This window comes from Nelumbo nucifera, chromosome 3 (assembly GCF_055504915.1).
Source record: "Nelumbo nucifera cultivar China Antique chromosome 3, China Antique-T2T, whole genome shotgun sequence".
Taxonomy (NCBI): domain Eukaryota; kingdom Viridiplantae; phylum Streptophyta; class Magnoliopsida; order Proteales; family Nelumbonaceae; genus Nelumbo; species Nelumbo nucifera.
In genome coordinates this window covers 90,502,440-90,574,528 of record NC_142651.1, presented here as the reverse complement: position 1 = coordinate 90,574,528, position 72,089 = coordinate 90,502,440, and the positions used below count along the sequence as shown (strand labels likewise).

The 72,089-nt window shown below is 42.4% G+C and overlaps 1 protein-coding gene, 3 long non-coding RNA genes and 1 pseudogene across 9 annotated transcripts; 2 read left to right on the top strand and 3 right to left on the bottom strand.

Moving 5' to 3' along the window:
* Positions 1-11,986: 11,986 nt before the first annotated feature.
* Positions 11,987-21,388, bottom strand: LOC148801715 (uncharacterized). The gene is made up of 2 exons (XR_016083550.1): positions 17,608-21,388; positions 11,987-17,502 (listed from the first exon to the last, which is right to left on the bottom strand). It is a non-coding gene; the product is annotated as an uncharacterized LOC148801715 (long non-coding RNA).
* Positions 21,389-26,740: 5,352 nt separating this feature from the next.
* Positions 26,741-28,460, bottom strand: LOC109115539 (uncharacterized). Its single transcript, XR_002023298.2, has 2 exons — positions 28,317-28,460; positions 26,741-28,217 (listed from the first exon to the last, which is right to left on the bottom strand). It is a non-coding gene; the product is annotated as an uncharacterized LOC109115539 (long non-coding RNA).
* On the top strand, positions 28,457-33,023 carry LOC104608960 (protein SRG1-like; annotated as a pseudogene). Its single transcript, XR_016084116.1, has 4 exons — positions 28,457-28,705; positions 31,028-31,275; positions 31,355-31,675; positions 32,579-33,023. The product of XR_016084116.1 is annotated as a protein SRG1-like (transcript).
* Positions 33,024-52,693: 19,670 nt separating this feature from the next.
* LOC104608959 (protein SRG1-like) lies at positions 52,694-59,662 on the top strand. Of its 5 annotated transcripts, none has more exons than XM_010275085.3 (5): positions 52,694-52,816; positions 52,918-53,168; positions 53,514-53,761; positions 53,830-54,154; positions 54,555-54,970. In XM_010275085.3, exons 2-5 carry the CDS (start codon positions 52,920-52,922, stop codon positions 54,828-54,830), a joined length of 1,098 nt encoding a protein of 365 aa, XP_010273387.1. In that variant the 5' UTR covers positions 52,694-52,816; positions 52,918-52,919; the 3' UTR covers positions 54,831-54,970. The 5 variants fall into 5 exon arrangements, with proteins under 5 accessions (XP_010273387.1, XP_088757411.1, XP_088757410.1 ...); XM_088901285.1 differs by lacking the exon at positions 52,694-52,816 and adding an exon at positions 59,126-59,662 and having other exon boundaries at positions 52,838-53,168; positions 54,555-54,852; XM_088901284.1 differs by lacking the exon at positions 52,694-52,816 and adding an exon at positions 57,888-58,256 and having other exon boundaries at positions 52,838-53,168; positions 54,555-54,852.
* On the bottom strand, positions 59,401-66,693 carry LOC104608958 (uncharacterized). The gene is made up of 2 exons (XR_737175.3): positions 66,005-66,693; positions 59,401-59,778 (listed from the first exon to the last, which is right to left on the bottom strand). It is a non-coding gene; the product is annotated as an uncharacterized LOC104608958 (long non-coding RNA).
* Positions 66,694-72,089: the final 5,396 nt, after the last annotated feature.

Here is a 72,089-nt window from a genome sequence, read left to right as displayed (position 1 = left end):
GCGGCTAGCCTTATCTGTGCTTGCTCTCGGGCTTCTTCTAGCAAGTCTAAGTTTGGTCTGAGGGCTTCATCATTTTTGGTTTCATTGTACATCTCAATACGGAGTGTCGGTTGGCCAATCTCTACTATGATTACTACTTTTGTGCCATAGGTTAAGCCAAAGGGAGTTTCTTCCATGGCTGTCCAAGGCATAGTTCGAAAAGCCTAGAGTACACTGTTCAGTTCTTCAACCCATAGGCCCTTAACTCGGTCCAATCTGGTCTTCAACCCATCCAGTATTGTCCTGTTGGTGACCTCGGCTAGGCCATTGGTTTGAGGATAGCCTACCAAGGTGTACTATTGCCTGATACCGAAGGAGGCGCACCACTCCCAAAACGTGGTGTCATCAAATAGCTTCCTGTTGTCGGTGACCAACATGTAGGGTAGGCCAAAGCGGCAGATAATGTTTTTCCAAAAGAAATTTTGGATGGCTAGTGCCGTGATGGCGGCCAAAGGCGGCTTCTACCCACTTAGGGAAGTAGTCTACTGCAACAATGAGGTACTTTCTGCCCCCCGTGGCTGGAGGAAAGGGGCCAAGGAGGTCCACTTTTGCATCAATCTAGTTGGTGTGGTGTCATAAGTTGGTCTCAAGGGTCATGGGCTATTGAGGGCTGAGAGAGTGGTGGTCGGCCGGTGTCATAAGTTGGTGTGCCTCTAACATGGATCACACTTTTGCACCAATCTATTTGCGTCCTTGTGGAGGGTAGGCCAGAAGTAGCCCTACCTTAGGGCTTTTTGGGCTAGGGCTCACCTGCCGAGGTGGTTACCGTAGATGCCTTCGTGAATTTCTTATAGCACATAGTTAACCTCCTCCAGACGAAGGCATCAGAGGTAAGGCAAGGTGAAGGATCTTTGGTACAACTTCCCTTCCAGTGAGGTATAGTGGGTTGCTAGTTGTCTGAGTCATTTTTCCTCATTTCTATTTTCGGGCAACTGTCCAATTGATAGGAAGTTGACGATGGGATCCATCCATGAAGGTTCAACCTCTATGGGGAGTACTGGGACTTCTTCAATGGAAGGCCAAAGTAGCTTCTCGACATGTATGACCTGGGAGTTCTGCTCAAGGTGCTTGCCAAATTGGAAAGGGCATTGGCTCGTGCACTCTCCACTCGTGGGATCCATTGCAAGGAGAAGTGTTGGAAGTGGCGGGCTAAATCTTGGACTTTGGCGAAGTACTTGGACATTCTTTGTTCTCTGGCCTCATACTTTCTGTTCACCTGATTCACTTGTGTGTCCAAAAACGTGTCGTTAACCACTTCAGAACACCAGTTTAAACATTTATAAATTTTTCCGATTCCAAAAAACTACTAACGCAGTTAAGGGATGAGAATGGGTCATATCCACAGGGAAGCGAGGAAAAATTAATATGTACATAGATCCAGACAAGAGAATATAATCGAGAATTGCAGAAACTAAGAAAGTAAAATCTATAATTGCTGAAATTAAATGATTTAGAATTAAACAAAACAATAACTAAAATTCAAAATTTAACAAAGTGCAGAAATCAACAAAAGAAATAAAAGACATAAACAAAGTTGATGCAGAATTCGGATCCAATGGCGGTAGCTGCAAATCGGTCGGACAGCTTGCAGGAACCCCTCCTCACAAGAATCAGGGATCCTTCCTTTCTATAACTGTCGAACCCCTCGAGACACCTTAGCCTTGAACTGGATGAAATCAGATCTGCAAAACAGAGAAACAAACAAGAATCAAATCTAAAAGAATGCTGAAATAAAAATAACAGAAAAGAAAATGAAGAAAATAAAAGAGTGGTTGATCAGATCCAATGGCGATAGTTGCAGATTGGTTGAATAGCTTGTAGGAACCCCTCTTGACAAGAACTGAGTGTCCTCCCCTTCTACAACCCTTGAACTCCTCAAGAAACCTTAGCCTTGTAACTGGGTGAATTGACCAACCCCTTCTACAAGGCCCCTGGGGTCCTTTTTATAGTGAAGGGTGGACATAACTGGGAATAGAGAGAAAGAGGGGGTGGCAGCTGGGTTTTAGCAAAGTTATGGGCGCCCTAGGGTTTCTAATGGAGGGTTAAAATGATTCTGGGGTGATCCTAGGGCTGAGAATAAAAGAAGAGGGAGCCCAATATTATGTAGGGCTGAGATTTGGGTGCCCAGAAATGAATGGAGGAGATTGAGGCACCTAGGGTTGAAAGGTGGAGATTAAAAGAGGTAGGTGGTGTCGTAGAGTGGATGGCTTAGATAGAAGATGGAATGTAGGGCTGAGATCTAGTGGCTTGGGGCTGAATGGTGAGGATTAGCAGTTAGGTGGTGCCCTAGGTTTTAAAAACTACAAAAAGAGTGCCCTAGAATGAGTGGTGGAGATTAGAAGGAGTGTAGGGTGGAGATTAAACAGTTGGGGGCAGCTAGGATTTGCTAAGGAGGAAAAGAAAAGTTTAAAAGGCACCTACGATTTGCTAAGGAGAGGGGAGCATGCTAATACAATAGGAGGGGCGCCATTCTGGGTTTAGCAGATAAGAGGCGCCCTCTTGCTCTCAGTTTTTTACGAAAATACCCCCTCTCTCAACTGGACTTCACACCAGCTTCCCAAAAGCTGCATTTCAGCCATGAAACTTTCCCAGTTTTCCACAGAATTTGCACAGAGACCCTTAGAGGTCACAACATTGAATTTAACAAGGAAAATGGCATACTTTGACAATTCTAAGTTCAAAAACACCCCTAAAATGTTGCTCTTAAGGCATCAAAATGCAGAGTTATCATTCACCACCAGCTGAAAGTTACTAAAGGCTTCGACGTGTGAGGAGCCGAGGTCCCTAACTAGCTGGAGACCAGCGAGGAGGGCCTCATACTCAGCTTCGTTATTTGATGCTGGATATTTGAACCTTAGTGCATATTTCAGGACAACATCATCTGGGGTGTGGAGGATGAGGCCCGCTCTGCTTCCTTTGGCATTGGAGAAGCCATCAACGAAAAGCTTCCATCGGGGTTGAGTCTCATCATCCACATGATCCCCCTCAGCATTTTTTAGGGGTTGGGGAAGGGCTCGGTTGAAAGTGCATTCTACTATGAAATCTACCAGAACTTGTGCCTTGATCATAGGCCTCGGCCGATACTGGATGTCAACCTCAGATAACTTGATGGCCCACTTTGTCAGTCATCCCAAGGTATTGGGTTTGGCAAGGACGACCTTGAGGGTTTGGTTTGTCAGGACCACCACAGTGTGGCTTGGAAATATGACCAAAGTTTCCTTTCCAAAACCACGAGGTTGAAAGCCAACTTCTCTACCTCGGGGTACTTGGTTTTGGCATCACAGAGGATCTTGCTGGCATAATAAACTGGATTCTGCATGCCATCATCCTTGATGAGGACCGAACTAACTGCTTCATCCCCGGCCGAGAGGTATAGGTATAGGGTTTCCCCTTCAGCTGGTCGGTAAGGATGGGAGGTGAAGTAAGGTACGCCTTAAGCTCGTCGAAGGTGCACTGGCACTCTTTCATCCATTGAAACTCTTTCAGCTTCTTAATGGCACAGAAGAAGGGTAGGCAGTGGTTGGCTGACTTTGACATGAAGCGATTGAGCGCTGCTATTCATCCGACGAGTTTTTGGGTCTCCTTTACTGTTCGCGGGAGTGCCATGTCTAGTATGGCTTGTATCTTCTCAGGATTAACCTCAATGCCTCTCTGAGTGATGATGAAACCTAGGAATTTGCCTGATGTGATGTCGAAGGCACACTTGCTGGGGTTGAGCTTCATATTGTACTTCCGCAAGGTGTCAAAGGTCTCGGCTAGGTCCGAGATGTGGGTCTTGGCCTTTAGGCTCTTCACTACCATGTCATCCACATAGGCTTCGACGTTCCTCCCCATTTTCTCTTTGAACACCGTGTTAATAATGCGCTGGAAGGTGGCCCCAGCATTCTTGAGGCCAAAGAACATCACACGGTAGTAGTGTGTGCCATGTTTAGTGATGAACGAGGTCTTCTCTTCATCATATGGGTGCATCTTTATCTGATTGTATCCAAAGAAGCCATTCATGAAGCTAAGTAACTCGCACACTGTAGTGGCGTCAACGAGGTGGTCTATCCTCAACAAAGGAAAACTGTCCTTGGGGTAGACTCGGTTAAAGTCTATGAAATGAATACAGATCTGCCATTTCCCGTTAGCTTTCTTTACCATAACCACATTTGATAACCAGTTAGGGTAGTGTACTGGCGTGCTGTCGTAGGCACCCAAAAATAAAACCTATACTCCTAAAAACAAATGCAGTAGTGCAAGTAAGGATTGTTCCCACAGAGAGTATCTAGCCTGGTTTTTTTTGTTCTGCATGAACAAAGATGGGGGGGTTTGAGTATAACGGAAACCAGAATTAAAAAAAAAAAGAAAACCAAATGAGAAGCAACGCAAATCAAAGTACTGAAATTAATCAAAAGAACAAATCTTGGTCTAAGTCAACATCCACCATTAGAATTTCACTACTGCTCATCGATGCAAAGATATATCAATTCAGACTTTGAATATTCATTGTAGGAATTATTTTCCTATATCTCCCTAATCACAGTTAATTAGAAAACAAGTGATCATCTTAACCCTCACTACTGAACACTCCCTAAACAAGCATTCAAGATTTAATCCAGCAGTAGCCTTAAGCATTAAAGATCGATGAAGCTAAACAACACAAGCACAAGCGGTTGCATTTAATTCAATTGAGTGTTCTTCCTAAGATCTAATAATTTCTGACGCAACAAATCATTAAACCCTAGTTTCTTCGCAGATTACAGGGATCAAACAATTATGGATCTGATATCTATCCTAGCCGTAGATTGCAACTAATAATAAACTAGTAGGCCTCCTAGCAATCAGATGAAACAATCATGAACATAAACATAGAAGAACATTCAATATTCAAAGCATAAATCAAACAGTAAAAATCAAATTAGATCTCATAGTTTTGTTGATTCTAAGGCTTTTGTTTCCTTCGACCAAGTATCAGAATTTAGCCATGCATGGTCATGGTGAATAGTCAAGAAAAATCAGAGAAGAGAGAAGAGAAGATAAGAGAGGTGCGGCAGCCTAGGTTTGATTGTCTTTTTTTCCTCTTATCTCTTTTCTTTTTCTCTATCTTTCCCTTCCCCAAGAGAAACCTACAAAATCTCCTAAAATTTCTCTCTAGATAACATTCTCCAAGTCTGACTTATCAAGAAAATATTAAAAATAAGATAAAACAAAGTTCTGATGCAAGTGGGAGAGTGGTGATTTCTACATATGAAAACATGAAGGCTAACGAACGTTTCCAGCACGTCAGTAGTGCGGTTGCAGCTACTTCGGACATGATTTCGACCTTGATGCAATTAGTATCTATCAAAACGCAAAAAATGAAAGTTGTAGAGCTTTTTGTATCGTTCCAAAACATCTTGAATCATCTCAATCGGAGCTTGGATGGGAGAGTTATGCTGAAATTACGACGCAGTGACGAAACTGCCCAAAATTGTCCAATTAGCTCCGTTTTTCACTTAACGCCTCCATTTGTGCCCTAAATCAAAATATAAGAATAATGAGTGCATTTAAGCATCAAATAAGTATAAAATACTAAATATTAAGGGAGAAAAATATGATATTTTGCATTCTCATCAAATCCCCCCACACTTTGCTCGTCCTCGGGCAAAACTCAAATTCACTTTCCCAAAAACACCAAGGTTACAATGCCATTAACACAGAACAACCAAGCTCTTCAATACTCATAACACATCATGAACAAACATTCTTAACAACTTTCAATTACTTAGCAAGCATTTTCACTCGAAGATGGAATAAACTAAATACGTAGACCCTCACGGAAATAAACACTCAACTCTCATGTTTGAAGGGTATGTGTTTCGCTCAAATTCATTCCAATGGAAATGATCTACCATAGGCTTGCATATCTTCTCATTCTCCACCACTGGGATCACATGCATAACACGAATCAAAAGGACTTCTCAAGGGTTGTAACGGGGCTTTGGATCAATGTGGGAAATATTTGGGTATGTAGCTCAAAAGCCATCGAAACTGGTGGAGCAAAATTGAATCATCTAAAGCTTGAATGCACAAGACATGTCAAACAAATCGCTCCATTCAGCAACTTCTTTTTCGCTTTAATGCATTTAAAGCATGTAAAACTCATACATTGGAAAAGAGATCATTCAAATGAACACTTTTTGTTTGTAGTAGGGAATAATCCTTCACAATAGCTTCCACCTTTGTATGTATAAGCAACCCCCCATTTCTTGAAATTTTAGGAGGGGCATGGATAGTTTGTAACATCAAAAGCAATTTTCTCCATTCCTTCCTTTCATCTTTACTTTTTTTTTTCTTTTCTTTCTTTTCTTTCTCTTTTTCTCTTTTTTTTTCTTCAAAAACATCAATCACAATTTTCTCCATTCCTTCCTTTCATCTTTACTTTTTTTTTCTTTTCTTTCTTTCTTTCTCTTTTTCTCTTTTTTTTTTTTCTTCAAAATCATCAATCACTGGAACTCATGAATTGAGAATGAAAACATGTTCCATTTCACCATTCATAACCATACCATGAATCCAAACACCCCCACACTCAAAACTTGCACATCCATACATATCATAATGATGAGTAATGCTCCACTAGTTCTACGGCTTAGGTAAGGGTATTATTTTTTTCTCGGGTTTAAAACTTGCAACATGGGTTCACAATGAACGATAAGGGTCAATAAAGCTCAAAGGGATTCAACAAAGGGGATAATTTATCACAAGGTGTTATGGGCCCGAGCGTAGGATCGTGTCACGGGTCGTTCCGCCTTTGGAGCCTCAGACCTTTCCTTGCCCTTGGCCTTGCGTAGCGGCCCTATTTTGTCTATCTAGTGGGTGATTTGTCCAAGAGATCACCGAACTCTCCTTTACTCCCTTGCTTGACTGAAAAATTCGATGCCTTTATTCCATAATGGCGCCTCCTTAAATAGGCGATTACAAGAGGAGGTTTCCTTGTTGGATTAGGCTAGGCTAGTCCTAGCGGACTCAAACTCCTACTTCTAATTAGGCTACTTACTTTTAATGGTACTACAATTCCTTCTAAGACTAGGGGATAAGATAAGGGAGAATGGGATAAGGCGCGATCTCTTGACATGTCCGGATAAGGGTGGGCCCACCCTATGAGCTGTCGTGTGGGCCCTGCTCTGCTGCTGCTGCCAGTGTGCGTGTGCGCAGCTCGTGGTGCCATCGTCGTGCGGCGCACGCGGTGCTGCGCGTTGCGCGTGGTGCCGCTGCCGCGTGGTGCGTGCGCGCGGTGCTGCGTGGTGCCGTTGCCACGCGGTGCGTGCGCGTGGTGCCGCTGCCGCGCGGTGCGTGCGCGTGGTGCCGCTGCCGCGCGGTGCGTGCGTGCGGTGCCGTGCGTGTCTCATGGTGCCGCTGCCGTGCGTTGCCGATCGTGTGCGCGCTGCTGCCTCCACTGCTGCCGTGTGGTGCGGATGCTCATAACATCACTCCCCTCCTGGACTACGAGCTTGTCCTCAAGCTCGAGGTCTGGATAAGCGTTGTGGAGGACGGTCTAGGAGATCCAAGTCGCCTCTGCTGGGGGTAGTCCCTCCCATTCGACTAGAACCTCGAAGGTGCCTTGATGGACGCGGGACCGGACGAGGGCGCCAGGCTAGAGGATAGGTTTACCGTCCTGTAAAGGGGGTAGGGGAGGTACCTGGTTGGGAGGAGTGCCGACATAAAGTTTTAAGAGGGATACATGGAAGATGTCATGGATCCTGCTGTGCTCCGGAAGTTCGAGTTGATAAGCTACCTTCCCTATCTTCCTTAGAATCTTGAAGGGCCCGTAGAATTTGGGGGCCAGCTTAGGGGGCCCCCGGTGCCTGAGGGACAGCTGCCTGTATGGTCGGAGTTTCAGCCAAACGTACTGCCCTGGTTCGAAGGTGACTTCGCGGTGCTGCTGATCATAGGCGTTTTTCATACGTGCCTGCGCCTGCTGTAAGCGCAAGGAGACTTCGGCCAAGAGGGAGTCGCGAGCTTGTAGGCTGCGGTCCACTTCCTCTAGTCGCGTTGAGCCCGGCTCGTAGGACAGAAGGCGTGGAGGGTCTCGACCATACACCACTCTGAAGGGAGTCATTCCAAGGGAGGAGTGATAGGATGTGTTGTAGCAATATTCAGCCCATGGGAGGTACTCCACCCAGCGCCGCGGCTGGTCGCCCACAAAGCAGTGAAGGTACATCTCAATTGTCCGGTTCACCACCTCTGTTTGGCCATCTGACTGTGGGTGGTAGGCTGAGGAGAAGGCGAGGACCGTACCTTGTAGTCTAAAGAGCTCCTTCCAGAATGTGCTTGTGAAGATCGGGTCCCGGTCACTGACGATGGACTCGGGGAGCCCATGTAAGCGGAAAATGTGGGTGAAGAATGTATGGGCGACCGAGACTGCGGTATAAGGATGGGATAAGGGGAGGAAGTGAGCATATTTGGAGAACCTATCTACTACCACGAACAGGACTGACTTCCCCCCAACCTTGGGCAGCCCTTCGATGAAATCCACGGCAATATTGGCCCATATCTGCGTTGGGAGAGAGAGGGGTTGGAGCAGGCCCGCGGGGTGCAGATTTTCCCATTTTTGTTGTTGGCACACCGCACAGTTCTGGATAAAGTCCCGTACCGAGGCCCTCATAGCTTGCTAGGGGAAGTCAGCGTGAATGCGATGCAGCGTTTTCTGAATACCCTCGTGTGTCGAGTGGTGTATGCTGGCGATGATGGAGGGGATGAGGGGGCAATCGGCGGGTAGGTAGATCTTCTTTTTGTAAAATACCAGCCCATCGTGGAAAGACCAGTTTGGGTTGGCAGACCCTGACTGTATTTGTTGGACTAGGTCGTTCCATTCGGTAGACTGCAGCAGTGCGTTCCGAATGTCTTCTAGCAGGGTGGCTCGTGGTTGGGAGATCGCATGGAGGATCATTCTATCTTCCTCTCATCGGGACAGGGCATCTGCTGCACGGTTCAGGGATCCTGCCTTATAGTCCACTCGGAAGTCGAACCCCAAAAGTTTGCTGACCCAATGTTGCTGTAGAGAGGTGGTCAGTCGTTGTTCCAGCAAGTATTTGAGGCTATAGTGGTCTGTTTTGACGACGAAGGGTCTGCCCCACAAGTACGGCCTCCAGTGTTGTACTGCCTTGGCTAGGCCAATGAGCTCGCATTCATAGGCGGGTAGTTTGAGATGGCGGTCAGCTAGCTTACGGCTGAAGAAGGCAATCGGATGTCCTTGCTGTTGAAGGATGGCTCCTATGCCCGTGCCGGAAGCATCACATTCGACCGTGAACTCAAGGTCGAAGTTCGGTAGCCGGAGGACTGGTGTGGAGGAGAGGGCTTCCCTTAGGCCTGAGAAGGCTGCCTTGGCTGTGCTATCCCAGTGGAATGCGTTTTTCCTGAGCAGGTTGGTAAGCGGGGCTGCTAGTAGGCCGTAATTCTGAACGAACTTTCGGTAATACCCTATTAGCCCTAGGAACCCGCGAAGGGCTTTGGCGGACTGTGGCCGGGGCCAGTCCTTAATGGCCTGAACCTTGGAGCTGTCCACAGATACACCTTGTCCGCTGATTATATGTCCAAGGTAAAGGACTTGGTGTTCCCCAAAGGAGCACTTGGATCTTTTAAGGAAGAGTCGATGTTGCTTTAGGAGCTCAAGCACGACCCGTAGGTGTTGAATGTGTTCCACCCACGTCTTGCTATAGACCAAGATGTCGTCGAAGAAGACTAGCACATATTTTCGGAGTTGAGAGTGGAAGACTTCATTCATCAGGGCCTGGAATGTGGAAGGGGCGTTGCAGAGGCCGAATGGCATGACTAGGAACTCGAAGTGGCCATGGTGCGTCCTGAAGGCTGTCTTCTCTACATCCGCGGAAGACATCCGAACCTGGAAATAGCCTGATCTGAGGTCTAACTTTGAGAGGAACTGTGCACCGTGGAGTTCGTCCAATAATTCATCTACGATGGGGATTGGGAACTTATCCTTGACGGTTCGGCTGTTGAGTTCCCTATAGTCTACATAAAATCTCCAAGTCCCATCCTGTTTGGGCACCAACAGAACTGGGGAGGAAAAAGGGGAGTGGCTGGGCCGAATGATCCCCTGTTGTAGCATGTCTGCACATTGCTTCTCTAGCACATCTTTCTATCGGTGGGGGTAGCGATAGGGCCGAACCACGACCGGGTCTAACCCTACAATTAGAGGGATCCGGTGATCGCAAGCTCTAGGAGGAGGGAGGCCCTTGGGTTCTTGGAAAACAACTAGGTAATCGGTGAGAAGTCTCGCCACATCCGTGGCGCGTGAATTCTCCCCCTAGAGTGCATGCAGCTGTGTCTTGGTCCTTGTCCTGGTTCCCTGCCAAGTAACTAGATTGCCGTCCAAGTGGAAGGTCATAGTTAGGGCAGCGAAGTCCCATAGGATTGGGCCTAAGGTGATCAGCCATTTGATGCCGAGGACGATGTCAAATTCGTCCAAGGACAGTACAAATAAATCTGCCCGAAAGGATTCTTTTCCAACCTGAATTTCGGTGTTCCTGCAGATACCGGGGCTGTGGACTCTTTCCCCATTCACCACGGCCACCTGTAGTTGTGGCCTGACTTCCATGGGCAACTCTAACTCGCGGGCCGCCTGATTGCTGATGAAGTTGTGGGTGCTTCCGGAGTCCACCAGAATGCGCACGGGTTTCCCCATCACTAGAGCCCTTAGCTGCATTGTCTGTGAGGTTCTGATACCTGTGATGGCGTGGAGTGAGATTTCTGGTTCAGTTGGTGACGGCTCTTCCTCATCTTCTTCAGTCTCGTCTACTAGAAGGCAGAATAGTTTCTTGCATCTATGCCCTGTAGAGTATAGATCATCGCAATTGAAACATTGCCCCTTTGCGCACCGTTCTGCCATCTCGGCACGGGACAGACGCCGGATGGGGGGTGACACCCTGCTGCTCCCTATCTGTGATACTGGTCTGGAGGGGTTACCGGTGTGGGTCCTCTGCTCCCTGTTGGCCGCAGGGGTAGACACTCCCGCTGGCCTTGATGGTGCCCAAGTCGTGGCTGGCCGTCTAACGCTGAAGGGTCCCTGAGTGGGCTACATCTTTTGTTCAAAGGCGCGGGCGAGGTTCATTGCAGTAATCAGATTTGGGGGGTGCTACATCTCAACGTCTACCCTTAGGGGTTCTATCAGCCCTGCTGTGAACATGTCCACTTGCTGATCTGGTCTAACTGTGGCCGCTTTGGCAAGCAAGGTTTGGAACTGGCGTTGATAATCAGCCACGGTTCCCACTTGCTTGAGATTGATTAGCTCACCCAACGGGTTACTCGTCATTGGGGGTCCAAACCTGAGGAGGCAATAGGACCTGAACTGCTCCCAGCTGAGCCCTGGTTCTTCTTGCTCTACGCGGTAGAACCAGAGTTGTGCCTCTTCCGTAAGGTGGAAGGCTGCCAGGCTGACCTTGTCTCTGTCATCCGTGTGCTGGTTGCGGAAGAACTGCTCGCAGTGGTACAACCAACCTAATGGGTCTCCGGCGCCGTCGTAAGATGGAAATTCAAGCCGGCTGTACTTGGGAACAATTGCAGCCATCGGTGCTGCGGCTTGATGATCATTGGCTGATTCTGTCCCGTCCGTGCGGCGACTGCTGGTAGAGGCTAGCCCCTCTGAGTTTTTTTCTTTGTTGGAGAGGAACGCTTCTAGCAGGCGACGCAGCTCCCGAACGTCATCTTTGACCTCTCGGACCTCCATACTGGTTTCTGCGAGCCTATGCTCCAGTTCATGGACTCTGAAAGACAGCGGCTCCTGTTCCCCCATGATGGTTGGCTCTGATACCAAGATGTTATGGGCCCAAGCGTAGGATCGTGTCATGGGTCGTTCCGCCTTTGGAGCCTCAGACCTTTCCTTGCCCTTGGCCTTGCGTAGCGGCCCTATTTTGTCTATCTAGTGGGTGATTTGTCCAAGAGATCACCGAACTCTCCTTTACTCCCTTGCTTGACTGAAAAATTCGATGCCTTTATTCCATAATGGCGCCTCCTTAAATAGGCGATTACAAGAGGAGGTTTCCTTGTTGGATTAGGCTAGGCTAGTCCTAGCGGACTCAAACTCCTACTTCTAATTAGGCTACTTACTTTTAATGGTACTACAATTCCTTCTAAGACTAGGGGATAAGATAAGGGAGAATGGGATAAGGCGCGATCTCTTGACGTATCCGGATAAGGGTGGGCCCACCCTATGAGCTGTCGTGTGGGCCCTGCTCTGCTGCTGCTGCCACTGTGCGTGCGCGCGGCTCGTGGTGCCGCCGCCGTGCGGCGCGCGCGGTGCTGCGTGCTACGCGTGGTGCCGCTGCCGCGCGGTGCGTGCGTGCGGTGCTGCGCGCTGCACGTGGTGCCGCTGCCGCGCGGTGCGTGCGCGTGGTGCCGCTGCCGCGCGGTGCCGTGCGTGGCTCATGGTGCCGCTGCCGTGTGTTGCCGATCGTGTGCGCGCTGCTGCCTCCACTGCTGCCGTGTGGTGCGGGTGCTCATAACACAAGGGTAGGCTATTTGGCTATGTAGTTTATAACAAAAAGGGCCTTAATCATGTTCATGCATGCTTGTGTCAATGTGATCTTGAAGAGAATCAAGGCAAGTTCTAGAGAAATAAATCCATGAAAAAATATCTCACATGAAAGAAAATAGTGAGACTGATATGGATGTTTTAGTCCAAAGGTTCAAAATCTCACCAGCATTTGTCTACTAAATTTAGTCACTACCATTCTGAAGGAAAATAATTTGACTAATTAATTCTAAGTTGGAAGATTACTTATCCAATCATGTTATGAGATTTTCAAGATTAATTGAATTTTGCTCATGGCATACATAACAAAAAAAAAATCGTTGAAAACCACAAAAACAAAGAGCAAAACTTTTTTTTGTTTTCTTTTTCAAAAAAAATACAGAATTAAAGAACAACCTAAATTAAATTTAAAACACAACCTAAATTCTCTCCCCCACACTTAAAACTTACGTTGTCCCCAACGTAAGGTAAAATGCAAAGAAAAGGCAGAAATAACTAAAACATAAATGCAAAAATAAGAAGAAAAAGAAAAAACAAACTTCCCCTTTTTTTTCTAATTAGCATAGATCGGATCCTCAAGGTCCAATTATTCCACATTCTCTACTTGGAAGCCTTCATAGAAATGCTTGAGTCTATGGTCATTCACCTTGAACGCTTTGGAAGTTGCTTAGCTTTGGATTCCAACTGCACCATGAGGAAAAATATTAGTAACAACAAAGGGTCCAATCTAACGAGAATGCAACTTACCCGGAAATAGACGAAGCCGTGAATGGTAAAGGAGGACTTTTTGACCAACTTTAATCTCCTTCCTAGAGATCAACTTGTCATGAAAAGCCTTCATCTTTTCCTTGTAAATTCTTGCACTCTCATAGGCATCATTTCGAATCTCCTCTAACTCTTGTAGTTGCAACTTCCCGTGTTCTCCCCTTTTATCCATCATGGGTGGGTTCAAATCTAGAATAGGGGCCTACAAAACAGGGGGTAAAGGTCTCCCATTAGAAATTGGTAACGTAACATAAGGAATGTTACCTGACTGTTGTAACTCCGGAGAATCATTCAATGCTGCAATAGTTTCCTGTAAATTAGGACTCAAGGCTAACATCTTTCTCAGGATGCTTACTAATGGAAATTTCCAATCCATCATTTCCATCAAGTTCAAAGACTTCCTGTACTAAAAAACCAATCACATCAACAGAATGAACAGGATTATCATTAGTAGGATATTTCATGGCATCATAAATATTAAACTTAACAATTTTACCATCGAATTTCATGGTGAGTGTGCCACTATAAACATCTATCTTAGTCTGGGATGTTTTTAAGAATGATCTTCCTAGCAAAATAGGAGTGGTTTGATCACCATTATCTATATCAAGCACATAAAAATCAGCAGGAAAGACCAAATCATTAACTTGCAAGAACATCCTCAATTACACCCTTAGAATAGGCATTAGATCTATCAGCCAATTGAATTACAACACCAGTTTTATTCAAAGGTCCAAGTTTCAAAGAAGCATATAAAGAATATGGCATGACATTGGTAAAAGCTCCTAAATCTAACATGGCCTTTTCAATTCTAGTGTTACCTATCATGCAAGGGATAGTAAGCATACCTAGATCTTTGCACTTTGCAGGGAGTTTTCTTTGAATGACTGCAGAAACATTCTTCCCTACTCTCACCTTCTCACATCCTTTCAGTTTTTGTTTCCTCTTATGTGTATACAATTCTTTCAGGAATTTAGCATAACGAGGTACTTGTTTAATAGCATAAAAAAGGGGAATATTTACCTTGTATCTACAAAAAGTCTCATAAAAATCTTTAGTTTGCTCATATTTTCTAGATTCTACTAAAGCCTGAGGAAAATGAGGTACCAGTTTATAATCGGAAAGAGGTGGAAACTTACGCTGGGTATGCTATCATCATTGGGAATGACATTTTTCTCCTTTTCTTGCTTCGACGATGCAAGGGCTGCCTTTGCTGGAATCTCAACCTCTTTACGACTTCTCAAAACGATTGCACTTACATTTTCTCTTGGATTCACAACCGTTTGAGAGGGTAATTTCCCCAAACTCTGCATCTCTAACCAAGTAATTGCAGTTGCCATCTGGACCATCTGATTATCCAAACATTGGATACTGGCCCTCGTCTCTTGCTGAAATTGTTTTGTCTCCTATTGAAATAGCAAAGTATCAGTGGCAAGAGATTTAACAATATCTTCTAAAGACATACCAGCATTAGAAGTTTGGCCCAGCTGTTGTCTAGGGGGGTATGGCTGATATTGCGAGAAACTTGGGTGGTTTTGTGGATTCCCACAGTTGAGATTGGGCTGATCCCTCCATCCCGGATTATATGTGCTTGAATAGGGATCAGCGGTTGCCCCGGAAAACCACCTGCCGCATTCACCTGCTCAATGGGCTCCTCTTGAAGAGTTGGGCACATATCGGTTGGATACCCTACTACCAAACAACTCCCACAAGTTTTCTCCATTTGCATATTACCTACGGCCATTTGGCGAACAAGGGAAGTTAGACTTGCAATTTGTTGTTCAAGAGATGAAATATTTACCTCATTAAGATGCTTTGATGGAGGGTCGAGCTTAGTTCCAAATTGTTGAGAATTGACCACCATGTTTGCAATCAAGTTTCTCGCGGTCTTAGGAGTTTTATCCACTAAAGCTCCTCCACTAGTAGCATCAATCATGCTCCTATCAGTGGGTTGAAGACCCTCATAGAAATACTGGATAAGTAGTTGCTCGCGGACTTGATGATGGGGGCAGCTTGTACATAATTTCTTAAAACGTTCCTAGTATTCATGTAGGGACTCTCTGTTGTAGTGCCTTACACTACAAATTTTTTTTCTAATGTTGGTCGCCCTTGAAGCTGGGAAGTACTTTTCTAAAAATAACCTCTTCATCTCGTTCCATGTGGTGATACTCTCTGAGGGTAGATAATAGAGCCAATCCTTAACCGAATCCTTCAAAGAAAATGGAAAAGCTCTTAATTTGATTTGCTCTACAGTCACCCCCATGGGTTTCATACTCATGCATACCACATGAAGCTCCTTCAAATGCTTATGAGGATCCTCACCTACAAGACCATGAAAAGTGAGCAAGAGATGTATCAGTCCAGATTTTAATTCAAAAGTAGCAGTAGCATCTAAAGCAGGAAACGTTATGCATAAGGGTTGTTGATTCAAATCAGGGGTGGAAAGCTCTTTCAAAGTTCGATTTCCAGCCATGATTTCCTCCTCTCTCAAATCAGAACCGCTAATAAATAGGGAATCAAGAGCTGGATTGTTCTCTTTAAAATGACTCTGAGCTTCCCTCCTTAACCTGCGCAAAGTTCCCTCTATTTTTGGATCATACTGCAAATCACCTTGCTTAGAAAATCGAGTTACAAGCATAGATCAAGGAAACCCTAATAAACTATGAACGACATATCATAAAAAAAAATCTAGAGTGATGAAAATAATTAAATAAATAAAACAGAAAAAATTATACGCTAAAACACAAACAATCAAAGTGATCTCTCTCTTTCTTTTTCAAAAATTTCAAAAAACGAAATAAGTCACAAAAAGAACAAAAATCGATTAGAAAAACTCCCCGGCAACGGCGCCAAAATTTGGTGTGCTGTCATAGGCACCAAAAAATAAAACATATACTCCTAAAAACAAATGCAGTAGCGCGAGTAAGGATCATTCCCATAGACAGTATCTAGCCTAGTTTTTTTTTTGTGCTGCGTGAACAAAGATGGAGGGGGGTTTTGAGTATAACGAAAACCAGAATTAAAAAAAAAAAAGAAAAAGAAAACTAAATGAGAAGCAATGAAAATCAAAGTACTGAAATTAATCAAAAGAACAAATCTTGGTCTAAGTCAACATCCACCATCAAAATTTCACTACTGCTCATCAATGCAAAGATATATCAATTCAGACTTTGAATATTCATCGTAGGAATTCTTTTCTTGTATCTCCCTAATCACAATTAATCAAAAAACAAGCGATCATCTTAACCCTTACTACTGAATAATCCCTAAACAAGTGTTAAAGATATAATTCAGTAGTAGCCTTAAGCATTAGAGATCGATGAAGATAAACAACACAAGCACAAGCGGTTGCATTTAATTCAGTCGAGTGTTCTTCCTAAGATCTAACAATTTCTAACGCAACAAATCATTAAACCCTAGTTGCTTTGTAGATTAGAGGGATCAAACAATTATGGATCAGATATCTAACCTAGCCGTAGATTTCAACGAATAATAAACTAGTAGGCCTCCTAGCAATTAGACGAAACAATCATGAACATAAACATAGAAGAATATTCAATATTCAAAGCATAAATCAAACAGTAAAAATCAAATTAGATCTCACAGTTTTGTTGATTCTGAGGCTTCTGTTTCCTTCGACCAAGTATCAGAATTCAGCCATGCATGGTCATGGTGAATAGTCAAGAAAAATCAGACAAGAGAAAAGAGAAGAGAAGAGAGGTGTGGCATCCTAGGTTTGATTGTCTTTTTTCCTCTTCTCTCTTTTCTTTTTCTATATCTTTCCCTTTCCCAAGAGAAGCCTATAAAGTCTCCTAAAATTTCTCTCTAGATAACAGTCTCCAAGTCTGACTTATTAACAAAATATTAAAAATAAGATAAAACAAAGTTCTGATGCAAGTGGGAGAGTGGTGATTTCCGCATATGAAAACTTGAAGGCTAAGGAACGTTTCCAGCACGTCAGTAGTGCGGTTGCAACTACTTTGGGCCCGATTTCGACATCGATTCAGTTAGTATCTATCAAAACTCAAAACATGAAAGTTGTAGAGATATTCCTTATCGTTCCAAATAATCTTGAATCATCTCAATCGGAGCTCGGATGGGAGAGTTATGCTGAATTTACGATGCAGTGACGAAACTGTCCAGAATTGTCCAATTAGCTCCGTTTTTCACTTAATGCCTCCATTTGTGCCCTAAATCAAAATATAAGAATAATGAGTGCATTTAGGAATCAAATAAGTATAAAAGGCTAAATTTTAAGGGAGAAAAATATGATATTTTGCATTTTCATCATGTACCTCTCGGATGAATCTGACATCGAGAAACTTTTCAACTTCCTCCTTTATGGCCTTCCAACATTCCGGTGCAAAGTTCCTCTTCTTTTGCCGAACTGGCCTATAGCTCGGGTCCACGCTCAGCCTGTGCATAATGACTGAGGGATCAATTCCGGTTATGTTAGTAGTAGACCAAGTAAAGACGTTGACATTGAGTCTAAGGAAACTTACCAATTTTGATAGGCTCTCGGGGGAAAGGTTGAACCCGACATAGACTATCTTGTTGGGCTCATCCTCATCCAGGGGGACTGAGACGAGGTCCTTGGTTGGCTGTCTTCGGCTCGCTGGCTCCTCCTTGAGGTCGAGCCCCTCTAGTGGTAGAGCTTCTTTATTCTTGCCCTTCAGCACTAACACATAGCACTGACGGGTGGCATGCTGGTCCCCATGAACAACTCTGATGCCGTGCCCGGTGGAGAACTTCAAGGTGAGGTGATAGGAGGAGATGGCTGCCCAGAGTGCATGAAGAGTTGGTCTCCCCATGATGGTGTTGTAGGGTGAACCGATCTACACGACTAGGAACTCTGTCATCCTTGTCACCTGTTGCGTCTCCATCTCTACTATGACTGGTAGGGAGATCTTGCCCTCTGGTTTGACGATGCTGCCGAAGAAGCCGACTTGTGGGGCATCTACTGGTTAGAGGCAGTCTGAAGCTATCTTCATTTTCTCAAAAGCTTCGTAGAAAAGGATCTTGGCTGAGGAGCCACTATCAACAAGGATCTTTTTGACTACGAAATTTGCAATGACGGATGACACCACCAATGCATCGTCATGGGGGATTGCTACCCTCTTCAGGTCCTCATTCTTGAAGGAGAGGGGTTCTTGCTTCTACTTCTTGGGGGTTGGCCCCTAGATGTTCAGCTGCCTGGCGTAGGCTTTGTGGGCCGAGGCTAAGGCTCCACCCGAGGCCATGCCTCCTGCTATGACGTCAATGACGCCTGCTGCTTGTTAGTGCTACTGCTGGGAGGACGAGGCGCCGGCCTCGCCTCCGACATACTACTTGAGGTGTCCCCGACGAATGAGGGACTCTATCTGATTTTTGAGATCATGGCAGTCCTCGGTGTCGTGGCCGGTACCTAGGTGGAACTTGTAGTATTTTTTGGGGTTCCCCCGAAGAGGCTTCTTCTTCAACTTTTCAGGCCACCTCATAATTTTTTCCTACTCGATCTGCATCAGAATCTGTGTACGGGTGCAGTTGAGTGGCATGAATTGATTGTAAGCCAAGGCCAAGACCGGCGAATTCCTGTTATGGTTATTGTTGATGTGGCCTTGGTCTTTGTTCTTCCTCTTCTTCTCGGGGGCTCCATTCCGGTGCTCTGTGCCTCTCTCATGGATGCTTGTACCTAAAGCCTCTTCGATGGCAATGTACTTCTGGGCCCTTTCTAGGAACTCTAGCATCATCTTTGGCTGGTTTTTGGCAATGGAGCATTTGAGGGCCGAGCTGGACAGGACTCCGCTGATGGTGGCATGCATATAGACCAGGGGGTCGAGGTCACGGATCTCGAGTTCTTCTTTTTTGAAGTGGTTGATGTATGACCGCAAGTTCTCTCCTCGCTTCTACTTGACAGTCATCAGCGAGACAACACTTTTCTAGGGGTTCCGGCTGCTGATGAAGTGGACGAGGAACATGCTGGAAAATTGCTTCCATGAGGTGATGGACCGAGGTGGGAGGCTGGAAAACCACCACTGAGCAGCTTCGTTGAAGGTCTTCTAGAATGTCTGGCATGTCAAGGCGTCGGAGTATCTGTACAGGATCATGAGTGCCCTGAAGCTCTCCAAGTGGTCGTCCGGGTCTGTGTTCCCTTCGTAGATCTCCAAGGTGGGAGCCTTGAAGTTTGGGTGTAGAGGCTCGGTGACGATATTAGGGGAGAAGGCATCCATTCTCCCAAGGGAATTTCTCTATCTGGCCGAAGTATCAGTTCTGCCCTCCTTAACTTGTCGGAGCTCGGCTTTGATAGTTTTAAGCTCAGCTCAGAGTTTGATGAACATGGGGTCGAGCATGGCCTGTGCCCCATCCCGGTCTTCATGGGCATGATGGCAATCAGCGCAGACTCTGGAGTGTTTGGAGTTGAGATTGTGTGCTTTGCACTTAGCGTGGCGATAGTTCAGGACATCCCGGAAGTCCGAGACGTGAGGAGAAGAGGCTCGACACTGGCCCTCGACCCTGGAGTGGGCGTTGGAGCGACCGCAGCGTTTGCCTTCGTCCCTCGGCTTGGCCTTTCGGCGTCGGTGATGCTGCTCGGAGGTTTGGCAGCTATCCTTCCATTGTTCCGGTTCTTCCTCCCTTCGGCTAGGAGGTCTAGAGTTGTCCTCCCTTTGGATGGGAGGTCCGATGGTCTAGGAGAGTGGGTCAGTTGGACAACTGCTACCAGACTCAGAAGGCTCAGTCCGATGTGCGTGGCCAAGATTGAGGACCGATTGGCTGGTGGATCCATGCCGTCCTGGCTGTAAGGACTCCCCAGTAGGGCGGTCACCTTGGGGGAGACCTCCTGCCTGGGGGTAGTTCTGCTCAACTCGCTGTGTCAAGTGCTCCAGGCGGTTGAGCATGGCCTGGAACTCTTCATTGGTTACAAGATTTTGTGTATTTCTTATTCTTCATACCATGTTGGTTGGTTAGAGCTCAGGGACCTGATAGCTTGTCAAAGTTCTTCTTAGGAAACGTCTTAGCAACATTTCCCACAGATGGCACCAATTGTTGGTGCTCGGGTTAGCCGAGGACAACAAAGTAATTTCACCCCTAGACTTTGAAGGTTGGCTGAAGGCTTCGAGGATTCGAAGAGCTTGCTGTAGAAGCCGAAGGTAAGTGGCTGAGGTGCTGCAAAGCAGAATACATCAGAGGCCCCGGGTGAGAACTCGACGCAGAGTCTCCGACAATCAAGTTAGTACGGGGTACGAAGAGGGGAACTAGGATATAGTTAGTGAGTCCAGTTCCAAATTTAGACTGAAGATTGTATTCGATCCCTTTACCTGGAGGGGGCACCCCTATTTATACTTGAACTGCCTGGAGGTAGGTGGAGATGAACGCTTGAGATGGGTGCCGTATGGGGGCAGTCAAAGAGCTCTGCGGGGAAGCATGGGCGCCCTGCAATTAGCTTCGTACGAGGGGAGCAGGGTAACCCCTGCTGTAGCAGATCTCGTTCCCGAATCTGGCGCTCATGGGCTAGGCCTCCCAATCTCAAATGGACTGAGTTGGGTCACCCCACATGAAGGGGAAAGCTATTTCTATGATTTCAATGGTTTATTTCCAAAATAATCATTACTAAAAGGTACAAAATAGAAATAGTTTTGAACAATAAGCTTTTAGCAACTTCATAGTAAAACCATTGCTATAAAAGCCATATAACCACGTTTGTTTATTCCAATCATTGCCATAACAGTCAAAATAGCAACAGTTTTATGTTTCAACCATTGTTAAAACCATGACGAAGTTATTGCTATTTGAGGAGCAAACAACTTTTGCCCACAGTTTGCCAGAAAAACGTGGCAATGCAAAAACATTTAGCAATGGTTTTATTTGAAACCGTTCCTATTGTTAATTAATCAATTGCTCCATATGATTTTTATCTACGGTTTATACCGTGGCAATATAAACCTACAACAATAGCGCATATTGTACCATTGCAATAGCTTTCGCAATTAGCAATGGCCAAATCTGTGGTTATATTTATATTTTCGGCCACGTACGGTGTACATGATCCATTTGTACTATGGAATTAGTTCCACCTCCAACTACTAAGAAAATTGTTGGTTGTAGATAGGGCTGTTTATAAGAATGCCCAACCCGACGAAACCGACCAATCCGGACTGACTCAACCTGAGTCGGCCGGGTTTTCATTCGTACTGGTCGGTTTCGGGTTGGGCACATACAAAAACCGATATTTCGGGTCGGTTTTGGTTTTTTTATGTGAAAACCGAAACTGACCTGACCCGAACCGAATTAGTCTTTCTTTTACTAGTTTGGTAGTTCCTATTTCCTAGTTTGAGTAGTTTCCTAATTCCTACTAGTCTTCTAGACTTCTACTAGAAATAGAAGGCCCATTAGGCAATTACAATTAGAATTCAATTAATTAGGTGTCATTTTTTAGTTTTTTACCTAGATTAGGCAATTACAATTAGAATTCCTACTAGAACTAGAAGGCCCATTAGGCAATTACAATTAGAATTCCTAGTTTCCTACTAGTCTTCTAATTCCACTTTTGTCTTCTCTTAAAATCTTATATTCTCTAACTTAACTTGGCTGGTCCGCCCCCCTCAACTCAAGTCCTCAACTAATTCAGAGTTTATTCGGCTTTGTACAGGAGCAAAACCAAAACCGACCCAACCCGACTCAAACCGACCAGGTCGGTTTGGCCTATCAATGGGTCGGTTTCGGTTCCCACCTCTGGTAACCCGACTAGGTCGGGTCGGTTGGGAAAATCCCATGAAACCGACCCAACCCGACCCGTGAACACCCCTAGTTGTAGGTGGGTCAATACTATGAACTTTCAACTTCATGGGATAGTTAAAAGGATCAAGGCCCATCTTGTTGTCAAGGTTTTACTCGTATCTATGGCATTGATTTTAATGAAACCTTTTCATTGGTTGCTAAGATTACATCAATGTGGGTAATTATATCCTTGATTGCTATTTATTATTGGACATTGTATCAACTTGATGTTAGAAGGTCCTTCCTTCATGGTGACTTTGTTGAATATGGAGGAACCACCTGGTTCTATTGCTTAGGGGAGTGTTGGGGAATGGTTTGTATGCTAAAGAAGGCACTATGTGGATTGAAACAATCATTTCAAACTTGGTTTGGTAAGTTTAGTGATATAGTTATTGAAGATATCAGACTAATTATTCAATGTTTAATAAGACTTTAGATGTAGGTTATATTATTCTTGTGGTCTATGTGGATGATATTGTGATAATAGGGAGTGACTCACAAGGGATTAGCAAGTAGATGTTTCTATAGGAAAGATTTGACACTAAAGATTTGGACAAACTTTGGTATTTCCTTGGAGTAGAGGTTATAAAAATAACTACAAAAATCTCAATGTCACAACATAACTATACTCCAAATTTGCTTGAGGGGATAAGTATGTTGGGATGCAAACAAAATCCTACACCAATGGATCCCAACTCTAAACCATTCTCAAATCAAGGGGAATTTGTTGATGATCCTGGCCAATATAGAAGGCTAGTTGCAAAACTCAGTTATTTGACCATAATTGCCCAAATATCTCTTTTCCTATTATAGTTATTTTGCTTATGAGCTCTCCTCATATTCCTCACTGTGAGGCGGCTTTCAAAATTCTATAGCATCTTAAGTCATCATTGAGAATGGGAATAATCTATAGAGATCATGAACATTTAAGTATATTGGGTTTTACATACGTAGATTCAACTGGATCACCTAAAGAACAAGAGATCTACAATAGGATATTGTAATCATGAACATTTAAGTATATTGGGTTTTACATACGTAGATTCAACTGGATCACCTAAAGAACAAGAGATCTACAATAGGATATTGTACCTTCTTAGGTGGAAATCTGATTTATTGGAGAAGTAAGAAATAAAATGTGATGCAAAAGTCTAATGTTGAAGTTGAATAACAAGCTTTAAGTTAGCAACATGGAAGTTAGTGTGGCTCAAAAATTTTATTCAAGAAATAGGGGTTCCTATAAAACTTCCCGTGTATCTGCATTGTGATAATCAATCAGCCATTTATATTGCCTGGAACCCGGTATTTCATGAGAGAACAAAACACATTGAAGTAGATTGCCATTTTATAAGGGAGAAGGCTCAAGATGGTGATATTGGTACTCCATTTGGAATATGGGAGACCAACTAATAGATTTTTGGATTAAACCTTTACATTGCCCATAGATTGACTTCATCTTAAGTAAATTGGGTCTATATGACATATACACTGCATCTTGATGGGGAGTGTTCAAAGAATTGATTTATGTTAAGTCTTGGGAGGCAAGGTACTCTCCTACTTTTAGAAGAAAATAAGGGTGCTCCAATCCTAAAATTATTATAAATGGGGCACTATTTTTCTTGCCCTTGTTTTAAATTAATATATATATATGTATATATATATATATATATATATATATATATATATATATTAGGCTTTTGGAATTTTTCTTCACTAAACTACCCCTCCTCTTGAATTTGGTTCATCTCCATTGAGAGGGCAAAAAATGTAATTAAAATAATACTATTCAATACATTTAAGAACTTCTCATTAAGTTTTACATTTAAGTCATTAGATAATCACATTCTCCCATTGAATCCAACATTTATACTTTTGTTTGTCATTATTAAATTTCGTTAATAAATTCATACACAATAATTATTACACTCTCAATGATGGAAACTTGAACTGTCAATAATGGATTTCACCTGTATTTGAAATTTGATTTTGTAAAATGTATTTATGTGCTATATACTACTATTTTATAAAAAATGATTGAAAAAAGTTTTAGTCCCATAATCTATCTGAGCAGAGAATGTGGCACTAAAGCTCATAGCTAGGGGAGAGGTCCTTCCCTATCGGGTAGTGTTTTGATCATTATGGGCCGAGAGGTTAAGTGTAAGAGATCATTACAAGGCTGATTACTTGATGGGCTTTGTCTTATATGAGTCTGTTATCCTTGGGTTTTCATGGGTGGTTGAAACCAATGATCATTTAGATGTAAATATTGGGCCCAAACTAGACCAATGGTAATTGGGTCAGGGGTTCATTACCTTAAGTAGTGAATTCGGCCGAGCCTCTTTTAGAGGTTGGGTCGAGCCCATATGTTCTTGTGTAAGATCATTGTGGGGTCATATGCCATACAATATTAGGCCTAAAGTGGCCATACAACACCTTGGGTTGTAAGCCTATGAAGTAAATGGGCCTAAGGCCCAAAATTAATAAGATTAATTAAGCAATGTGCTTTGGGTCGAATCTAGGTCTAATATTCGGTATGGAGCACCTATGTTCTCAAGAGGATAAGGTTTATCTCTTAATAGAATCTAGATCCAAATCAAATTTTGATAATCTCTTAATTAGATTAGGAGAGTGCTCCATAAGGAGATAAAAGAGAAGAGGGAAAAACAGGCTAGGAGTCTTCACACTCGTGCTCTCTCTTCTTCTCCCTTGTCTTCGAAGAAACCCTAATTCAACCTATGCTTTCAAGAACTGGTCTTTTTATTAGTTTTTCTTCTAGTTTTTGTAAGAAAAATATTAAGGAAGATCAGGCTCACTCACCCCCTTCGATCCAAGCAAGTTGGATAGCAATTTTGGAGAAAACAGTGTTGCTGAACTGGCTTCACCTATACATTACACTATCTTCAGTGGAGGCTGATTTTAGGACTGATTTGGGCATGAACTTTCCACCTTGGGATCTGCACTTGTGCAGTGCAAGATCAATCCAGAAAAATATTGTTTTTCAAAACACTGTGAAATCGGTTCCTAAAAGGGTTAGAAATATTTTGAAATTTTGCCTAGACACCTAACATGGTTCGGCCATCTATAAGATGAATTCTAACCCTTCTGAAAAGGACATAATCATAGATCTAGAACAAGATGAACTTGCAACAAAAAAAAAAAAAAGTAGATGGAATGTTGAAAATACTATTCATTCATCAAGGAAATGCTATCCGAAGAAAAATAAGAAGAAAAGCATCAACACTAAAGAAGGTATTTGAAAAGATAAGGGAACCAAATCTCTAATACCTTTGATTCTGCTCTGACATAGAATGGCGATTATATGATCAAATCCCATTGCTTAATTCTTTTCTTAAACACCTCCTAGGAAATATGACTATTCTAACATCCATACCAGTTAATAAACTCCTTTTGCCTTTAATGAAAACCTTCTCCAACCCAAACTAGTTTTAACAAATAAAACTAATAAAGAACCAATTTTATTGGTAACTTCAAACGTGGATTATAGTGAGAGATGAAGTTGTACCATATTGCTCCCACATAAAGACTTACAACCAGAACTGCTTGCATGAGATCCTTGCTGATTTCGCTCATTTGAAGTTTTTTGTACAATTTGTACCTCTAATTGTGGAGTCTTAGATGAATTGGAACATTTTCTAAAGATTAATAAAAGACATTGGTGGCCCCTTTTTCTAGGCTAACTTTGCTTTCAACATTATCATGTCAATTAGAAATTGCAGTGGTGATTGACGGGTTGTGCAACAAGTGGGAGAACCATCTATACATTGTCAAAATCCCCATAAAGAGAAAAACGTTCTATGGGTAATGTTCCTATAGATTCTACTTTTCTATAATATTTTAGTGGTTCCAAGTTTCAAGTGACATTGCACATCAAGACAATGAGGCACCAAAGAAGCATAAAACAAAGGGTAGATTGGTTTGGCTTATCCAGTCACCACAATAAAAACCCACAAATAATATATTTTTCTTTATTTACCTAACTTAGTTCTAGCAGTGGTGTTTGCAACGTTGAAGAAGAAGAAGATGGAGGGGAGAAAGAGAGAGAAGAAAAAAAAATGATGAAAATGACATACTTTGAAAGTTTAATGTATAGTTAGGGATACTTGTCTCTTTTACACTTAATCTGTTAAACTTAACCCTAGAAAAATCAACAAGGTATATATAGTTGTTTTTAAAAACTAGGGTATGTATAAGTACTTTCTTAAATATATAGGATATATAATTATATATAAGTAATTAACCCTAATTATTAAGAGAGTGAAATTTTATATTTTTAAAATACACCTAGAATTAATGGGCCGGTGGAGTACCTCTTTCTTGGGCTGAAGAATTAATGGGCCCCTACACTAGGTCCCACCATGATGGGCCAAATATGTAGCCACTTATTGAATCAAGACTTTGACGTCTCTTTCTTTTCATTATCATTTCCGCTTTTTTTTTTTTTTTAATTAAGAATGCCTCCTTGCTTATATGCAAGTAATTTTGGTAAAATAACGCCTTAACCGAGTTAATGGGGAGGGGATCCTTCTCTCACGGCCAAAGTTCAAAGGGTCTTTGTCAAAAAAAAAAATAATACTGAAAAGTCTTTGCCACTAAAAGAATATTTGTAATTTACCCAAAATAAAATTATATTGAAACAAGATTAAGATTAAGATGGATGCAGCAAATCATAACAATCTTAATTTCAGCTTTTTTTTTCCAAACAAACAATATGTTTTCAAGGAATATAATCATTTATAAGAAAAGAATACACAATATATTTGATATTATTTTCAATAATATCTTTCATATTTATATTTTATTTTCACTCGTTTTTAAACCTGATATGCACTTACATTTGCACGTGCCCTCGGTTAGGTCTGCCGACAGGAGTATTATGACTATTTTCACGAGTTCGCATCACCGGCCCACTGCGCCTGGCCCCACAACCTTCCCACATGATGTGCGACTGACACCTGTCCAGTCGCACGCGGTGGGGTGGTCCCGCATTGACATTAACGGGACGGACATTAACCCTGTCCGTTAGCCCCGAAACGAACTCAAAAGACCTTGCGAGCTTTTTCCCATATTCCCACGCCTTAAGCTCAAATCGGAGGCTCTGACCTCCATTCTCTGCCCGAAGTCGGATCTCCGCCCCCATTTCCGGTACCAGCGATCAGACGTTCAAAAATCCCGTCTTCAATATGACTGTAACTTGCACAAAATTCACACCAAGTTGCTACCAGAGGAAGTTCCAGAAGCCAATGCTTAAGGAGATGCAAAGCCTTATTTGTCAAACATCCCAGGCTTATTTTTTTCCCCAAACAATTAAGCTTTTGTCCTCAAAATCCTAATAATCCAAATTAAAATTCCAAATTGTAAATGACAAACAAGGGAGGGGAGAACAACAGAACAGAGAAGGGGCGCCGGAAACAGTAACACTGATTGAAGTTAATTTTTTTCCTGTACAAGGACCAATCAAGCAAACTGTGTGACCATGTGACAACAGTAGATAGTTAAGACCCCATTTGCTTGTAAGGAAGCTAAAGCAGAGTATCAAAAACAAAATCCCCTCCGTCACAGGCAAACCCTACCAGGTCCTACTCACCTGTCATCTGTAGAGAAATAACACTCAAAGGACGACTTACAACGTAACCCAGTGATGCAAAACACATCGGAGTGGGGGAGGTGGCCGGAGTGATTGCCGGTGCCGGAGAGGGAGGTGGAAGAGGGTAAAAAAAAGTCTCTGATTTGAAAAGAAAAACAAAACATCAGATGAGAGTTTAATGAAAAAATCAAAACCCCAGACAAAAAACGAGGGTCAGAACTTATCTAGTGACAGGAGCGATCGCCGGTGCTGAAATTGGGGATGGAGATCCGAGCTCGGGCAGAGAAAAAGCCCTTTTGAGTTTTTGGGGCTAACGGGCGGGGTTAACATCCGTCACGTTAGCGTCGCACGCGGGAACGCCCCACCGCGTGCGACTTACAAGTGTCAATCGCACGTCGTGTGGGACGATCGTGGGCGAGGTGCGGTGGGGCGGTGATGCGAACTCCATTTTCACAATTGTATCAGATTTCTCGATCCACATGGATCAAACCAACGTGGTGATGACCTCACCTGCACCCTACTCTTCCTCCCTTAATACAAAGAGTTCTGTCATGAAAGCAACCAAACGCAACAAGCAACTGAGCAAATAGCCAAAAAAAAACCCAAAGAAGAAAAAAGACGACGAACCAAACCCCGAATTTAAACCTTGGGGAGCCTCATAGAAAAACTGAGATGCTGAGCTAATGGATATATAAGGCATATAAAGGAGCACTGTTAATACTGTAATCACCAAAATTCTCTCTCACTCTCTATCTCTCTGCTGCTGCTCGCCTTGGAGCGAATTCATGGCACCACAACAGCAGTCACTGGGAAGTTCTCTCTTGGTACCTTGCGTCCAAGAACTGGCCAAGCAACACCCTACCACAGTCCCACCCCGGTATCTACATCCTGATCAAGACTCTCCAAACATCTCCAACACCGATCTGATTTCCACAATTCCGGTTATCGATTTGCAAAGCTTACTTTCTGGTGAATCCATGGACTCTGAACTAGCTAATCTGCATGCTGCATGTAAAGATTGGGGTTTCTTTCAGGTATGGATAGAGGCCATATTTAATTTCTCTGATAAGTTTCATCTATTTCAGGATACAACCAGCACCCAAGAACTTACCATATACAGCCTATGAACTCGTCTCCCTTTTCAGTTAAAACTCAGTGTTCACAAGGGCATTAAAGGAGATAATTCCTAAAAATAAGGAATCTCAAATGCAACCTTAGTAATTTCATTTTGGGATAATAGCATAGGGCAACTTTTGGGCCCTAATATCAGTAAAAGTAATATTTTAAAAAAAATTCAAAAATAAGGTAACTTTTGAAGGGTAGAATTGCTGTTCATCTTCCTCTTGCGGTCTATTCACCGGCACTGCTGCCCGCTGCTGCCTCCGCCTATCTCTGCCCACCTCCGCGTCCGCCTCTAGCAACGTTGCCAGAGGTGGGTAGAGGCGGCGCTGGTGGTTATTTCTTTGCCCAACGCCGCTACTGTCGGAGGCGGCGACACTGGTGAATAGACTGCAAGAGGAAGAAGATGAACAGTGATTCTACCTTTTATTAATATTATTTTTTAAAAGTTACCCTATTTTTTATTTTTTTTAAATATTACTTTTACTGATATTAGGGCCCAAAAGTTGCCCTTATATGCTATTATCCCTTTCTTTTTCTTTGATCCATCCCTTCTGGACCTTCTTTTACCCCAACTTCTATCTGCCCGCTTCATTCCATGAAAAAAAATAAACATATAGAAGAGAATATCAACAAAGGCTGAGAAGACATTAAAGTTATGTTTGGTTTGAAGGAAAAGGTAGGGAAAGGAAGGGAAAGATAAGGAAACCTTTACAAATCTTGTATGAGTTTCTTTACTTTTCCCTTCCTTTCCCTACTTTTTCCTTCAAATCAAACACAACCTAATTGTCATTTTCTTATCTGAATTTAGGTCTCCCTCACTCTCATTTTTTGTTGATAAATATAGTAAAATTTAGGGATAACTAAGTTGCACTCCACCTTAGAATTCTGAGTTCCACTACAAACCTACAATAATTCAAAATTTCAAGAACCTCCACCTAAACACCAATACCCGCCCATGTATTGGCATCAATTCCGAGCTAGCACTTACCCCAACTGTACGGTAGAACTAAGATTTGTGAGGTGGATATAAGAAAAAAGATTTGGAAAGAAAAAAAAATTGGGCCCAGAGCTCGGGGCCCAAAACAAAAACAAAAAACCATGGTTTTTAAAACCGAACCAGTCAAGGATCCGGTTATCGGCTCGAACGGTTCGACTATTCGACCCGAACGGCCAGCCCGTTCTAACAAAAAAATTAAAAAATAATTTAAAAATTAAAAAATTTTAAAAAACGATCAAAACCATTCGAACAATTCAAACGATTAACCAGTCAGTTCAGCGATTTTCTGACCAAAATCAACGGTTTTGAGAGAAAAGCAGGTTTGGGGAAAAACGGAACCGGTGACCAGTTCCTGATTTTTCCAGTCCGACCGTCCGGTCTGGTCCAGTCGGATTTTGAAAACCATGCAAAAAACTCATCCAAAACCTATATACAGCAAAACTCCAAAACAAACCAAACTCCTGCCTATCTCCAAAAGAAAGAAAAACCTCCCTCGTAAGCTCAAGCAACCTAAAAACAAACCTCACCCCAACTTCTGTCAGAGATACCATACCTAAGGTCTAGAGCCAAACTTGACTCCACCTCTTCCTTTTCTGCCTCTGACCCAGGAGGAGCTCTTGCCTCTAATTTCTTTCTCCACCTCAATCGTAAAATTCCGAAAGCCTTCTCAGTTTTTGGCTCCTAAGTAGAACATATTAAAGGCTTCTTCTGCTTCATCTAGTGACATTCCCTACCTCTTCTAGCTCCAAGTCTGGTCTCAACCTGACCTCTCTCCTTTAATTTCCTCCTCTCTCTCTCTTTCTCTCTCTTTCTCTCTCTTTCTCTCTCTCTCTCTCCGGGTCGGTTCTGGTCTGGTCTCCCACACTTTCATTCTCATTTTAGGGTTTATTTAGGCTCAGTTTGAAAGGAGTGCAAATACATAGATGTAGAATGCAAAGTAAAATTGTGACAAACAGTTTCTAGAACCGGTAGAAACTGTTTGTTTTGAAAAACGAAATCATACATATTGACAAACACCTCTATGATAGCAATTTGTTTCTAAATTCCCAAGTTTGAAATCAAAGACCACAATGACAAACAATTTCTACACTTTGTTGTGAAAGTTCATTTCCAACAATGACTGATCACACCCACAGAAAAAAGATTACACTAGAGAACATGGCCTCTAACTATTGAAATTAAACTATGCATGTATTAATTATATTGTGATATCTTGAACTGATTAAATGTATTGCAGTTGGTAAACCATGGAGTAAACCCTTCGCTGGTGGAGAAAATCAAGTTGGAGATTCAAGAGTTGTTCAACCTCCCCATGGAAGAGAAAAAGAAATTTTGGCAATTCCCTGGTGAAGTAGAAGGATTTGGGCAGGCCTTCGTCGTATCAGAGGACCAGAAACTTGATTGGGCAGACATTTTTTCCATGTTGACTCTTCCAATCCATCGGAGGAAGCCACACTTATTTCCCAAACTCCCCCTTCCTCTCAGGTCTCTCTCTCTCAATTTTTATTTGTTGTACTTCATCCATCTAGATTATCTTCAACAATCAAAATACTTTTCTGCACAGAGACACATTGGATTCTTACAAGAAATGAAAAGGCTGGCCATGAATATTCTAGAGCTAATGGCAAAAGCTCTAAAGGTGTAGGCCGGAGAAATGAGAGAATTGTTTGAAGATGGGATGCAGTCAATGAGGATGAATTACTACCCTCCATGTTCAGAACCAGAAAAAACCATTGGTCTTACACCTCACTCAGATGCCTCGGGCCTAACCATTCTGCTTCAAGTTAATGAAATGGAAGGCCTCCAAGTAAGGAAAGATGGGATGTGGGTTCCAGTTAAACCCCTTCCAAATGCTTTCATAATCAACATCGGTGACGTTTTGGAGGTAATACCTATATGTTTATTCTTGTGAAAATTAGTGGTAGGGCAATTAAGTATGTCCTTGATGTCATTGCCATTTTTCTCCATGCCATCTAAGCATTTTATCCTCTCTTTTGCTTTTTCTTGTTTGGCTGAGTTTTTTTAAACCATTTCAAACAACACTCATACCCTGGGTTTCATGATAGTACCTCTTGGAGAAAAAACGTCATTTTGACATTCCTTGCAATGGAGAAAACATTCCCTTTTTTGCCTACATGCTGCTTAATTGGCATCAAATAATATTATAAAATATGCACAAATTCAGAGTACTTTATCAAATTTCAAGGTATGAGCGAATAGTAGAAAGCACCGGTGACATTTCCGGTTAGGAGCACGTCAAAAGGTAAGTTGTCTTGTCACCGTACCTGGTTTTATTATGTGCTTTGTTTTAAATTCACCTTTTCTCCGATCAGATTCACCTGAAATCGTTTTTGCTCCCATTGCAAAGATGAATTTTAAACAATCTCTAACCGATGCGATCTGAAATCGTTTTTCTTATATTATTTTGTTTGCATTTGTTATATATTATGCCAAATGGGTGGGGTTTCTTCTCTAACTTATGTTAAGAAATAGTTTCATTATCCAAACGTTATTTCTATTCTTATAGAACAAAAATTCGTTCTTGAAGAAGAAATTGCCAAACGTATCTATTATTCCTGAAGAACAAGAAATAAAGTTCCTGTTCTGGAACAGAAATTTCTAAAAGAAGATGAACAGGTGGAAACATTGCCAAACAGGGCCTAAATTTAATCGAGAAAGCCATCTCTTCATGGGTCTGAATAACTTCCCCCTATAACTGCTTGTTCCACAATGTCTTTTTCATTGCTCCGAGTTTCTTTGAACATTGTTATTTGGGGTCATGTGACAGATGTTTACAAATGGGGCATACCGTAGCATTGAACATCGGACAACCGTTAATCCGGTGAAAGAGAGGCTCTCAATCGCCACATTCTACAGTCAAAACGTTACGTTGATGGAGAAGTAGGGCCAGCACCAAGCCTGATCAGCCCAGAAAACCCAGCATTGTTCAGAAGAGTCACGGTTGAGGAGTACGTCCAAGGCTTTCTTGCTCGAAAGCTCGATGGTAAGTCATACATTGATGTCATGAGGATTCAAAATGGGGTAGGCGACAATATATAGCTGAGTTAATTTTCGCCTATAAATCTAGGGATTTAGATGAATAAATGAAAATAAGATAGATACCCTCAATGAAGGGATCTGGTCCTCTACTGTTAGTCACTAGTGCAGTTTAAAAGAATTTCTCTCAGTAATTTTCTCAAACAACATATATGCATGATTTCCCCTTCTCTGTATCTTTAAAACCCTTATTTTTTTTGCTTCAATGAATATCTTACAATGAAGGTAGATAAGTGATCCCTGGATGCATCCCTATGTATTTAGGCTATCTCGGATAATATGCACCACTAGATGTATTTGGGATTTTAACTAACATAGGTTAAATTGAAAATAAACGACTTTTAATAGAGAATTGCCACAAAAATGGTGGTTTTATATTTATGGATTAGCCTCCGGTTTAGTTTTTTTTCAAATATCAATGTTTTTAAAAACAATTCAGAATCAGAATCATTCTGGCCACCGGTTTTCGGGTCAAAAATTCAACCATCCAGTTCCAACGGATGGCCCATTCTAACAAAAAATTTTAAAAATTAAAAAACTATAATTAAAATAAAAAAACGGCCAAAACCATTGAACGGATCAAATGGGTCAATGGTTTGACTGCCCGGGTCAATGGGTCATTAACCAGATTCATGTTTTTTGGTCAGGGACCGGATTTGGGGTAAAACAGAACCAGTTTCCTGGACAGTTCCCAGGCCGAACGGTCCAATCATCAGGGTCAATGGTAGTTCAAAAATATTGCCAAATATTGAATGAACCCAGCCTCAAGTTTGAGCCCAAAACAGTGTAAAGGCAAGCCGGAAACCTGACCCATGAATAGCACTCATTGTTGCCCCATCTAAGGACTAGGTCACTAGGTAATTCTTGGTTCTTAGATTCAGGAGAACATGTTATCTCTACTGTACATAACTGGCTTGACAAAAACTTTGATAACACAAAATATGTTAAAAAATCTGAAACATCCTAACTGAAATCTCCCCTAAAGTTTGACAATTGCAATCACTTCCCCTCGAATTTTCTAATACACTTGCAAGGAGACCCCCTATGTAAGAATATTCTAACAAGAAGCACGAAGATATCCAAAATACCCATGCAGTTAATATTGAGGCTGGTTTCTATAGAAAAAACACTACAGACTTTATAAAGAACAAAAAAAAATAACCATTTAAAGTTGCAGTTTTACCTTGGAGCAATTATATGAAGGGTAAATTTGAAAAATAAATCAATTTCAGAAAAGAGATTGGAAGGGTCTGCAATAAAAATTTAGAAAAAATACACATTTTTGTCAAAAGTAAGTGCATGGATATATATTTTAGACATTTACGTGCCTCTTGTTAGAGGATTTTAACAGAAATGCCTACTTGCAACTATGTCAGAAAGTTTAGGGGAGGTTTCAGCAACGGTCAAAAACTTCGAAAGAGGTTTCAACAATATACCGAAAAATAAATATAAAACCACTAAATACCAACAAACATGCTATGACCTATTAAAATTCATATAAACTCTTTCCTTGTAGCTAGGTCGTGTTGGAAGTGCTTTTTGGCCTAAACTGACTTCTAAAATGGCCACTTTCTAAAACAGGCTTTTCGACAAAAGAAAATGCCTTTTTAATTAGTCACCAGCATTTTCATTCAAAATAATTTATTGTATACAAAGTGCCAACTCGTTAGTTGGTAAGCCTCCTACTGGTACTAGTTGTGCCAACTTTAATGTAAAATAATTTAGAATTTTTTCGTACTTTTTTTTTATTTAAATAAACCATATATTTGATCTACAACAGTTAAACCATTCAGCCTGTAAACCAGTCATCAGACCTGTTCGAGGGCTAGGTTTTGGGCTCGGCCCATGAATACATTACACTTCTTGGGGCATTTAAATTTCGGTATAAGTTAAGTCTAAGCCCGGCCCATAATAGGTATGTTGTCAAAACAGTTCTCTACGATGTATATATTTGTATTTGTACTCTTTCCAAACTGGACCCATGGGATAATAATTTGCGCAACACATTTGACAACTACTCTACCATACAAATTTCAAAGGCAAAACAGAATTGGTGATTTAATAAATAATTAATCAAGTTACTTGTATGGACAAAACATGTTTTAGTTTCTTGGCCAAACCTGACCAACACACCAGATTTTTCAAAAGAAGCATACTTAATTATCATTTTCTATTGAATTCCAAAAGCTACTTTGACTGGCTACTTCATGTCAATATCACTTCTCGAATGTGATTGATATGTGACAATGTGAGATCACTGAGTTTGATCGTCGACATAGTTGAATCATCAAATTTGACAGTTTGAGTAAAAACAAAAAGATAACAATGGTACCAAAAGCAACCCTTAATCAGCTACATCTAATGCTAATCCAAGTGTCTACTATTTATCTATGCAGAATAGTTTGATAGGGAGGACTTAGTATGAGGGGACCCAAACATGACAGTTGTCCTGTTGGTAGTCACTGTATCCCCTTTTACATCCAACTCAATCATCCCTAATTTATCCAATCGCATTGTTTTGTCTTTGAGAACAAAATACTTTTTACTAAGTGATTGGTTATTCGATGGTAGTGGCAATCCTTAGGGTGGTCAGTTTCCCCTCTTCTTCTGGGCGCTTGCAGTTAGGTAACTCTATTAATTTCTAGGCTAGAAGAGCATCTAGCATTCTTGGCACATCAGAGTCTGGGAACGGGTACACCTTTACTTCCAACTTCTTAAGAGTGATCTTCGGTCTTTCCATTTCTTGGTGAGTGATTGACTTCATCTCTTCCTTTCCCCTTTTGCTCCCAGAAACCCTAAGAGGGGCCGTTGAAGTTAGCAAAACTTCCTTTGGTTTAGATGCTTTTACCTCCCTTTTTCCGTCTTTCTACTCTTTTACCTTTTGAAAGCCTTGTGGTCGTTGTTCTCCAAAGGTGGCTAAGCTAAGCTCCACGTCATGGGCATGGGTGGCTAGTTCTTCAAACGTCCGGGGTTTTATTCCCATTAGGATGTAATGTAACCCCCAATGCATACCCTGAATATAAGTATCTATGGTTGACGCCTCAATGAGCATATCTCGATAATTAAGATAGAAATTTCTCCACCTGTCAATTGACCCGGAAGTCAGGTCGGTGTACCAATCGAACGTGTTCCCTCATAGGGATCACACAAACAATTTTACCATCAGATCGCCGTAGGTCCCAACATTATTGCGTGTCTCCACAAAGTGTGCAATGTGTTAGACAGTTTTGTATGCCCTTAGCTTCAATCAGAATGATGTACTTTATGAGTTTATTGTAAATGAATAAAAGTGCATATTTGATTCATGTTCCCTTGGTATGTTTCTGTGTAATACCCTTAAACTGGACAGTTAATGAGACTCGTGTTAGTTTAGAATGTTCACAGCCAGTGGGTCGGTCTGGGGAGACCTATCCTGACAAGGCTGACACTGTGGTGCCACCAAGTCGGTTGGGGTGGCCTGTCTCAACTGCCAGGGTGAGACTCTAGGCACATACAGTATAGGATTAATTGAATCTTTGAACTGGACCGGATTTCCAGTATTGCCCTGGACCTTGGAGATTGATGGGCAAAACTAGAAAGTTACACCCGACCCCTAGACTCGATTATGATACTGCACTAGGTGTCGGATTGGGCTGTCTTTGATGTACCATTCAGTGAGATCCTTACCGGGGGTCAAAACCTTGGTATGTTGGGACAGTCCGAGAATTCATCTGAGTGGGTGATCATAGTGACAGGATCAGCCCCTTTGTCGGACAAAGGTAATGATCGGATGCACTCTCACTGATGGAAACCAAGACTGTCGACAGCCGATTTCAACCGTTGAGATTTGTTTTGCAAAGTATATTTTATATAAGATATAAAAGTATATATATTATGGTTTCTTAAATGTTTGCAAAAAGGTTTTAATTCCCGGGATCCATACAATTAGAGAGTGCAACACTGTTCCTTGTAGTCGAGGGAGAGGTCCTCTCTTGTCGGGCAGTGTATGATCATTATGGGCTGAGAGGTTAAGTGTAAGACCATTGAGGATAATACCTGATGGGCTAATCTTGCATCAGCCCACAGTCCCTGGGTGTTACAAGGTGGCTTGGCCCAGGGACCACTTAAGGTAAGTGTTGGGCCCATAAAGCCCATTTGATGGGTTTTCAGGGGTTGCACTGTCCTTAACAGTGTATTCGGCCAAGCCTTGTAATAAAGGTTGGGCCGAACCCATGTGGCTGATGTGTAGATCAATGCTTGGGTCCCACGCCATACAAGGAAGCCCAACTAGGCAACAGTTAGGAAGGTTAAGTGAGTACATAAGCTTAATGGGCCTAAAGCCCATTTCGAACTAGGCTATTTATTTAGTTAATAATGGGGCGAATTCTGAGATGGATTAGCAGATAGGATAGGGTCTTGACCCTATCCACTCAGAGAGTCCATATCTGAATGTGATTCAGATCTAGAAACCTCCTAATGAGATTAGGAGAAAGGTAATCTAATCTGTAGATAAGATAAGGGTTTATCCTTATCACCTGAAAAGAAGGCTGATCCAAATATGATTTGGATAAGCAGCTCCTAATGAGATTAGGAGCTGATCTTTTTAGGTTAACAAAAGAAGGAGGGGGCGGCAGCCTTTAGGTGACACACATCAGATTTTCTTCAGTGCTGAAATCAAGAAGAGAGAATTCTGCACCCTGCGAATACTCTCTTGCCGCCTCCCTGTTTTTGCCACCCTGTTTGCCAGTTCGATCTCCAGTTGTGGGAGAAGTCAAGATTGGATCTTGACATCAGTTCTTTGAGAAAGTATTGAAAGGAAGCTGTGCTCACGTATCATCCTGCTGATTCTTGCGAATGACAGAGTTCTTGGAGAAGAACACTGTTGATTCTGCTCCATCCTGCACTGTGCCATCTTCAGTGGGAGCAGTCTTTGGATCCTTCCTTGGGCGTGAACACCTTCGTTGGGAGATACTATTTCTCCGTATCAGGTACAATCCTCTCCTACTCCTTTTGGTTCAGATCTGGTTCAGTTTATGGTTCAAGAATGATCCTTGAAAATATGATTTTCTAAATAGGGAATGCGATTCCCAGTTGAAGGGAGAGAAAAATTTTTGAAATTCGCCCCCTTATTCCGCAATCTTTGGGCATCCATGGGATGGATCTCTCATCCCTTCGCAATGTGTTGTCTAGGGTTACCTTTCCTATCAAATTGTTGAAACTTCGGGGGTTGGTACCCTAACGACATAGGCATATGATCAATGTGCTCAGTGTATGGCTTAGTATACACTCAGGATGACAATGGAACACCCCCATATTGAGCATGTATTGCATCAGCTATCATGTTTTGGAGTTGTTGTACTGAAAGGGAGGCGACCGAAGCCTGTTGGGTGTCCCATATGTTAGTACGTTCTAGAAACTCTTCTCGGGGAGGGTCTACTTGTGGGGTGAACCCTAGTGGGTGTGAAGGCCCCTGGCTGGATGCCATTGTTTGCATTTGTTCCATCCGATTCAGGAGAGAAGTAATTTGAAAGTCCTTCTCTTCCAATGCCTTTGTTAACTTAGCGATGGCCACAGCCATCTCAGCAAGTTGTTCTTCCACCGTAGTAGCTCCCGCCATTATGACGGATGCTACTGAAGTGTAGGAGCGAGTCTGCATGTAATTAGACCCTCCAGTCTTAGGAGAGTTGGGAAGGAAGTCAGACCTTGAGCCGATACACGATTCTGTGTCTGACATAGGCATTCCCCCACTTCGATGCTCAAGTGGATTTGTTATGACAAACTATTTCAAGAGGGCTACCCGCTTCGTATTAGCGTTCTTTGTTGTCGACAACCTTGAACGTCTTTTTTTGGAATTTTAGACTTTTGAAGGGACCCCTTGAGTTCTATAGAAGGTGAGAGGTGCAACCAATTGTGAATCACCGGACCTTGTCATAAGGCGGGTGGTTGGCTTCTCGTAGTTGGTGGCTAAAAATGCACTTGATCCGGACGAGCTTGAGCTATATATGTGGCATTTTTCTTGTTTCCGATGACACTTGAAACGGTTTTCTTTGGAGTCATCTGTCCAAACTGTTTTCAAAAACAAACTTGAAGTGCAGACTTGAGAGATGAGAGGAAAGAGAAGTCCCACCGGGCATGCAAACTCTTTCAAAAACAAATTCAATTTTTTTTTTTTTGCAAAAATGTAAGTGGGATACAAACTCTTTTTTTTTTTTTTTTTTTTTTTTTTGCAATGAAAGACCTTTGATTCTCTTGTCATGAACACAACCCAAATTTGTACTTGTAGCTTGTCACGGACACGATCCGAAAAGCTTGATAACTAGTAGTTGTAGAAAGAACTTGCAATGATCAATTTTATGCGCACAAGATAGGAGAACTTTCTTTCTTTTTTTTTGTTGTAGTAATTTGAGGAAATTTTTAACTGTAACAACTCAAAGGCCGAAATCCTTTAGCCGACATTGCATAGAGCTATAATGGTTTTAGATCTTCAATGGTTGAGGAGCCGAAATTCTGATTCTTCTTCCCTTGATCTTGGTGCAACCCGTCTCTACTTCTTCTTTGTCAAAAGCAACGGATGTAGAGGAATTGGGTGGCTGAAGGGGGAGCTGAAGGGGAGATAAATGTCCAAAGGAAGAAAACCCCTCATCCCCTTTTATGGTGAATTGGCTTTGTTTGAAAGAGGCTGCCCAATTCTTCATTCGGATTTGATGGAAATCAAACATTTAATTTGGGGGGACCTGCAATGGTTTAATCCAATCAATATTGATTGGTGAGAGTTGCTAAAACGGCCAATTGGCAAGAATTTGACTCCACAAATTCAAAAATTTTATAAGTTCTGTTAAGCTACTCCTTATGGATCTTTAGTTAAATGTGATTGCCATTCAATTGGGCCCCACTGGGTTCTTGTAGGGATTACATTTAATATGCCAATTTAATGGGGGCTCAGCATGTGGTGAGGAATACCATTCGCTTGTTGATGGGCCGGTGGAGTACCTCTTTCTTGGGCTGAAGAATTAATGGGCCCTACACTAGGTCCCACCATGATGGGCCAAATATGTAGTCACTTATTGAATCAAGACTTTGACGTCTCTTTCTTTTTATTATCTTTTCTTTTCTTTTTTTTTTAATTTACAATGCCTCCTTGTTTATGTGCAAGTTATTTTTGGTAAAATAACACCTTCTGATGTAGGGTGATTTGGCACAACGTCGTAGCACGGGGATACGTGGACATGACATGGCATGAACAATAACTCAGTATGACAGTTTGGCCACAACCTGGCATAACAAGTTCGACGAAGCCCGACTAAGCGACTCAGCGGGAGTAACAGCTCGCTAGGAGGCGAGGCTCAGCTTGCCCCAAGCACAAGGCCTAAGTGCCCCGAGCTCTCGCAGCCCTAACGGACCCGGGCTCCCCGCGAAGGAGCCCGATCTCTCCTCTCCTAGGGAGCCCCGAGCTCTCCTCTCCTAGGGAACCCCGAGCTCTCCTCTCCTAGGGAGCCCCAAGCTCTCCTTTCTTGAGGAGGGGGCATCTCAGTTTTTTGGCTGTGTCCCGAGGGAGAAGTACCTCGGGACCGCACCTGCAGAATCCGTACCTACCGGATCAAAGTAGTTCGGCAGCTTATAGGGGAGATCCACCTGATATTCATACCAGTCGGATCTGGTGGTAGTGCCCACATCTCTTGCCAGGCGGCGTCGTGCCTGCTGTCCCTGAAAAGCATGGCACGCCTGACGAGTCCGTACCCTGCAGCAGCAGCCCGTAGTGGCAGCCTGCACCTGCCACCTCAGTCCTGGCAGTAACGGCTAGGGCAGTGACGGTTACACCTGATGTGACCGACCTCCGGTATAAAAGGACCACCACCCTCGCGAAGCAAAGGTATTGAAGCTTAAGCACTTTCAGCACTCTTACTCTCTACTCTCTCTTGAAGATTCTTCTGCAGTTCTAACTTAGTCGTCGGAGTGTTCCCACCGGGATATCTCCCCAGGAACCCTTCACTTCCTCCTTCCTCTCAGGTGTCGTTCGTACCATCTGGAAGCCAGGTCACAACCAGCTAGGAGTGCTCAGATCGTTCAACATCATTTGGCGCCGTCTATGGGATCATTCAGAAGGCCTTCCTGTAACTTCTGTACAATTCTCTTCAAAGAACTATTCAGTATCATCAACACCTATGGCTTCCTCCAGCAACACCGAACGCCGGAACACCCCTGAGGAACAACTCCAATTACCCACCGTCTTCATCGGCCCGTACACCGTACCTTTCTCTATGGACGGGGTCCCTAGTCTGACCATCCTCCCTCCAGTGGCACCCATGACTGTTCCACTGCCCTCTACAGTCGGAACAACCTTCGTTGAACCCACCATCCTCCCTCCGGTGGCCAGCCAAGGTCAGCTCGAGGATCTGATGTAGTGCATGCAAGCCATGCAGGCTCAGATGCAACAGTTCCAGCAACTCCAGTCCCACCAACAGCAAGTGTTGCACCAAATGTCCCAGTACCAATATCAACAACAGTTCCCTTCACTCCCCCCCCCCAGACATCCTGCAGCGCAACCAACTAAGCCTCAGCGCCGCAGTGAACTCCCTTCACTCCCCCCCTACAGGTTCGAGGTGCTAGCCAGTGACCTGGAACAAGGTCCTTCTATCCGCAGCTACCGGCAACCATCCATGCCTCCCCCTGGGCCCGTCGAGCTCAGCAATACAGAAGCCAGCAGCACCAATGCCGAGCCGGCCAAGAAGCAACGAAGATGTCGCCGGTCTCGCCGAACTACCACCGTCCACAACCTACCCGAGCTCAAGGGAAAAATAGAAATAAGCTTGGGAGAGGTAAGAGTTGCACCACTCCTCTCGGTCCCCTCTCCTCTGTCCCCGAATCTCCTCGCAGTCCCCATGTCCAAGGACTTCAAGCTCCCCCTGTTGGACAAATACGATGGGTCCTTCGACCCCAATGACCATGTCGACGCCTTCCAGTCCTAGATGCATCTGGCCAGGGCGAGTGAATCTTGCATGTGCATGGCCTTCTCTACCACATTCAAAGGAGTGGCCAGCACTTGGTACCGAAACCTCTCGCCGAGCTCGATAAGGAGCTGAGCGCAGTTCGTGAAGGTCTTCACCTCTCACTTCGTCACTAGCAAGAGATGCCCGAGGACCCAAGAAAAACCTCCTTAGCGTAGTCCAGAGAGATGGGGAGTCAATCCGGAACTATATCAAACAGTTTAATGACGCTTGCCTGCAGATACCCGACCTGGACCCTGCAGTTCGGCTCACTCGGGCCAAGCGGGGCATCACCCACAAGGAGTTTAGATGACACGTGGTCGTCAACCAACCCAAGACTGTGGTCGAGTTTCTCGAACTGGTAGATCGGTTCATAGGGACAGAGGAGGAGATCAACCATAATGGCGAGCACACCCCCGAAAAAAGAAGAAGGGAACCGGAACCCCCGGCTCCTAACGACTACAAGAAGAAGAAGGATCAAGCTCGGGGGGCAAACCCGGTTCAGCCTTTCCGAGCTCCAGGAGCAGAAAGGGTGTTTACACCCATCAACACGAAGCAGGCCGAGATCCTCATGTTGATCAAGGACGCCCCATATGTAAAGTGGCCACCTCGGCTCAAGGCCGACCTTAATGTTAGGAACAAGAACTTGTACTGTAGTTTCCATAGAGATCATGGTCATAGCACCAAAAATTGTAATAACCTCCGCGATGAAATAGAAGAGCTCATCCGTCGCGGATATTTGAGAAATTTTGTACATCATGGCAATAACAATAAAGCAGGTCGGCAAGGGGAACAGAGTAAAGAAGCTCCCGAGTCCAGCAGACAAGCGGAGCAGCCACAGAGGCAGCTTCCCGACGAGAGACCAGTCAGGGGGACCATCCATGTAATCGTCAGAGGATCGGTTATCGCGGATTGCACTTCGGCAGCAGCTTGATCATCAGCCCGTGAGGCCACCAGAGAAGAGCTTAACCCCCCAAAATGGCCAAGGATGGAGGAACCGATCTTCTTCACCAAAGACGATGCGCGAGGGGTCCATTATCCCCATGATGACACGCTCGTCATAAAGATCAAGATCAACGACTTCGAGGTCAAGCGCGTCCTAGTCAACTCGGGCAGCTCGATAGACATCCTCTTCAAGGCAGCCTTCGACCAGCTTCAGCTCCCGGAAAGTGACCTGAAGCCCGCAAGCACTCCACTAGTAGGATTCAGCGGCGAGGAGGTCAAGCCTTTAGGGAGAGTCACTGTACCGGTAGAGGTCGGTACCTGGCCCAGTGTAGTGAGGCTCACTCACGAGTTCCTGGTGGTCGCGACCCCCTCCCCGTACAAAGCAATAGTAGGACGGCCCATCACCCACGCCCTACGCGCGGTAGTTTCCACCTACCACCTGACAAAGAAGTTCCCTACAGACTTTGGAGTCAGAGTGACACGAGGTGATCAGCTCGAGTCCCGCAAGTGCTACGTAGCCGCCCTCAAAGGAAAGGCTAAGGTAGCTGACGACCTCGAGCTAGAACGACCTGCGGAGCAGTTCGCAGAGCGAGCCGCACCTACCAAGGAGACCATCCCCATCCCGGCTTTGACAGAAGACCCAGCTCAGGTACTTCAGATCGACGCTTCTGTTAAGGAGACCCTGCGGTCTCAACTGGTAAGCTTCTTATTTGAAAATTTAGATGTTTTTGCATGGTTAGAGGCAGAAATGTCCGGCATAGACCCCAACATAATCACTCATAAACTCAACACTGATCCTGTAGTTAGGTCCATTAGACAGAAGAAATGCAACTTAGCCCCGAAGCGATGGAGGGCAGTCGACGAGGAGGTCGGGAAACTCCTTGCAGCCGATTTTATTAGGGAAGTCCATTACCCGAGCTGGGTGGCCAACCACGTTCTGGTGAAAAAGGCTAACGGTAAGTGGCGCATGTGCGTCGACTACACCGACCTGAACCAAGCTTGCCCAAAGGACTGCTTCCCACTTCCCAAGATCGACCGTCTAGTGGACGCGACCTCGGGGCACGAGTTGCTGAGCTTCCTGGATGCCTATTCGGGCTACAATCAAATCAAGATGGACCCAACTGATGAAGAGAAAACTGCCTTCATAACCGAGTTAGGCCTGTACTGTTACAAGGTCATGCCCTTCGGGCTGAAAAACGCTGGGGCCACTTTTCAAAGACTTGTAAACAAGCTATTTGAGCCACTAGTTGGCAAAAACGTAGAGTGTTATGTAGACGACATGGTCGTCAAAACCCAATTTTCACATGAATTAGTGCAAGATTTACATTTAGTTTTTGAAATTTTGCGTAGATTTAACATGAAGCTAAATCCAAACAAGTGTGTCTTCGGTGTCACCTCGGGGAAATTCCTATGGTACATCGTTAACCAGCGAGGCATTGAGGTCAACCCGAACAAAATCAAAGCCATCCTAGAGATGAGACCACCCTGAAAATTAAAGGAGGTTCAAAAGTTGAACGGCCGGCTAGCCACCCTGAGCTGCTTCATGTCCAAGTCAGCAGATCGTTGCTTGCCCTTCTTTAAGGCCAAAAAAAACAAAGGTTTTGAATGGACTGAAGAGTGCCAACTCGCGTTCGACGAGCTCAAAAGGCACCTAGCCAGCGTCCCAGTCTTAACCCAACCCGAAGAGGGTGATGTTTTAGAGCTGTACCTCTCGGCGAGTGACGAGGTGGTCAGCTCGGTACTGATAAGAGAAGTAGATCGGGTCCAACAACCCGTCTACTATGTTAGTAAAATATTGCAGGAAGCAGAGACGAGGTAACCCTAGATAGAGAAGTTAGCTTATGCACTGGTTGTGGCAGCCCGAAAGCTCCGCCCGTACTTCCAAGCTCACACCATCATTGTCCTTACCAATAAACCTCTGAGGCAAGTCTTGCTCAAGCCAGAGGTCTCAGGAAGGCTAACGAAGTGGGCCATCGAGATCAGCAAATACGAACTCCAGTATAAGCCACGAACTGCTATCAAGGCCCAAGCCTTAGCAGATTTCGTCGCAGAGTGTACCTTCAGTTCCGAAGTCCCTATGCCGGTGGAACACAAGGCCCCCTGCGCGGGTGAGCCCGAGGTTCCCAGGCCGGTTGAACTCGAGCCCTGTGACGTAGCAACCAGCGCGGCATCTCTTCTAGTTAGGCCAAGCCCGAAGTGGGATGAAGAACCCTGAATCCTTCACGTAGATGGCTCATCAAACCGGTAGGGCAGCGGAGCTGGGATCGTTCTGTATGGGCCAAGCGGTGTGAAACTGGAGTACGCACTACGCTTTGAGTTTGCGGCATCCAACAACGAAGCAAAGTACGATGCGCTGCTAGCCAGGCTAGATTTAGCAAAGGAAGTGAAAGCCAAGCACGCCGTCGTCTGCAGCGATTCCCATCTCGTAGTAAATCAGGTTATGGGTGAATACGAAGCCCACGAGCCAACCATGGTAGCATACTTAGCCAAAGCAAGAGGGGATCTGCTCAACTTCCGGTCATACTTCATCCAGCAAATCCTGAGATCAGAGAATGCCGAGGCCGATGCCCTATCCCGTCTAGCCAGCACTGGCGATAACACCATGAGAATCGTGTATATAGAGAGCTTGCCTCGGCCTAGCATTCTCAGGGGGGCAGAGAAGGTCGCTCCCGTCGTTCAAGCAGAGCCGAGCTGGATTGATCCGCTCACGAGCTTCCTGCTACACGGGACCCTCCCCACAGATCATAACGCCGCCAAGAGGGTAGAGCGTCAGGCAGCCAAATACGTCATGATTGACGGACGGCCGTACCAAAGATCCTACATGCTCACCTACCTGCGCTGCCTGCGACCCTCTAAAGCCAAGCTCGTCCTCCGCAATACTCATGAGGGCCTATGCGGTGGATACTTGGGGGGCAGGGCCCTCGCACAGAAAGCACTATGACAGGGAATTACTAGCCAATGATGAAGGCAGATGCGACCGAACTCGTCAAAAAATGCGACAAGTGTCAGAAGCACACCAACATCCACCACCGGCCTGCTGCCGACCTAAAATACCTCACTAGCCCATGGCCATTTGCGCAATGGGGGATTGACCTACTCGGGCCATTCCCACCAGCAATAGGACAAAGGAGGTTCCTAGTGGTGGCAGTTGACTATTTCACAAAGTGGGTCGAAGCTGAACCTCTCGCAACAATCACGGCCCGGAATGTGCAGAACTTCTTTTGAAAGAACATAGTGTGTCGTTTTGGATTACCTCGGGTACTGATCTCCAACAATGGTAAGCAGTTCAAAGACATCAAATTCCAAAACTGGTGCCGAGACATTGGGATTCAGCAGAGCTACACCTCAGTGGTGCACCCTCAGGAAAATGGACAAACGGAAGTCACAAACACGACAATCCTTCGAGGGCTAAAAGCGCGCCTGGACCGATCTAAGGAACTGTGGATGGACGAGCTGCCTAGTGTGTTGTGGGCCTACCGTACCACGAAAAAGACTGCCACAGGAGAAACCCCCTTTAACCTCACATACGGCACCGAAGCAGTCATTCCAGCCGAAATTGAAGTTCCTTCACTAAGATTAGAAGCATATGATGACAGGGCAAATGAAGACGAGCTACGTACCAACCTCGACCTGCTTGATGAAGTACGGGACCTTGCATACATCAGGACCGCGGCCTACCAGTAAAGGGTAGCTCGGTACTATAACACCAGGGTCAAAAAGTGAACTCTCCGCATTGGCGACCTGGTTCTTCGTAAGGATATGGTGCATGAGCCCGGCGTTGGCAAGCTCGGTCCGAACTAGGAAGGACCCTACCGAGTAAAGCGAAAACTCGGGGAAGGAACATACGAGCTCAAAACCTTAGAAGGGAAACAAGTACCTCAGGCGTGGAATATCGTCAACCTAAGACAGTATTACCTATGAGTAATGGAGTAGACCACGGGTCACTCTCAGGGCTTAAGGGCCAAAGGACCGAACTAACGGACTCCAACACGATAACTTAGCCACCCCTATGACGCAAATGAGCTCAAAGGGGCCAAAACACCGAGCTGACCAAGGAGCTCGGCACCATAGCACACCGCGTCAAGGGCACAAGAAGACCCTACGGCGCTAAGCCCACCTCGGTGTACGCCATGAGGCAGTTCAGGCACACGCCTTACTATGCCTTACTATGTCAATCACCTCGGTGTACGCCACAAGGCAGTTCGGGCATGCACCCTACTATGCCCTACTTCGACAAACCACTCCGCACACAACCATGACAAGCTCAGATAAGGCAATACTTAGAAAAGAAAGATCACTTAGAAAAAGGTCAATTTCATTAACATGTAAAATTTTATACAACGAGCTCAACAAAAAGAAAAAACAAAATACAAGGACTGAGCTCACAGGCTCGAAATACAAGGGCAATTACTTCGGGGGCTCTCCACCCCCAGGAGCTTCGGGCTGGTCAGGGGTATCAGCTTCTTCGTCACCACCTTCCTCCTCTGAGTCTGGATCCTCCGCGGCTTGATGAGCTATCTCGCCCATGATTCGCGAGGTGGTGATGGCGCTTGTGTCGAGCTCAGGGTATGATAGCTATGAATATAACCCTAGCAAGTGCACTAGTTATCAAATAGTATAAAATATCGTTCCAAGGGGATTTAACAAAATAAGTATTAAAACCACAGTCTTCCCTAATTATCTGGACAAACGAAATTCAGATTTGAGCAAGAATTACTGAAATTAAAAACTAGAAAAAGAAAATAGAAGCAAGGATCACTAATCGAATATGCAATGGATGAAATCGCTAGGACTTTTAGGTCCACCTAACCAATGTAATGAATATTAATGGATTCGATTTACCAAGATTATTTGCCATTCCCATAAGTTGAGGTCTTTCCAAATTTATTTAATATTCTCTCTCGAGATATATTAAAACTACGTCCATCAGGTAACCCTTTGATCTCTCAAGTAGAGCTCTCAAGATGGAAATGCATTAAGTCCAAGAAAAACCATTAAATTCAGATGAATCATGTATATATATCTCTATATACCATCCAATTCACACTATGAATTATTCAGTCGATTATGTGAATTCCTTTCTCGATTCATTCACATAACACAAATCAATTAAGAGGTGGCCAAGCTCTTAATTGCATTAAGCACAATAATTCATAGACTTTATCGAAATCACAATCTTGGATAAATCATGAAGATAGAAATATATTCATTAACATGGTTAGGCTTTCCACAGTCCTAGCAAGAAACAAATCAGTTCATGATAAGAGAATTAAAGCAAACAAAGGGAAAGAATGAACTCTTGAATTCGCCCATGGTGCTGAGATCTCTTCTTCTTGCCGCCACCTTCTTCTTGAGATTTCTTGAATTCTTGATCTCCTTCCTTTGTTTCTTGACTTCTTTTCTCCTCTCTTGACTGATAGCTCAATGCAATTCGTGATCCAAGGCTGGTCTGCCCCCTCCTTTATATAGCTTAAAGGGGAGGTGGTGGTCTCCTACTTCCTCTTGAAGCTTATCTTACAAGAATAGAAATTCCTATTCTAATCCTACTCTTATCTCTTTATCTATTGAACTCAATCCCTTTATCTTTCTAAGATTACATCAAGAATTTAGATCTGGAAGGACTCTTCTCAATTTCTTATTCTTGGATTCGTATTAGACCTCCTCTACGAATTGGGCTTCAGCCGGGCTTTTCTGCAAGTTGGGCTTCAGCTGCGGATTGGGCCTTCCTACGAATTTGCCCCGACTTCGGGCCCGGATTTGTCTTCGATGCAGGCCGAATCTGCGAAATCCCAAAACATGAAAGTTGTGGCTTCTTCTCTTATCTTCCCAGTGGGTCTTGAATCCGCCTAATCAGAGTTCGGATACGTGAGTTAGGCCCAGATTACTGAATGCTGCCAAAATTGTGAAAAATCATCTGATTTGCCTTTCTTGCTCCTGATGCCTTCTTTCATGCCCTGAACTGAAATACAAGATATATGAGTCCAATTAAGTACTAATTAGGTATGAAAGACAAAATATTTGGGGATAAAAATGTGATAAATTCTACTCTCATCAGGGTACGTATGCCTTATCAACCACCTGCTGAGCTTGAACCCCTTGCGGTAGGCCTCCCCCAGAACGACACCGAACTTATCGGACTAAATATACTCAGAGACGGCCTTAACCTTCGTCTCCTCTATCGCCCGGGTAAAGATCTCGGTCTTCTCTGCGATGTTCGCCTTGAGGTACTCCACCTCGTGCAGAAGAACCTTCTCCTTTTCCTTAAGGCCTTCCGCCTCTGCTTTAAGGGCGTCCAGCTCGCCCTTCAACACGCCCTTCTCGCGTGTCAGCTTCGCTCTAAGGGCCTCCATTTTGCCCCTCAGCTCGTTGTTCTCACGAGCTAGCCCTTCCTTCTCCTCTGTCAGCACCGTGATGACGCCCCTCTGGGCCATGGCACTGCTCTCCAACCGGTGGATCTGCTCACGAGCCATCCTCAGTTCGGTATGGGCAGCGCGGGAAGACTCCTCGGCAATCAAAGCCCGCTTTAGGTACCTCTCGGTCTGAAGAGTAAGGGCATGCACGGCGGAGTTTGCCTGACAAAGGAGCTAGTTAGTACCGGAGAAGCACATATACAAAAAAGAAAAGAGAGAAGAAAACTTACCACCATAGTGTGGGTGGCAGCCCAGGCTCCGAGCTGAGAAGGGTTGAGCATGTCAGCCCAAACCGAAATCTCCTCGGAGTAAGTTGCCCCCTTGCTCTTCCGAAGACCGCATTGGGGGAGCAAGATGCTTTGGCCCCCATTTGGGCTCCCCGAGCTGGAGACAGCTGTCTCGGCTGCAACGTTAGCAGCCCCGGTGGCAACCTTGGCCTCGGCTGCCAACCTCACTACGGCCTCAACCGAGGCCCCAGGCTCCCTAACTGGTAGGGACTCCTCCAAGTCGATGATCGGAGGAGCCCTAGGGAGCTCGGGCTCAGAGATTGGAGCATGTGGAAGCTGGGGCTCAGGCGGCGACTCGATACGAGCTCTCTTGGCAGCCCGCTTCTTCCTCCCCTTCATATGCTTAAAGAGCCAGTCTCCCTTGAGTTTGTCTGCCTCCATAGGACCTGCAAAAGAGTTCGGCATTAGTACGAGCAAAAGAAGGAAAAGAAGAGTAGGCCAAACAACTAAGGTACTAACTACCTACCCGGGCTCAAGCCGGCCTGGAAGAGCATACCCTCTTTGATATAATCTCTGAAATCACAGCCGACCTCAGCCCACGATTGGAATGCCTCCCTGGTCTTCTTGTCGAGTATGACGCTAGGGTCTTGGATAGCCGCCCTCCAGTGAGTAGGAAAGGGCCACCATGCGGGATTCTGGACTACGAAGTAGTCCTGCTTCCAGGCAGGGATCTTGCTAGGAAGCTTGTGCATTAGCTTAAAGCCCGGGCGGGGGGACAAGTAGTAAGCCCTCCTGTGCTCGGGGAGAACACATGAAGCGCTCTTCTTGATGGTCAAGATGGAGCAGAGTATGTCCAAGTCAAGGGGCATGACATACTCATAACAAAGAGAGATGGCCCCGACCACGTTACGGACCAAGTTCGGGTGAAGCTGGTCTATCGTAACGTTGAAGTGTTTCAATACCTCCACTAAGAGTGGATGGAAGGGAAGACGCAGCCCGGCTATGAGCTGCTCTCGAAATATCACGACCTCGTCAAGGTCGTGCTCCCATGGGAAGTTCCCCGCAGGTAAACTATAGGTATACTCCCTTGGCAAGTTATATTGCCGAATGAGCTCGCGGAGCCTCTCCAAGGTCATGGTGGAGGGTCCGAACCTATCTAGCATCCGAACTCGATGAGAGGTGGATGCCTGGTGACCCGAGGCATCCCGTGCCTCGGGAGGGTTAACCTAAGCCGAGGTACCCACCTCAGGCTCGTCCAAAAGGCTATCAAAGGAAGACATAATTGAAACTAAGTGCTAGGGTGACTCACCAAAGAGAAGTAAGACCGGATTGAAAGGAACTGACCCGAGCTGGAGGCTTTGGACGTGAGCTCAAGACTATAGCTGAAGATTTGTGGCAAAGGAAAATGACCAGAACCCCCACTATTTATAGCCACTATCCACGGGCATCAACGGTTGAGATCAAAGCAATCTGACGGCCCTCATGAAAACCAGCTGCACGACCTTGAAATCAGTTTAGCGCATTTTTTGGCATCCGCGGAGTCTATAAATCGTGTGACGTCCGCACGTAGACTGTACACGACCCGAGCTGCGCCTGGCAAAACCGAGCAGGGAACCGGTCCAACCTATGAGCTGGCGGACAAGAAGGCTTAGACCTCGAGCCAAATCAACCCGGCAGACCTCGGACTCCCCACACTGGGTTAGCACCCCTAGCACGGGGAGTGGGGGGCAATTGATGTAGGGTGATTTGGCACGACCTCGTAGCATGGGGAGATGTGGACATGACCTGGCATGAACAACAACTCAGCATGACAGCCTGGCCACAACCTGGCGTAACAAGCTCGACGAAGCCCGACCAAGCGACTCGGCGGGAGTAACAGCTCGCTAGGAGGCGAGGCTCAGCTTGCCCCAAGCGCAAGGCCTAAGCGCCCCGAGCTCCCGCAGCCCTAAGGGACCCGAGCTCCCCACGAAGGAGCCCGAGCTCCCCTTGAGCCCCAAGCTCTCCTCTCCTAGGGAGCCTCGAGCTCCCCTTGAGCCCCGAGCTCTCCTCTCCTAGGGAGCCCCGAGCTCTCCTCTCCTAGGGAGCCCCAAGCTCTCCTCTCTTGAGGAGAGGACATCTCAGCTTTTTGGCTAAGTGTCCCGAGGGAGAAGTACCTCGAGACCGCACCCGCAGAATCCGTACCTGCCGGATCAAAGTAGTTCGGCAGCCTGTAGGGGAGATCCACCTGACATCCATACCTGCCGGATCTAGTGGCAATGCCCACATCTCTTGCCAAACGGCGTCGTGCCTGCTGTCCCTGAAAAGCATAGCACGCCTGACGAGTCCGTACCCTGTAGCAGCAGCCCGCAGTGGCAGCCTGCACCTACCACCTCAGTCCTGGCAGTAACGGCTAGGGCAGTGATGGTTACACCTGATGTGACCGACTTCCGGTATAAAAGGACCACCACCCTCGCGAAGCAAAGGTATTGAAGCTTAAGCACTTTCAGCACTCTTACTCTCTACTCTCTCTTTAAGATTCTTCTCCAGTTCTAACTTAGCCGTCGGAGTGTTCCCACCGGGATATCTCCCCGAGAACCCTTCACTTCCTCCTTCCTCTTAGATGCCGTTCGTACCAACCAGAAGCCAGGTCACAGCCAGCTAGGAGTGCTCAGATCATGCAACATCACCTTCCATTAACTGAGTTAATGGGAAGGGGATCCTTATCTCACGGCCAAAGTTCAAAGGGTCTTTGTCACAAAAAAAAAAAAAAAGTGTTAACAAGAATCTTTATAATTTACCCAAAATAAAATTATATTGAAACAAGATTAAGATTAAGATGGATGCAGCAAATCATAACAATCTTAATTTCAGCTTTTTTCCAAACAAACAATATTTGATATTGAATTCCAAAAGCTACTTTGACTGGCTGATTCATATCAATATCACTTCTCAAATGTGATTGATATGTGACAATGTGAGGTCACTGAGTTAATCATCAAATTTGACATTTTGTGTAAAAACAAAAGGATAACACAATGGTACCAAAAGAAAAAAAAAAAGAAACTACTATTTATCTATGTAGAGTAGTTTGATTCTTTTACCAAAAAAAAGAAAAAAAAGAGAGAGAGAGTCTGACTCAATTTGTATTCAATCCAAATAGCCTGGCTGCTAGTTGAATACAAGATAATCTAACTGGTTATGGCGGTGTTTGACATTGATGTCATTTTCCCATATAACAGACATTGGTGGAGAAAAAGGGTAGATGTTTGGTTTTAATTTTTTTTAGAAAATAACCATAATTTGAAATTTGGAAAGGTGTGGTGTGAGAAAATGTTGAATACATCAGTAATTAACATGACATGACTACGATGTGGCATTGAATAATAGGTAAAGCCCATGGGATCGAGGTGCTGCCTTGCTGAATCACGGCCTTGCTGAATCTCAGGTAACGACATCGATACCAAACCCTTACATATAACCAAGGCTCAGAGTTCATTATAAACAAAGGTTCCATCAACTGATCAACACTGCCTTGCTGAATCACAGCCATGGCATCAGAGCTGCTGAGACTGGGAAGTTCCATCCCAGTACCTAACGTCCAAGAGTTGGCCAGAAAGCCCATGGTCACAGTCCCACCTCGATACCTGCGACCCGATCAGGACCCTCCTGTCATCACCAACGCAAATTCTCTTCCCACAATCCCTGTCATTGACTTGAACAACCTGCTTTCTGCAGAATCCATGGACTCAGAATCAGCAAGGCTTCACTCTGCTTGTAAAGATTGGGGCTTCTTCCAGGTATGTATCTGCTAGTCTCCATGTAAGAGATGGATATTAAGCTTTTTCTCTCTCTCTTCCCTTCTTGTGGGTATGACTTTGGGTATGATATTAGCAGCCTTTTTGGTCTTACAAAGATATCATCAAGAATCCAGCTTAGAGTTTTGGAAATTATTGGAACCCATGAACCAAACGTACTTGGAATTTTTATAGAAACAGAGGCATCTTAATCGGAATGGAACTTCTGGGTTCAAGTTGGAATTTTCAATCACTTCGATTAATTATTTGATTAACGAATTTAGTCGATCAGGTTCAAGTTGGAATTTCCAATCTTATGTCACTCATATATTTGGTTTCTGAGTATAGTTAACAAACCATGGAGTAACTTCTTCATTGGTGGAGAAAATAAAGTTGGAGATTCAGGAATTTTTCAAACTCCCCTTGGAAGAGAAGAGGAAGTTTTGGCAGGAACCAGGCGATTTGGAGGGATTTGGGCAGGCCTTTGTTCTATCTGAGGACCAGAAACTTGACTGGGCAGACATGTTTTACATCACAACCCTTCCCATGCATCTAAGGAGGCCCAACTTATTTCCCAAGCTCCCTCTTCCTCTCAGGTTCTCTCTCTCTTTCTCTCTCATTTTTAGTTGCATCTTCTGAAAAACCAATGTGTCTGTGCACGCAGAGAAACCTTGGATGCTTACTCATTGGAGTTAAAAAATCTCACCATGATTCTCTTAGAGCAGATAGCCAAAGCTCTGCAAATGAAAGCTGAGGAGATGAGAGAACTACTTGAAGATGGGATACAATCAATGAGGATAAATTACTATCCCCCATGTCCTCAACCAGAACTTGTCGTCGGCCTCACACCTCACTCAGATTTCGTAGTATTGACCATTCTCCTGCAAGTAAATGAAGTTGAAGGTCTCGAGATAAGAAAACAAGGGATGTGGATTCCGGTTAAACCCCTTCCAAATGCTTTCATAGTGAACGTTGGAGACATTATGGAGGTAATAACTAGAAATAAGCTGAATCATGAATCTATCTACTTATATAGTGATATCAATTGGGTGGGATAATTAAGGAGGTGTTTGGTATTATGATCTTTTCAAGGTAATGTTTATATTTGAGCTGGAAAGACATGATACCAAAATGGTTTTGACTAATCACAACCTCGCGTGAATTTTGATGAAAACCCACTTGATTGGTCACTACTTTTATGATATCGGTTGAATAGTTTTAAGTTGATATATCTTTCACGCATCATAGTCAATAAACCCATGGTGTTCACATGATTTCAATCAAACCCCATCAGTTGATACCTATGGCCTCCATGGGAGGAAAGAAAGTGAGCTCAATCCTATTGAATCAAAGGGTTCTACAAACACTGACCTCATCTGCTTATAACAGATTGTGACAAATGGAGCATACCGTAGCGTGGAGCACAGAGCAACTGTGAATTCAGTGAAAGAGAGGCTCTCAGTTGCCACATTCTACTTCCCAAATTTTGAAAGAGAGATAGGGCCTGCACCCAGTCTCATCAGCCCACAAAACCCAGCAGTTTTCCGAAGAGTGGGAATGGAGAAGTTCTTCAAGGGATACTTTACTCGAGAACTCAGTGACAAATCAACGCTCGACAACGTCAGGATTGAAGATGGAGAAGGCAGCAGCAGCAGAAGCAATTGAATTTTGCCATTATACACAATAAGTAAGATGGATCCCTTTTCCAATAATTTCATCCTTGCTTTCTGACCTTCCAAAGTAAAAAACATTGAATCTTTGGTAATTGTGAATGGTAATTTACAAGTTCTGATATTTTATTTTAATTGAGTATCCTTTCATCTAGTGGTGCAAGTTGGGCAAGCTGGCCTAAGCCCAAGGTCAAGACTGAACTGCCCATTCCAGGTCTAATTCGCCCTGAATTTTGAAGCATTCAGGTTGAGTTTAGGTCCAGGCCGGGCTTAGGTTAGTCAATCATTTCAGGTTGGACCAGGCTCAATTTGCGATATGATCAGGTTAGGCTTGGATGGGGTTCAGACTACCCAAGGACTAAACCAAACCCTTACCTAAAAATAAAAAAAAAAATGCAAATTTTTTTGATCCAGGCCCAGCCGAGACCAAAAATACAAGTTTAACCCTTGTAAAATTGCAGGCTGGATCAATTTGGACTCAGGTTGGATCCACTCAACTTATACCTCTACTTCCATCTGCGTCATATGGACCAACTTACACCTCTACTTCCATCTGCGTCGTATTCCTCTCCCTCTCTCTCTCTCTCTCTCTGTTGTCAATAAAAGCTAAATGGTTGGTTCAGACAGAAATGGAAATTGGAATCAATGGGAATGGAAATGAGAATGCCAATTGAAATCAATGGGAATGGAGATGATAATGGGAATCAGCAGGAATGAGATTTCATTCCCAAAGGAGAGGCAGAAAATGATCATTCCCTCAAATAGGAGAATGCCATTCGAGCATGAATATGAATGGAATTTCGATTCCGTCCAACCAAACAGTTGAAATTGGAATTACCCATTTCAATTCCAATTCCAGACCACTATTTCTGTGAACCAAATGAGACCTAAATCCAGCTGATTTTCGACAGAGTAGGATCAGAGAAGTCCATCAACCCCGACTCTGGTTTTCTGTCAACGGAAGGCATACGATTCCACACATATTTCTTTGTCGGGTAATGCTAATTTATTATGGAATCTTGTCAGTTCTTGCTGCTCAAACTCTGATTATGATTTGGTTCCTGTGGTTTTTATCTCATCTTTTCTGTGAAATGCTACTAAAAGGTTGCCTTGTCCTCATGCTGATTATGATTTGGTTCCTGTGGTTTAAAATTAGTCTTTTCAAACTTGAGGCTCCAATATGGGATATGATCAAGATCAAAATATCAACACACCCAATACATAAAGTTGGGTATCAGTGCATATTGGCATCACCATTGCTCTATAGGTCCATTTGGTTCGCAGTTGGAATTGGAATTGAAATTGGAATCAGGATTGAAATTCTTTGAAATAAGAATTGGAATGGTCTATTCTCAGTCTGTTTGGTTCAAACAAGAATGGGAATAAGAATTAGAATCAGTATGAATGGGATTTCATTCCCAAGGGAGGGGTAGGTAATGGTCATTCCCTCAAATGGGGAAATGCCATTCCAGCAAGAATGGGAATGAGATTCCAATTCCGTTTAACCAAACAGTTGGAATCAAAATATCCTATTCTGATTTCGATTGCAGGCCTATATTCCTGCAAACCAAACGGGGCATATATTCTTTTTTTTTACAATCATTAAAGGGATGCCAAGGATCATTCGAAACTTTTAAAATTTATTTGTATCGGTGTATCCATACGTATCTGGGTGCACCGATACAGATATAATACACCCTGATGCAAGATCTTGGATATGATATGACAATTCAACTTTGTTATGAATAGAATTAACACTTAATAAAGTAACTCTGGGCAACTTCCATGACTGCTGTAAATAGAGGGTTGCCAACTTGCCATGACAGCTAGAGTTTAAAATTGCTTTACAAACTTGAGGATATGGGATATAATATGACAAATCCAATTCTCTTATGAATAGAATTAATAATTACGATATGTTTGGTTCAATTCTTATTCTTTTTCATTCTTAGTTAAGATGTAGGCTGATAATTTAATTATGATCACCGATATAGAGTTTCTTGAACGAAAATGAATAAGATGGGACATGATCATTTTTCATGCTGCAGATTATCTCTATTTTTGTGTTATAGGCTGATTTTTCCTTCTTAAAAGAAATACGCCCATGACAAGAACTTTGTAATCAAATAATCTAATGTTATTCATTCTTGTTCAAGATGAGCAAGAATTTAAAGTATGAGACCTAAAGCAGCGAACCAAATATGACCTTAATAACTGTAAGCAACTTCACAGTCTTTCAAAATAAGAATGCCCCAGACTTTCAAAATAAGGATGAACTGACATAGAACTCCTGATTTTCGGTCAACTTCATCTCTCTGATTTCCAGTCAAGTATAGTTACAGCTGAATGTTAGAGTAATAAAATTCCTGAAAGCACAAACTTGTTTCAGTTGCAATATCTATATTCTTATGTTGGATAGTTTCTATTTATTTTGAATTATAATTTTCTTTTTCCATGGGATTCAATGTAAATAGTAGGGATATTAACAATATACCCATTGAGTGTTCTAGAATCAAAAGTGAAATCCCATCTTCATTTTCCATGAGTGGGGTCAGCTTTATCATTATCTACTACCATTAGATACCTTGGGTAGGAATTTTAACTATGGGAGATGGTGGAGAGATTGAGACATAACAACAAGCAAACAGCTTGGCCAAAGCTTAATTACTTGGGATCAAGGTTTTATTCTTTGCAAGTAGGGGTGTCAATTGGACTGGATTTGGTCCAATCCGGTCCAGTCCAATGTGAGTTCATTATAAATGGACTTAGTCCAATCCAGTCCAATGAATATTTTGGATCATTTTGGACCGATTCAGAGACTGTCCAATCTGTTCAAATTCCTATTAATTTAGATTAGTTTCAACTCAAACCTGGTCGATTGACACTATGTTCTTATCTTCTATCAATGGACCAGATATTGTCTCAATCCAATATAAATTCATTATGGAAGGACCAGGTCCAACCCAATATGTCATATTGGTCCATCCAGTCCATCTAAATTCAATGTCTTATTGGTCCATCTAATCCATCCAAATATATTTTGATTTGCAAGGGCTCGAGATATGACAGGCCTATCTGATCTCTCTCTGGGAATATCTTCTGATGGTACAGCCCATGACTGTCTGAATCAGTTCTTTGTTAAGTTTCCAGGCATGAAAGAGATCCGTGGATGCATGGCTCTAGCTCTGAATTGGCCACCATTCCTCTAATTAGCGGAGGCTAAAGAGTTCATGTATAGACAAACAAATTTAAATATAAAAATAAAGAAAATAAACATTTTAATTACTTGAATTGCAAGCTGAATGACTGCCCCCAATACTGAGTAGAGACCACATAAGTCTGCTGTGTTTGATTGCAGTGCAACTTTATTTGCACTAGTATAAATGTATGAGAGTGCAAATGAAAAAAAAAATGCAAATTGTCGTTTAATTTTGCTTTGGGTTTTACTTATTTGACTTCATGTCTTAATTTATTTCATTTTGTATGTAAAATAATTTATAAAAGGGAAGAATAGGTATTTAAAAAATACTGGTGCATCAATCTAACATTTTCCGTCTGGAATAGTGACGGAAGAGAGGTTTTTGTTGAGTTTCTTAAAAGTTCAGGGGAGGTATCTGTTAAAATGAAACTATAGGGAAGGTTTTTATGATTATCAGAAACTTCAGGGGAGGTTTTTGTATTTTATGCTAAAATATATTGAAACTCCTAGATATCATAACTTGGTGCTTGGATATCAGTTTGGGGTGATTTTTTTCTTATTTTGATTTTGAATAGCTTTTTGAGATGTACACATGGCACCTTGTCCTGATATTTTTGCTAAAAAAAAAACTTTTTTGCCTCAAATTTCAGTTTTTATAAAAGATTAAAAGCTGAAATAAAAATATAAGTTAAACTTGACATAAATAAATATATACTAACATAAATATAATTATGCACAAGTTAATTAATATAATACATGTATATATAAGTATAACCCCAACAACTAGCCAAAGAACTTACCCAACTAAACCACCATCAATTGGTAATAATGGAATAAACTCTTTACTGAAGAGGAGATTTTGGTGAGAGAGAGAGAGAGAGAGAGGTTTTAAGTTTAACAGGAAAGCCAGAAACCAAATGAAGGATGGGTACCCGATGTAGAGGTAGCATGTAGAGAAATCCAAAAAGTCATGACCAACCTCACAAAGACAAGTACAGACTACAGATAGCAGAACAACCTGAGTATAAACCTACATAGCTAACAAACCCTCAAAACGAATTGCTGGTGACATTTAAGCCCTTCATTTGCAGAACAGTACAAACATCACGTCTAGCTAATTCATTCAATCTTGTCCTTGACACGATGGGTGATGAAAAGCAAAAGCAGGCAAGGAACCAAGGATAAACTATAAAGCATGCATACACAATTATAAAGCATACATCTATCCGAAGGAGCTCACCTCAGTAAAGCCCTCAGGATCAAACAGATGTAATTGGATAACTCAGATCCATTGTTCTGTAATAATAATCAGGATCCATAAATCCTTTTTCTGCTTCGATCAAGATTCAAGACTACAATGTAGTTGTTTTTCAGCCACTATAAAATCCCCATAGATTGTTAAAAAAAGAGGTGATTTTAACTAGGTTCATGATGTTATACACAGAATATTACAAGTATATTAGTACATACAGGTATAAGGAAACAGACAGGAGAACAAAAATAAAGTTGATTCACTGCAGTAAAGATCAAATGAATTTCAAAATAGCTAAATCCATTACTGGAATTGTCGAGGATGATACAAATATTTAAATGCTAAGCGGACCAATGGCTTCATTCCCTACACCAAACATCATGCAGTAACTGGCTCACATATTCCAACAGAACTAAAATGGCTATCAAATTGTTTCATGCATGTTGCTGGAACACAAAATCCTTAAAGCATGTACGGCCATCATCTCTGAACCTAGAAAAGAAAAAGAAATGGGCATAAGCAATGGCTCAAGGTAAAGACTAGAGAGAAACAACTGATCAAACAAATAGATCAAACAGAAATAGAGGCACCATTATACATGTAAAAATTTACACAAAAACCGCAGCAGTGTGCATGGCAAGCTTAAAGGATTTAAATTGCACATAATGCTCATAGCCTAATAATATCACAGTCAGCACGAGTGCCATAACCTATCAGTTAGTGACAATTAAGGACCCATTGGCCAACATGGCTGATTTGGATTTCTGCCATATCTGAAATTCAAATGAACCACTCTACAAACACCATCAGGTTCGGAAATTATAATGGAACACAAGATGTTCCACATCTGAAATATTCCCTTGATTCAGGAATTGATAAATTTGAAGAAAAAAAAAAAAAAGAAAACTCAGAATCAGGAGGTAGAATTTACAAGGATAATCATCCTTAACCAAAATTCTATGGAAATCAAAACATATAAAAATCCCCAAGTCCTGAAGTATGCCAATGCCATCAACTTCAATGGCATCTCCTATCAACTAAACAGGAGAATGCATGGATAAGTTCTATTTCTTATCAGTGGGAATGACTAGCATAAATTAGTGCAAACAAGTGTTTTTTCCCACTGCATCAAAATTGATTACAAAGGTTAACCTCCATTGAAGTAGCCATGCAACAAAAATGAGATATGTGGTTAAGAAGGAAATCACGCAGAACCACTTGCACCATCAAGATATAGCTGGCCATAGTAACTGGGATGGCATACCCAAAAAAACTAATGTGGATGAGATATCCACATCTATACCTGCATCCTAGATCATGGAGAAAACAAACATGTTCCTGACCCCCTGTCTATTTGCTGTTGTTCCTATATCCACATTTAGGCATCTTTCTAATAACTCCAGAACTTAGGCTTAATTTATGTCATGTAGTTGAAGGTAAGAATTCAAGGTTAATCAAGCCATTGAAAAAATCTTGGTTAGCAAATTTTTCTGCATTGATGGAAAGCATCATAATTAGAAATCTGGCAGTTTTACAGTTAATGATGTAAAAAAAATAAATAAATAAAAAAAGATAGATAGGTGATGCATGAAATAAGGCATCTCATTTTAGCACATGAATGAAAATTTAAGGTATCCAATGCCTGAAACAGTGGCAATTGATATCATCCCTGTAATAAACTTGGTGAAGGCACTCAGAATCCCTCCAAAAACCATGATTTGCTAGGAAATATACCAATCAAGGCCAGAGAACCAGGAATATAAGAGAATGTATGACAAATTAATCATCTGGCTTGCATAAAATGTAGCATGTTTAAGTAAATCTTCATTCTCCTGATTAGGTAATCCAGCATGGGCATCATCTCCAACATTACAGGAAACCAAACAAAGAAACCAACCTTGGAGCAAATAGGGCAGCAGCCCAAACATACTTTGCAATGAAACAAGCCAATTATCTTCAACCATGGATGAAATAAAATTGAGTCAGACTGATCCACCATTTCGTTTTCAATTTTCAAATACATTTTTATCAGTAGTACAAAGACATTGCCTAGACAATGCCTAAGACATTACTACTTAGGCTATTTGTACCACCATAGCCCAGGCTATGCAGACAACATGATTACATAGATGACTAGGTAAAATCAATAGCAAGGCCACAGTTGACACTGAAAAATGTTCGTTTATGTTTTATGTTTTAAATTTATCTTTGTTGAGCATATATTAATAGTTACACTTGTAAGCTGAGTTAACCAATGCAAGACCAAGACTTGACTCAGGGGACCTGTAGGTAGACCTAGGCCCCCACAACATGCCATCCTGATTTTATTGGGTGGATCCCACTCTGAAGTCTGTAGATAATTTGGCCAAAATCAGCATAAAAAGAAAATCAAAACTACCTGATTTTAATGCATTTATGGAATTGTGGAGAAATGTCTCTTAAAATTAACATGATGATCTACAAATTATGCACAAATCAGATGGTTTGTTTGGGAGCTATCAAAGGGTAGGTCGCAATTAGTGATACATGGAACGGGTAGAAATTATATGGAGCCCCAGATTCATCAAAGACTCCTCTGTTCCCAGACCCAATAAGCTCCGTTGACACAATAAGCTAATTATATTGAATTGTTCTAAATGCATGAGAATATAAGGGGATATCAGAACCAGCCAAAAAGAAAGGGCAATATACAATACTACAATAGTACATAATATGTAGCAATGTTCTAAGGAAGCATGAGGCTCTAGGACCTTTTTAGATGCATGAGGCACAAGCCTCATGGTGTCAGGTATAAGCCTCATCAGTTACTGATTTTCAAGGATAACATCAAACTAATACAAGGATAAGTATGGAAACACGCATAAGTGGAGTATACTTTTATGTAGGAAAAGCATAAAAGGAATAAATTATCACACAAATGACAGTTGAGAATATTACGATCTTTAGAAAGCAACCACATTAGCAAACCCTATATGGTTGGGATAAGGCTTGGATAATGATGAGAAAACCACAGCATTCTTACAAGCCATTTAATAATGACTAGGGAGCTCTAAATGTTAAAGAATACCTCAAAATGGTTTTAAATTAAAGAATCGATACAAGAGCAAGAAATGTATTTAATACTTTCAAGTATGAGCCTCAAGGCATTTTCCTTGAGCATTGTCCTGTAAATTTTAAAACAACAATTTCTAATACAACACAGCTACCTAGAAAAATTCTTAATTGCCCAATTTATATCATTTAATATTTTAGTTCTTTGATTTTCTTACCACCTAGAAATTGACTGGGTATTGTCTAGGCCACATCTCACCTAGCTAGTCAAAAACACCTAGGCTTCTCCTAGCCAACTAATTACACTGTTCATTAGGCTAAATTTTGGGTTTCAGAACATGGGACCAATAGATGAGTCGGGATCTTCCATAACTTGCCAATGATCCAATATTATGACCTTTGAGCAAGGGTCCCAAGTACCTGGCAGATCAGCTGGAACAAAGACCAGGAGGCACAAAAGACTATAACAACCTAATTTTATTGCATATTTTTTATCAGTAACAGAAAACTTTCATTAGTTAAGAAAAAGGTGTAACCTAATGTTATTGCATATTGGACAGTAGAGAGACAAATCAAGAAATGGCCAGTAAAGAGAAGTTTCTCATGAGGTTAAAAAGTAGATCAACAAGTAATTCTGAAATCGGATGATTGAAAGCCATCCAATTATTCTAAAATTTAGTACATCCAACCAACAGTGAATCACAAATTTTGGAATAATGGACAAGTGGAAATTTATGGAGGCCCAGACCCATCTGAAAGTCTGCTGTCCACAGGCCCAAAACACTAGTCCCTATCACAGTTAAGAGATCTGAAAAAGAATACTCCTCCAAATGAAGCAGATAAAATTCAACCCCATTCAGATTACTTCTAAACCACAATATCCATGTGACACAAATGCTCTTTAACATGATTCCAAGGGACTCATGGACACCTTTTAAGAGACACAAACCTCTACACAACCCCACCCTCTATTTGTGCTTCCATATTCAGACTCTATGTATAAACCGAGCATAAATCAGAGAGGGGAGCCCACCCAAGGAGGCAAGAAAAAGGGGGCATTAAAAATTTAAAGCTTGTTACTGGGAAATCTTTTCTGGGGAGGAAAGTTAAACAGGGGCATAGCAGGAACGCCCCCAAAGGTTTGAAAACACCTGCAAAGGGTGATGATAAGAGGTACCCTCCATCCTAAGAGAGTGCCCCCTACTGTAAATCCTTAGGTTAAACATGACACAAAGCAACACACCTGGAATCTAAATCGGTAAATCCTTAGGTTAAACACATAGTTTTTAAAAATAACTTGTGAGGGACTTAATGGCTTTCTGTATCAGGTTTTCTTTTCAAAAAGGATCCATCTTTGGGAATAAAATAACTTGAGAGGGAATTGATGGTTTTCTGCATCATCTTAGCTCAAGATGATAACTGTGGAATACATAACTATATTCAGGTACCATGGAGACCTGGAATCTTACATATTGAGGTTCAAAATTTGATAATGCTAAAGGGCATTATCAAAAACCCTACTGTACAATCTTGACAGTATTATGGGATGTGGCACAGCAACGTACCCAGAGATCATGCTTATATAGGATGTAGTGAATACATGGAATTAGATATTCAAAGCATGTGGACTTTAACTAATCTTATTGTCTTATCAAGCATGTATTATATACACATCCCACAAATATTCCAGTCTATCTATCATAAGTTGAAGCTCAACAATCTTATCATATTAGATATAAAAAGATTCATGCACAAATGCTCCATATCAAATTCAGAAGGGAATATACTTCAACAGATACCCTCAGTATAGTTGCCTAGATAAGCCATTTGTCATGGAGAGACCACATCCAGCATGCAGTACATAGTGAATCAGATCGGTGTTGCATGGGCGGGCTCTCCTAAATGGATGCATGTCAACGTTTTGAACCGCCATTGACCCAGATGGTCGGACCGTTCGGCCCGGGAACCATCCAGGCAACCGGTTCAGTTTTACCCAAAACCCGGAATCTGGTCAAAAACCATTGAAAAAGTCAACAAACCATTGATCCGGGTGGTCAAACCGTCGACCCGTTCAACAGTTTTTGACCGTTTTTTATTTTTTTTAATTATTTTTTAATTTTTCTGTCAGAACAGGCCATCCGTTCGAACCGGATGGTCGGACCGTTGACCCGGAAACTGGTGCCCAGAACGGTTCCGTTTCCGGGTCATTTTTTAAAACGTTGATGCATGTCTGTAAACAGAAATTGGAGTCCAACACTCCATATTCATGAGGACACTTCTACATAACATTTCCTTTTTTTTATTACCTGGCTTATTTGAAATAATGATCAGCTATTTTACAAGACAAAAACCATATTTCCTATAAAAGATTACTTGGTAACAAAAGTAACATTTTGGACCAATTTTTGTGGGTATATAATACTAGAATTGAAAAAAAAAGAAATATGAACTATTTTAATAGTATATACTTTTCCATAGGCATGCCCTTAAGTCTTATGTTTTCTCATCTTGTTAAGTCAAACTCTTCAACACAGGTCAGATTCCAACTCCCATTTCCATGTCCATGCAACACTGAATTAGACACACGTATACAGGTTTTCCAGCTGCATACCCAATCTGAAATGAATTCTGCCTACATTGTAACCATACTCATGATAGACCTTAAACCCAAAATCTTAAGTATCCCTGAATTATTCTGCTTAATTTATCTTTCTCTAGGATTCCAAGTTGGGTACCCAACTTCAAGAGTTTAAACTTATTGCCGTTATTGAGCCCAAGCCCTCAGGTTGCTCCCATTCAAATGTTGGAAAATGTTCAATAAGAACCCGCCCAAGTTGTAGTATTTCTTAGAGAGATATGACACTATTAGGCATCACACCATCAGACAACGCTTTTAATGCATTGAACTGCATCTTGAATGCAGTGCATCTATTTTAAAACGTGCAAACCAAATCTTGTTTTGCCAATATGTGCCCACGGAGCATGATGGATTTCCTTACAAACACAACTTTAAAAATCAGTATCTCCATGTCCATGAGTATATTATCATCACCCGGGACTAAACATCCACGTTATTGGTAACAGCTAAAAGAACAAACTTAATCATGTTTTTTGTCAAATATTGTTCAGTCATATCCATCCCATCACAGATTGATAGGTATAAACTTCCTGGAGAGGAGAGCACAGCAGTTCTAGCGAGCCCATGCTTTACTATCACCTCATTTACAAGGAACAAATAAGACATTAACAAATCAGAACTAACTTATTAAATCAGGAAAACCAATACCCATCTGAGCATAAAGCACGGGCAAACATAACCAAAAACCAGTTCTGACATTAGGCTCGTAACACTCGTTATGCAGGAATTAGAAAGACGACATAAGTAAATGAATAACTCTCAGGAAGGAAAAATCCCAGACAATGTCGTAGACGACTAATCATTCATAGAGTTTAAACTTTGAATCAGCATCTTAACCAGGATCTACATATGCAACCTCATTAACAACGAATAAAAATCAAGAAAACAGATGTTTTACCTACACCCAGAATCCCAAATCCCTAATCATAAAAAAATAAATAAATAAATAAATAAAAGGATCCCTGTTTCTTCACCTAAACAAACAAACCCCATAACAAGAAAATGAAAAACGTATTGGTTTCTCGTTACCTTTGTGGCACAACCCATCTTTCTGGGAGCTGCTGCTCTCCAAAGTGAAGAGCAGCAGAAGAGGACCAGGAGATGACGACGACGCCATGGTCAGCACAAGCATGAGTTCGAGTTGCAGTAAACATCTCGAACCCTAGTTTTCTGTCTCAACGAGTCACAAGGAGCGCGGGAGAAAGAAAAGTTTCGGAGCTTCTTCCGTCGAGATTTGTCTTCCCCCAGAGATCACGCGCTAAGAAGACAGAATAAACAAGAACACATTTCATTCACAACTCCACAGTTGTTGTGTGCTGGGTGGGTCTGAAACTGCCTCTATCTACTGTTTCTTCTGAGGTTTTGTCATTTGAGAGGAGGAAGAGCAGCCAAGCAGGAGGGAGGCTTGTTTGGCAGGAGGGCTTCCCTTTTACCTGAGAGGAGAAAGCACTGCACGAATCCAGAGGGAAGTCTTTTACGCATCCGAGGTAAAAAAAAAAACGGAGAAAATTAAAGGAAAAACTGAAAAAGTATTTCGATTTCAAATGAAATCCCCGCCCTTTTCAATTTCTCTCCTTCTCTCGTTTTTTCAATGGCACAGGAAATCCTTCCCCCACAAGCGTCCGGGTCTTCGGGCAGTGTGAGACCCACGTTACACCACTTGATTTGAATCTTTTCTTTAACCGTTGGAATGGAGTGTGAGAGTTTTCAACTTGATTTCGGAGGTCGGTCAATTGGGCAGCGTGGGTCTGTGGAATTGGAATTTCTTTTAGTAAGCAATGTGGGTGGGAGTGAAATTGGAGGTGGGAATTTAGCTGTGGAATTCCTTTCCTGCCGTTTGTGTATTTACGAAGAATTTGTAAGCAGAAATAAGCTCAACAAAAAAACAAAACACATTTCTGAGATTCACCAGGTTCAAGATGGCCCGAATTCAAATGGATCGTGCCCTGGGCTTGTAGCCGGATCCAGTTGAGCCCATTTCAGATAGGATCCAACAATGCAAAAAATGGATCGGGTATGGATCCACTGTATAAAATATGGTGAGGATCAAAACCGGCCTGTTCCCCATTTTCATAAGAGGCCCTTGATTTATCCGGATCTGGGCCGTACCCGACCCATTCCATGCCCTATCCAACTTGATCATGCCTACCTTTAACAGTTTACCACATGACTCAAGAGTGAAAACCAACATCCAGACAAACAATTTTTGAAATCAATTGAATTGAATTCCTTCCCAAATGCTAATTCCGAGTCCAGTAACCCAAAAGACAAAACTGAAGATCACTGTGGCTCGATAAAGAGATTCCCTGACTTATTTAGACAAGCTAGGTATCATGTCACTGAGATAAGCATAAGCTTAACTTTGTAGCTCATAATTAGGTGAAATGTCACATTTATAAGGCAGGTTGTTAAGTGGGCTTCCCTGAATGACCCAAGAATCTTTCACATTAAAATTTTAGTTTAGATCTCGATAGAAATCTCTGAATTCTTATCATCAGTCTCTGTTCATGGAGGAAAAAAAAAATAGACAGAAATAAAAAATAAAAAAGGCATTGCCACATAAACAAAACAAGCCCTCTCTTATAGATAAGTTGTATCATCATTAAAGCCTTGTTCATACTATATGGGGTTCGCTACATGAATCTTGTTTTGTCGTTCCGTTTGTTAAATTATGAGGACTTAAATCATTTCTTATTACTTTGACTTAACCTTTATATTAAAAGTTAAAAAATTGAAAACTCATGAATTCTAAAAACTACTAGTTGCAAGGTAGGACTTATGGTTGATATGGATTGTGGAATTGAACATGAATCCCCTATCTGATGGATGGTTTGGATCTACTGCAGGACCCGTCCAAATCGCAGAAATATATTGGTTCTTTTTGGTTGAATTGCTCTCAAGCGTTATTTGGTTGCATGTTGAAGTGTAGGGAAACAAAAAAATTTCCCTGAAATTGCAATTTTACGGCGTTTGGTTGTATGTCTAAAAAGCGGGTGCTAATTGTAGGAAAACGACATTCTTTCTAATATTCCTGAAGTCACCTTCCAAACAAGATTTTGGCATCTCCATTCTACAACACTCATATAATTTCAACCATCTAGGTTTGCTTTACAAGTTAAGCAAAACACTACAAACTTAGGAATATGACTCATTTTCCTATTGATGATGAATATCATGATTTCCCAATAAATCATTGTATTTTCCTTTGTTAGTTTTACATGCAACCAAACATAGGTTTTACCCAAAACCCAAGTTTCTAATCATCTTGAGCTCTTCAACATGCTTGAATTAACAAAGAATAAGATCAAATTTTGAACTTCCAATATTTAAGAAGGTGATTACATTATTCATTGTAATAATTCTGAGGATTAATTAGTATTAGGAATTGATTTCTATTCCGAATTCTACTAGTGAAATCCATCACTTGTGGAAGTTATTAGAATCCAATCATCTTTTTCTTCCAAGCAAAGAAACTCCATCAGAAGCTTGAAACACCAGAATATCAGAAATAAAGAAGATATATGAGAACAAAAACAGTGAAATATTCTTCCATTTGACATACAACTAAGTGACACCCATATGATTCAAGTTTGGTCTGTGACCCCCCCATACACACATAATGGCTAAAACTGCTTGTGAAATGTTGTCCTCTCCATGTGCTAGAGCTTTAAGCCAGGTTATGTCCATTGTCCACATTATTTGCTCATCAGGGAGCTTTTTTATTTTCTCAGAACCCAGTTTGTCAAAATGCATGGATATGTGATATGATGTGTCTTTGTTGCTGAATTATTTTAAAGAGATGGCCCTTTTGGCCTCCATATTCAATCAATGAGATTGATATCTTTTGTGGGCCTCTTTCTTTGAATATCAAGGTTTGGTTTCAATGGCTCCATAGTTGGCTACTGGTGCCTATGTAACAAGTGTTCCTATGTTTGTTTTAGTTTACCAATATATGAAATTTCCTTATAAAATGCTATGTAACAAGCAGTTTAGCTCCTCTTCCATCAGATTTGGGGAGGCCCTTAAGTAGATAAGTTGGTCCATGAGTGTTCTCTTTCATAGGGTCCACCATGTTTGCAGAACCACATACACACATGCAACTGAGCTGGCTGGTAGCTTCCATTATGCAACTCTAATGGTCATCTTTCCTTTGCTGGATAGAGCTTGGTTTTTTATCTTGACATTAGTGAAACAAGACTAGGGGCCATTTGCTAACAGCCAATGTTCCAAGTGTCGCGATGTATCGGTGTATAACATACGATATGTATTGGTTTTTGAATCCACCGATACCCTAAATATTAGGAATTAGGACATGTGGCCGCTTTTGAAGGTTAATACGTGCCTTTTCTAGAGATGTCTTGACTCAATTCTTGAAACCTAGGAAAGGAAAAAATAAAATGAGTATCACTATCTAGCTACTTCAAAGGATATGCAAAAATCGCATATCACCCATATATATTTGATATTTTGAACCTCATTAATAGCTGAAGTAGTTGGACTGAATAACTTATCGTTTTTGTCTTTTAGTGAATAATTAAGGAGGTTGTAAGGAGATCATATATATGCACTTACATCTCAATCCATCTATCAACTGATCATAATTAGGTGGTTGGATTTGGATCCTATCAGATTTTCAAATAACCCTAGTCCATATCACCATCTCTAAAATAAAGAAAAACTAAAAAGTTGCAAATAAATCAATCTCTTGGACTTATACATGTAGAATAGATTTATATATAAAAGTATGAAATAACAAATTTATTAACCATAAATATATATATATATATTATTTATCTATATGTGAATATACATAATTGTATATTATATATAATGTATTTTCATATTATACAAAATTTAATCAAACTCATAATCAGCTCGAATTGGATTAGATCCACATACAATCTGGTTTTTAAATGGATGTAGTTTTTAAAAGCAAATCCAATCTATTTATGCAAATGGATCATCTGAATTAATCCAACATATTCAAATTGGATCTTAGTATATATAGGGCTTTTAGATTACATTGGCAACCCTAATAGCTGAATCTGAAATTGGATTGATTACTATAGCCTTGAATATTTTATTGTTTAGTTATTTCATATACCGAAAGATAGCAATAAGCCTTTTTTTTTTTTTAACAGTGAGACGGCAATAAGTCATTCAATTCAACCATTTCAAACATTATCAAATGATCCCTTTGGGGGCTAGCTGAAATGGCTGAATGACTTATTACTTTGCCTTAGTTATCAAGGAGGTTATAAGCTCATTTATGGCTGAAGCGGAGTTGATTACTTTACCCATGAATATTTTATTTCTTAAGAACTTTATCCACTAAATGACAAGTAATAAGTCATTCGGTTCAGCCACTTCAGCCATATTGTCAAATGGCTCCTAAGGTAGTTTGCTTAAATATTATTATACTTATCCCTACGACTTCAGGGAAACGTGTCTCTCTTTATTTCAAAATGCTCACTTAAAGTTTTACTAATCTATTTTCTCTCCTATTCTTTTTTATGTATTTTTGTGTTCAAGCTGAGAGTCATGTTGTATTTTTCTTTCCTTTGCATGCATTTGTTTGTGCAAAAACTAAAAAAAATGTATAAAATATAAGGGCTCAACTATCCTTATTTGAGTATATTGTTGACCATATTGTGTATGTAGTGATAATGCTGATTGGGAATGCCAGACGCCAACAATTAGCCACCACCCTCCCTCAATTTGTTGGACCAAACCGTCAACTGGAGTGATTAAATTTAGGGATAAGTGGACTGCAATCCACTTCAGAAATCTGAATTGCAGCCCCCTCCTAGTCTATTAGTAGCCCGTAGCCCCCCCTCCCCCCGCCCCCCCTGTAAACAGCATCCTGCTTGTGAATTTGGCATCAATCCATGGGCAGGATTCAGTTCACCCCTAGAAATCTTAGTTCCACCCTATGGGTGGATTGAACTATAAAAACCCCTTAAATTTAATGTTGATGGGGCAGTTGGTCCTTCATCAAGGGAGGGGGGTACAATCAAGGAGAATGCCTATTAGATTGAGCAGTCCCTTTCCAATGGGATTCCCACTTTGGCATTGGTGGAAGGCTTGAAATTTGCACTATAATTGGCAACTAGGCAGAACTTTGTTGAGAGTAGGGATGGCAATGGGGTGGGTTTGGGGAGGATTTTTTAGATTTTAGACTCTACTACCCTCACTAAACCTCCCAACCCATACCTATACCAAAACCCATAGTGAGTTGGACTTTGAGAATCCAAACCCTCCCTACACATGAAAATGTAAGATCATCCCCACATTCAAGGGTAGGGGTGGGTTGGGTTTAGAACCCACATCTAATTTCCTATCATTTCTTGTTATATATAAGCAATAAATGAGTAAACTAACACAAATAAATAAAATTTCCTATTATTTGATTAAGACATGTAAAATACACATAAATTATCAATTATCTTTCATATAAAATTCAAAATATTATTAAATTCAACACCTAGTACATAAAGTTTATATGCTTTCTAACAATATGTGGGTCGGGGATGGGGAGGGTAGGGTTTAGCCTAATATTGTATCCTACTTGTACCCATACGGGTTGTAAAAATCCCAAAACATGTATTTCAAGCGAAAAACCCACCTCATTGGGGCGGGTACCCACTAGGTAGGGTAGAAATTGCCATTCCTAGTTAACATGATGCTCTAAATCTCACTAGGTGCCTATTGACCACTGGGATTTCTTGAAACTCGATTTTTATCATGTTGACTACAACAAGCACTAAGAACTCAACCACCTCTAGTGGTTCAATATCCAATACCTCACTCTTCACCAATAACGACTTTTCTCAATTGATCTCAACAAAGCTAGATGACACTAACTACATTGTATGGTGCTATCAAGTTGAGACAGACTTGATGTTCATGTTTTGATCTCCTATGTCAATGGAACTGGTGTTTGCACATTTTATTGTCTTCCTTTGTCTTCGATTTCGACTGCAATAGGCACTCATATTCCCAATTCCACCTGCACCACATGGGAAAAGTAAGATGGACTTCTTCTTATCTAGTTGTTGTCTTTGTTGACTGCTTCTGTCTTCGCTCATGTTGTTGGAAGCAAGATCACTCAATA

What these genes read in the sequence shown, in the direction of transcription:
- LOC104608959 (XM_088901285.1), top strand. Translation starts at nt 52,920, where the DNA reads ATGGCATCAGAGCTGCTGAGACTGGGAAGTTCCATCCCAGTACCTAAC. An exon ending in AAGCTCCCTCTTCCTCTCAG is followed by an intron (nt 53,762 to 53,829) that starts GTTCTCTCTCTC and finishes CTGTGCACGCAG; the next exon opens with AGAAACCTTGGATGCTTACT. An exon ending in ACGTTGGAGACATTATGGAG is followed by an intron (nt 54,155 to 54,554) that starts GTAATAACTAGA and finishes TGCTTATAACAG; the next exon opens with ATTGTGACAAATGGAGCATA.